General features: G+C 38.4%; 1 protein-coding gene and 1 long non-coding RNA gene across 2 annotated transcripts; one reads left to right on the top strand and one right to left on the bottom strand.

The window, feature by feature from the left end:
* Window positions 1-36,937: 36,937 nt before the first annotated feature.
* Window positions 36,938-39,172, bottom strand: LOC110915166. The gene is made up of 3 exons (XR_002578787.2): window positions 38,833-39,172; window positions 37,967-38,023; window positions 36,938-37,264 (listed from the first exon to the last, which is right to left on the bottom strand). It is a non-coding gene; the product is annotated as an uncharacterized LOC110915166 (long non-coding RNA).
* A 24,439-nt stretch (window positions 39,173-63,611) lies between these two features.
* On the top strand, window positions 63,612-65,141 carry LOC110915150 (SKP1-interacting partner 15). Its single transcript, XM_022159805.2, is given in 2 exon segments — window positions 63,612-64,059; window positions 64,062-65,141. Coding segments are annotated over 2 exon segments (1,098 nt in total). The 5' UTR covers window positions 63,612-63,857; the 3' UTR covers window positions 64,958-65,141.
* Window positions 65,142-72,089: the final 6,948 nt, after the last annotated feature.

The raw sequence follows: 72,089 nt of genomic DNA, 5'->3' as shown, positions 1-72,089 counted from the left end.
TACTCTGAATTTCTGGCACCAGACCCTTGAGGTACAACTCGATACGTTTTGTGGGAGGGTCTACCGTAGTGGGACACAATGTGGCTAATTCATTCGATCTCCTCGTGTAAGCCTCAATTTCAGACCCCGTCATCTTCAAGTTGAGGAACTCCACCTCTAGTTTGTGAATGTCTTCCCGACTGCAAAACTATTCCTTAATTAGGTCCTTGAACTCGTTCCAGGGGGTGGCATTAGCAGCTGCCAGCCCTAACATTTGAACCTGTGCTTCCCACCAGGTTAATGCAGCACCGTCGAGTGTTCCAGTAGCAAACTTTACTTTACGAGACTCAGGGCAATCACGCACCTCAAAGTCAGTTTCGAGCCTCTCGAACCAATGGAGGAGGCCTACAACTCCCTCAGTACCACTGAAGGTACTAGGTCGGCAATCCTTGAAATTTTTGAAGGTGCAAACAGGTGGCTGAGCGTGTTGACCTCCCGCTTGTGCGGCTGCAAGTGCCGCGGCAACTTGTTCGTCAATAAGAGCCGTCAACTGGGCTTGAGTCATGTTAATTCGTCCAGACATGATCTTCATGGCAAAGGTAACATAAGTGAGAGAGGTTTTCGAAAAGTGCGATGACAGAAGGGAGTAAGCACACAAGTGTTCTCAAGCAATAGTGGTTATGTGTATCTAAGCATACCATGAGCAAAGTGCTATGTAATCTAGCAAGTAGGCAATATAACATATACCATATTACCTAGTATGTTGAGTCTTGCACGTGGAGCGAGGCGTCGTTGTGGATCATTGAGCACTGTTCTGGTTATAGTCTGGTTTTAATAAAAACGTTTTCCCCATATTAAAACAAAGTTCTCTATAACCAATGGCTCTGATACCAATCTGTCACACCCCCAAAATCCACACGTGGCGTACCACCGCTTGGAGGCGTGACATGACCAGGATCAAGCCACCAATCATATTGAAAAAGTAAGTAATGAGTAAAAGTAAATGTATTTCAACCAAACCAATATGAAAGGTGTTCAAAACATAAGTGCAATATCAATGTTTAGCGGAAGCGTAAAAATAAACCCAACATAAGTATGAATATGTAATGTCCAAAATGTTTAATCAAAGCATTCACAATCCTTGTCCACAACGACCGCGCCTCCCAGTGCAAGCTCCATGAATACCTAACGACCTGCAAGGCATGTAACAGAGAGTCAACAACTAGTTGAGCGAGTTCACAGTAAGTAAGTTCGTAATAGCAAGTTTGTTTCGTAACACGTGGCTCTACTAGGCCGATAGTATGTTCTATTAGTGGGGGCTTCCCATAGTTGCATATACACTAGACTATTTGTAACCATAAGTGTTCTTCTTAACCCGAGAACAGTAGTACATACAAGGTATACGTAGGTTTTACGTAAGTGCCCTTCTTTACCCGAGGACAGTGGTACGCGTGGGGTTTACGTAGGTTTTACGTAAGTGTCCTTCCTAACCCAGAAGACAGTAGCATGTGTGAGTTTACGTAGGTTTTACGTAAGTGTCCCTCGAAACCTGAGGATAGTCGTAAGTACTTGTTTACGTAGGTTTTACGTAAGTGTCCTGCTTAACCCGAGGACTATGGAAGATAGTCTAGTAGCCATGTAAGTACGAGTAATTGTTCACTCCCATCATTCAACCCATTCCCAATCCCCGGGAATCACATGCCTTGGTAAGAGTGTGAACTCACCTTGGTTTGCTCGGTTTGTTATTGTGCTTCTAGTGTCAATTAATGGTTAGGTCCGTTACACACCACCTAAGGTACATTGCACATAAACTCCATGTAAGTGTTTACGTTCAAATAAGGTTTACAATCCCTTGGTGTCCAAACAACTGTGTTCCGTGTGATAATTGTTTACAGATTAGCATGACATAGATTGCACATACATACAGTAACATGTAGTAACATGCAGAGGCATACAGTGGCATACAGTAATATACAGTAATATACAGTAACACTTATGAACCAAACAACAACCTCGGACCCCTTTAATGTTTGAAAACTCAGACCATGTGTTTTGTTTACCAAACTCGGACCCTTCATGCATCATAAAACTCGGACCATACAAGCTTCTTAAAACTCGGACCATACAAGCATCTTAAAACTCGGACCATACAAGCTTCTTAAAACTCGGACCATACAAGCATCTTAAACTCGGACCATATAAGCTTCATAAAAGTCAGACCATATATACATCATAAAAGTCGGACCATGTATACATCATAAAAGTCGGACCATATATTTTTCTACAAAAATTCGGACCTTGAGTGCATTACAAAATTCGGACCAACATCCTTAACCAAAATTCGGACCATGTTTCATTTACAAAACTCGGATCAAGCATTCAATCAAAACTCAGACTTTGAGACTTCGCAAAACCCTGACACAAATCTCCGGACTAACAATCAATCATACGAAATATTCAAAACCTAATCACAGTTTCCAATGGAACAGTTACAGGTTACGATCAAAACCCTACTTTTCATTCATTGGCAAATGCTGCAACCTAATCAACAATCAACCAATTCTAACATATCAAGCATCCTATTGTCAGGCATTTGATTACACAATTACCCACAAACTATTGCAGAAACAATCAGGATTTTCAATAAACACAGAGTCATTGTTTGTAGAACTAGGGTTTGCATGAATCAAATAACCAATGATTAACAACAAATAATCATTAAACGTTTACATTAGATTGATTCTAGATGAAGAGAGAGATCGAAAGTGATGATTGAGAGCTTGTGCCACCAAGAATGATGAAAAGATGATTGTAGGAGATGATTGTAGAGGAAGATTGACAATACGTATAATGATTTGTGAGAGGGGTTAGGGTTAGGAGTTATTAAGGTTTCACTAACTACTCTACTCACCCTTAAGTATCATCTTTTACATAAAACACACACACCACATATAATTTACAGTCAAGACACAAAGTTCTCATGTAAGTCAAATAATGCACAAAGTAATGCACAGTTCCATGCAATGCTAAAGATTGTGAGACCAACTTAATTGTGTTAAGTTAAAGCATTAACAAGAAGTTACGAGCTGTCACATTAGCCTTCGAAGGACGTCCGCGTTTCACCGGTGTGGTGGAGTTCGGACGCATGTAGTTGTATTTGAAGCCACTAGCTCACCGTTTTTAATGAGTTTGTTCAACTGATCCACCAGGATGGTGTGTGTTATTCCTGCTTCAAATAGACATTGTTGTTCATTCAGGGTCATGATGGTTCTAAGAATTGATTCGGGTGAGTTGTTTCCATTTTATTTGTTTCTGGGTTTTACAGGAAATCATTTTACTTCTGCGGCATATCAGAGTGATGTTTTAGCTCTGAAAACTTTGAATCAATGGGATAGAAGAGATGAACTCTGGTCATTTTGAGGATATATTTATATTCTGGTAAGATTCTTGTCAGAATCTACAGTGGTTCACGATGGTTTTAGGTGTGGTGGCAGAAGAAGTTAGCGGAAGAAGGTGGTTTTCGGCTACGATTCCCGGCAAGTGGATAAGTTCTGATGTATTTCCGATGAAGATGACGGCGAATTTGGGAGTGTATATGTCTATCGCTTGCATCAATCACGTATCGTAGCTGAAACAGATGATACAAGACTAGGCTGAATAGAAGAGAGCTTGAAATGAAGCTGAGGTAGCTTCGTACGAAGCCAGCAGCTTCATACGAAGGGACCACTCCAAGGCTTCGTACAAAGCCAGTTGTCTATAAATAGAAGTCTTGTGTTTGTCATTTGTAATCTTTGGAGCAACTTTGAGGCGAAGCTCTGCTCGTTTGTTTTCGTGTTATTGTACGTGTCAAATTAGAAATAGAAAATATTGATAATTACATCTTCATGTTCTATCCACACACGTAATTGGATTCCGCACATTTCACGTGTTCGTACGCATTCAACGGTATAGGATTCAATCAAGATCCTGAATTCACAAGTGGTATCAGAGCGGGTGGTTGTTTGCACGGATTGAAGACACGAAGATTGAAGCTATTTCACCATCATCGGAGTTGATTTCATCTCTTTCTACTCATATCTTCTTCAACTCATCTTCTACACTTGGTTTTTGAACTTAAAACTCGGATTTACAAAGATTTAACGGTTAAAATTGGCTGAATTTTGAATATGTTGTGTGAAAACCAGTTTTAATGAATCCTACATAGTTTCAGATTAAGATTCAAACAAAATCATACTCAAATCAGTGAAAAATCATGAAAAGTATGGTTGTGTTCGTCGCAGCATAGCTTCGTACGAACCCACATTCTCAGTTGTAATTTTTCTGGAATTTGTTTTTACGAAGCTACTGTTTACAGCTTCATACGAACCCAAGTTAACAGGTGTGATTCTTTGAAAAGTTTGGCTTCGTACGAACCCAGGCTTATAGCTTTGTACGAATGGACTGTTTATCTTGTTTGTCTTTTAGATTTGATCAAGTGTTTGCTTGTTTGCAGGTTGTTCAAAGATCAGAATCATGGCAAGAATTTTACAACGCATTCTATAATGTGTTCACTTCCGAGTCATCAGAAACAACAACTGTTACACCGAAAAGCATTTCAAAAGCCATAAATGATAATATAAATCATGATAATGTTTACGGAAATCACCAAAGGCCACCTAAAATAATGAATATCGAAGATTATCATTGGTGGAGCACGAGATTTGAGAACTGGGTGAAGGCTTATGCCTATGAGAGTTGCATTATGATGACTTACGGATAAAAAAACCTGTGAATGATCAAAATGTATTACTTTCAATTCCAGAATTTTCAAAAGTCGATAAAGAAAAACATTCTGATGAACTAAAAATGGTAAATTATTGCAACAATCGGTTAGAGAGGATATCTTGTTTTTACTTCAACATGGTGAAACTTCCAAGTCAACGTGGGAAGCGTTGAAGCTAAAACTAGAAGGTGGTAAAGATAGCAAGAAGAACAAGATCTCTTTGTTGAAAAAAGAGTTTGATCTGTTTGGGTGTATGAAAGGAGAAACTGTTCGATAGATGATTGAAAGATTTTGTCATCTCAAGATCGAGTTAGAAAGGTTTAGAATTCACAAGGATAGAGAAGAGATTGTTGATAAACTTGTCGATGCGTTACCGCATGAGGAAGATTGGAAAACTTTTGTGATTATGTTGAATAATGATGCCAAGTTTGATGAAATGACGTTGGGTGGTTTGATTGAGAAATTGGAAGGATATGATCTAGAATTACAAAAACAAAATAAAATGTCTAGTTCCAGTTATCAACAGAATGTTGATCTGTACTACCGAAGATGTATGTTGCAAAACAACCAGTCACTAAAGAATGATGAAAAGATGTTGCAAAACAAGTCTCCAAGTTATGATTCTAGATACCATTCATCATCTGCATCATCTAAAGCTGGTCCGTATCAATACTGGAAAGATTCTCCAAATTTAAACACTAATTTCGCTAGACAGCACATGAGTTTCTTAGCCTCTGTTCCGGAGTCATATGAAGGTTTGATCGCAAGAAGAATCGGTAATCCGAATATGACAAAGGAGGATTACGATCAGGTTGATCCGGAAGAGATGGAGCTCATGGATATTCGATGGTGCATGGCAAGCGTTATCAGGAGAGCTCAACGGTTTATGGAGATTACAGGTAGGAAATGTCTAAAAGGTCCTGATATGAAACTAGGATTCGACAAAGCCAAAGTCACCTGTTTCAAATGTAAACAGAAGGGCCACTTTAAAAGAGAATGTTCCAACCGTCAAGCTGATGATAGTGTGAATCCATTTCAGGATGACTACTACAAAAAGGCTATCTATCATCGCAACAACGAGCAACCGTCAAGAAAGCAGATTGATGAAGGATCATCTAAAGAGAAGAAATAAGCTATGTTGACGTTTGGTGATGGCAGTAGTGGATCCAGTACTACTCCAGATGATAAATGGAAAATTCAAGATGATGAAGGATTTAATTGGAACAATTATATTAAAGATGAGAGAAAAGAGAAATGGTCGTTGGTTGCTGAGATCAAAAGAAGCCGAGAGGAAGAAGAGGTATGAGGTTTTTTGAGTAATGTATACGATGCTTATAAAGAAGCAAGGCGAGCAAAAAGATGGGATGTAGGGAAAGAATGTTATGTTGATCCTAAAGGAAATCCGACAGTTGATCCCGATGAGGTAGATTTTGACGCATTAGTTGCTGCAATTCCAACTATTGGAGTTTGGTGTCGCGGGCTCAAAGAGATTCCACACTATAGAGAAAAGGTTGAGGAAGGAATAAACAAGGTGATCTATGCGAGCTTAGAGAAGAAGAAGACAGCTGAGAAAATTGTCGATGAAAGCAAGAAGATGGTGAATAAGGTGAAGAAAACTGCAGAGAAAGCTGGTGAAGAGAAAGTAGAGGAAGCTGTTGTAGACAGATAGCAGGTGAAGGAAGAGAATCAGAGTCAAGTGACAAAAGAAGCCGAGGTGCCAAACACTGAGGTAAAAACTCAATCTGAATCTTCTGAAACATTAAATCAATCTGATCATAAAACTGATGAACAGTGCAAGAAATGCATGGAAACGTGCAAGGTTTGTACTGAAAAGGATAACAGTCTGAGATCCAGGGACATTTAATTTTCTAAAATTGAAAAGATTTTCAAAGAAAAATGTAATGAAATGTTAGAAAATGAAAAGTTTTTGAAACAGGAAAATGAAAAGCTGACACAAAAATGTGATAGTCTTGAAAAAAAACAAAATTTTGAAAGAAAAGTGTTCAGCTATTTGCAATGAATGTGTTCCAAAAGATAAAACTATTCAAGAGTTGCAAAAAGAATATGATGTAATGAAATCGTCATATCACACGGTAAAAGAAGCTTATGAAATTTTGAAAAGTAAAGTCACAAGTCTGGATAATAGATTGTCAGCATGTCAAGAAACAACTAAATTTCTTGAAGCCAGATATGAAGGAAAACAAAAGGTTTTAAATAACTATATTGATGAAGTGGCTAAACGTAAACAAGAACTGGCTAAAAGAGAAAAAATGGTTAACAAACTTCAAAGTTATCATGCTTCTTCATATATTCTTGAACGTATTTTCAACATCACACCGGATGGTAAAGAGTCCGAAAAGAACAAAAAGGGAATTGGGTCAGAATACCATCAGGCTCCACCACCGTTGGAGGATAATTATACATTCTTTGATGGCGAAAAGTGTCACACCCCGACCACGAAGAACATACAAATCGTGGCGGAAACATCGGGGAGTGTTGTAACAGAATTTATTGTTTCAAATCCATGGCAAATGAAGTTTCGTTTTATTAATCAAATATGAAAGTATACATTGTTTAAACAAGAACCAAAGAGTACATAACATAAATTAACTAGTTCTTGTCTCGTTTTAAGTCACTAAGGCACAGGTCCGCCTAAGTATGTCTTGATAAGTCCTATGCATCATCTCCTGAAAACACATGTGAAAATAGGTACGTCAGCATAAAAATGCCTGTGAGATACATAGGTTTTGTGAAAACAGAATTCATGACTTATGTTTGAGAAAATGTTTAGTCATGAACCTTGTAATTTGCTTTGTCTTGTAAATCATTTGAAGAATGGTAAGATCAGATGATATGTATAAATAAGAGAATAATGTATGGTTAAATGAATAACCATGTAAAATCAGTTTGTATAAGATAAGTTGTTTGTAAATCAATGTCTTGTGAAAAGTGTGTTATTTGTATAAAATGTTATATGTCTCAAATTTGAAATGATTCAAATAACACTACGATACGTAATACCATACAAACACTTATATATAGGAAGTACCAGCGGTGTATCCACCATGCTTGTGTCATATTACACATGCCTCGTTACTTAAATCACTTACTCAAACCAAACCATCAAGATGAAGTGTTTAACAATTGTAGACATGTTCATGTATAGTCAAATGTCTAATGTCAAATTGTAAATCATGTCAACTGATACAACTGGTTCACACGGTTCAATGGTTACGAACGGTTCATATAATCAAAGGGTTAAGACGGTTCACATAGTCAAATGGTTACAACGGTTTAAAATGTAGTATAATGTGTTCATATGCTGGATGAGCATATGCAACAGAAATGTAATGTAAAACAATGTACTAAGTATGCACACAATGGGCGTACGTAGCATGAAAATGTATTGCAGAGTGATGTACTAAGTATGCACACAATGGGCGTACATAGCATAAAATGTATTGTACAGTGATGTACTAAGTATGCACACAATGGGCATACATAGCATAAAATGTATTGAAATCATGTACTATAAATGTACTAATGAACATAGCAAGTATATGATGTGGAAACAGGAAAGCACGAAAGTAACAAGTAGGCACATGTGTTTCACCCCAAAACAGTTTGGAAAACAGTAAAAGAGGGGTTCAATGTACTCACCTGAGATTGCTTTGAAATCCTTGTATTACAACGAAATAATGCTAGAGATCACGGAATATCAAACGGCACGAAGGGTCCCCGAATGCTAATCTAGATCAAAATAGCTCAGGTATGAAACAAAGGTTTCAACTTAGAGCTTTAGATCAGATTTTGTGGGTTTTAACACAAATGGGGGGGGGTATTTATAGGAAAAGTGAAACCGTTAGGATCGTTTCTTGAATATCGTGCCACGATCTTATGCGTACACTTGTCAAGATGTTGTGGTGGCTCAAAATGACCCTTAACTCCTGAGATTGTGAAAGGGCATTGCCCTTTGGAGTGTTTGAAAGGCCAAGTTTTGCAAGAAAACAAAGTTTCTACAACTGTAGGGGCCATGCGGCCCGCGTCAGCATATAGACAAAACTCAGGCGGGCCGCCTGGGCATGTCTGATCTGCACAAACTTTCAGAAATGGCAGTTTTGGTCCCTGATGCATATTTAAGCCATTTCCGACACTTCTAAGACCCGTAAAGCCAACTTTAAGGCCCTAAAATGATGCCTAAACATTGTGGACATGAAACATGCACAAAAATATGCCGGATGTTGGTTCGTTTGGCCGTACGATCGCGATGTTCGGTTAATTACGACGGAATGCGCATAAGCGCGAAAAACGATCCAAAATGCGTGACGAATGGATTTTTCTCATGCCATACACTAAGGCATAATAAAAGGATGCTTACATAAATTTTTGGATGTCCGGATGTATTCAGAACGTAAGTTATGCGCGAAAGTGCAAACTTGTGCATTTTTTGACACTTTTAGCCCCTGAATGATCTAAAAGTTTGTTTTAGCATACCAAACCCCTCAAAGCCTATTTCTAAGCTATGTAAAGGATATTTATGGTATGTTTAACTTATGGACATGATCCGGAATGCTTGTTACAGTTCAAATTGGCATACTTTCGCAGTTTGTCAAGTTTAGTCCTTGTAAGCGAATTAACTTGTTTTTGCCATACCAAACCCCTCAAAACTTAGTTCTAATTATGTAAAGGTTATTTAAGGAATGTTAAGTATATGATGATGTTCCGTAGTATTTGTCGCATTTAAACTGAGTACGTTTACGCACCAGTTTACATAAAGTTTGAAAATGAACAAGAATTGATATGTGCAAAAGATACACATATTTATATAAGATCCCAAGTATGAAATACAATATTTCATCGGCTTGGTATTTTTTTGATGGTCGCGGTGATACAGGTGTCACAGTCTCCTCTACTTTAGGAAATTTCGTCCCGAAATTTATTCGTAGGAGTCTATTTGTGACTCTGCCAAATAACCATCAGCGATATGCAAGGCAATATCCTGTCATTTCCTTAACGGAGACTCTTCAGAAATGGAAATGAAGGAAAAATCAGGGATATTCATTTCCCTTCGATGGAAAATTTTCAGAAACGAAAAATGCACAGAATGAGTCATTTTCCTTAATGGGTATCCTTTAGAAACGAAAATGCACGGAATGAGTCATTTTCCACAATTTCTTCAGAAACGAAAATGAACGGAATGAGTCATTTTCCACAATTTCTTCAGTAATGAAAATGAACGGAACGAGTCATTTTCCACAATTTCTTCAGAAACGAAAATGAACGGAATGAGTCATTTTCCACAATTTCTTCAGAAACGAAAATGAACGGAATGAGTCATTTTCCACAATTTCTTCAGTAATGAAAATGAACGGAACGAGTCATTTTCCACAATTTCTTCAGAAACGAAAATGAACGGAATGAGTCATTTTCCACAATTTCTTCAGAAACGAAAATGAACGGAATGAGTCATTTTCCACAATTTCTTCAGAAATGAAAATGAACGGAACGAGTCATTTTCCACAATTTCTTCAGAAACGAAAATGAACGGAACGAGTCATTTTCCACAATTTCTTCAAAAACAAAAATGAATAGGGTTAACTCTAGATACACGACAAAACTTGTTGTGGTTTCTGTGCACTAAATTCCATAATTATGTATGCATCCATAATTACGTAATTCCTTGCACAATCCGCACAGTTTGTTTTGTAGTGTTTTGGGGAAGAATATCAAACTTGTGATGAGGGTGACTAGACTACCATAGGGTCCTTTTAATTAGATCGACAGATGATCTTTTTAACTAGGCCACCAAGGAGTCCTTTCAGCTATATCATCACATGATATTCCTAACTAGATTTTTGGATCAATCTGTTTAACTAGACCACTCAAGGGGTCTAATTATGGAATAGTACAATATAATCCAAGGGTCTTTACTATCACGTAAAAGCCCATTGAGGATTTAATATAGTACCTTTGGATATCCTACTATGAATCCCTTATACGAATGATATGGAAGATTCTACGAGGATTTGGATAACAAAAACTTGGATTACACCAAAAACATAAAAGGGAACACATAAGCACATAATCACATAGTTGTTCAACTTGGTTATTAATTTGTTATTAACTTGTTATCGATTTAAAATGGATATGGAAACCAGTAGATGGACTTCAATGTCCCCTGGGATCTATCTAAAAAGGTAGGAAGATCTTCAAAAAATTCGATTTTTGTTTCCAAAGAAACGTAATATTCGAATTAAGGAACACATCAATTTTTTTTTTGGATTTATGGAAATACCTTAGGTACCCTATTAAGGATTTATAGTGGTGCTTTGGGTATTCGTCCAGTGTTGTAACTTGCGCCTTGTACTTCGTTTTCCTTTGAAGAAACGAGTACTTAGGAAATTCATGGAAACGCAAGATATCATAAAATGGAAGAAAAAAAAATTGGGTGGTAGTTTGCTTTTCAAGGAATACGATTCCTTAATTGTCGGTATTGTAAGGGATATGTTCTTTATACATATAACCTCATAAATACATTGTAATGTAAATAAAAGATTTATTAATAAACAATGATAACAACTGTTTCGTGGACCTTGACAACAAAAGAAAATAATACACAAGACATGATTATTTCTAAAGGGTGTTGTCTTCTAGTCGGTCAGATGCTCATCACTGTGCTGGATTAGCATTAGCAAGCTTTGGGCAATTTCTTCGGAAATGACCCATGTCGCCACAATTGTAGCAAGAACCTGGTGGAAAGCGAGCTTGAGCAGGATTGTTGCCAGCTTCATTTGGTGCAACTGCAGCTCGGCAAACCTTTGCTGTGTGACCTTTGAGGCCACAAATTTGGCATTCGCGGCACTTCACCCTAGCATGATGATGAAGGTTACATTGGTTGCACAAGGGTGAAGTTCCATTGTATGGCTTCCTAGCAGGGGGTTGAGCTGGTTGGTTGGGGACAGCTTGATCATTGTGAGTAACCATGGCGAAGTTCTGAGAAGCCTTTCGCTTCTTTAACTTCTTAGGGGATCTAGTCTGTTCATCCATGGTCTTTGATTCCTCGATTGGTTTCGATTCCTCGACTGGTTTCTTGTCACCCTTTCGGAAAAGCTTACGTTTCCTGATCTGAGATTCAGTCAAGGTTGCAGATAGCTCAATGGCCTGCCTAACCGTAGTGGGGTTACCACCAGTAACAATGTCCTGAACTGAGTCAGGGAGGCCATCAATGTATTTTTCGATCGCCTTATCCAAAGGCGTAACCATGGAAGGACACAACAGGCTCAGCTCCTCATATCGATCAGTGTATGCTCGATGTTCGCCGCTGTCTTGCTTAAGATCGTCGAATTCCCTTTCTAAGGCCCTGGTCTCGTGATGAGGACAGAATTCCTTCATCATCGGTGCTCGAAGTTCTTCCCACGTTTGAGCCAGTGCCACTTCAGCACCCCTATCTCTCATCACACCGTTCCACCATGTCAAAGCTCGTTTCTCAAAGACACTAGATGCAAAACCTACCTTTCGCTCGTTTGGACATTGAACATGTCTGAAGGTGCTCTCTAAACTCTCGAACCATTGTAGAAGTGCAGTCGCTACTTGAGACCCAGAAAACTTTGATGGCTTAGCCGAGTTGAACGTCTTGAAGCTGCAGGGGGCATTATTGTTGTTGAGGGCTTGGTTACATTGGGCAACGATGTTCAAGATTGCAGCAGTTATTTGCTGTGTAATGACAGCTGCCAGATTTCAATAGATACCGGATTTTCGCGTCGTGGAGGCATTCTAAAAAGGGGAAACAAGAGAGAAAACAAATGAAATGGCATGGGGTAAGAATAGGATGTTGCAATTACCAACCAAAAATCATGGGTGATGGTCATTTGTTTGAACCACGAAGCAAACAAACAACACCAAGGCTGAGTCAAAGCAAATAGATCCTCATAGTGTATCGCGAAGACATGCTCGCCTATAAGTGGACACTCACCCCAAGAGTTCCCAGGTAAGAGTGACTGGTCCGATTATGTGGATTTGTATGAACACTCTAGCCTTAGACAGAAAACCCAGGGTACAGGCATTCACTCTTCCAGTTTGCACGTGTTCACACTATTTCGGGCCCAAAACTTTGACGAGAGTTTTGAAAATTCAAAGGGGTTCAAAACCTTATAACAGAGGGTTCAAAACCTAGTAATCAATCATCCTAGAACAGATGATTAGTTTTCAAAGCGGTTTTGAAATTTATGTTCTTGTTGTGGTCGTCGCCTAAGGATAGGTGACGGTATTCTTTTATGACTAAACGCAAGTAAACTCGCGTTAGGGTCCTAGGAAGGTTATAGACTAGGTCAAAGCATTACTAATAACCTAATTCCCTATAACCATTGGCTCTGATACCAACTTTTCTGTCACACCCCGACCACGAAGAACATACAAATCATGGCGGAAACATCGGGGAGTGTTGTAACAGAATTTATTGTTTCAAATCCATGGCAAATGAAGTTTCGTTTTATTAATAAAATATGAAAGTATACATTGTTTAAACAAGAACCAAAGAGTACATAACATAAATTAACTAGTTCTTGTCTCGTTTTAAGTCACTAAGGCACAGGTCTGCCTAAGTATGTCTTGATAAGTCCTATGCATCATCTCCTGAAAACACATGTGAAAATAGGTACGTCAGCATAAAAATGCCTGTGAGATACATAGGTTTTGTGAAAACAGAATTCATGACTTATGTTTGAGAAAATGTTTAGTCATGAACCTTGTAATTTGCTTTGTCTTGTAAATCATTTGAAGAACGGTAAGATCAGATGATATGTATAAATAAGAGAATAATGTATGGTTAAATGAATAACCATGTAAAATGAGTTTGTATAAGATAAGTTGTTTGTAAATAAATGTCTTGTGAAAAGTGTGTTATTTGTATAAAATGTTATATGTCTCAAATTTGAAATGATTCAAATAACGCTACGATACGTAATACCATACAAACACTTATATATAGGAAGTACCAGCGGCGTATCCACCATGCTTGTGTCATATTACACACGCCTCGTTACTTAAATCACTTACTCAAACCAAACCATCAAGATGAAGTGTTTAACAAATGTAGACATGTTCATGTATAGTCAAATGTCTATTGTCAAAATGTAAATCATGTCAACCGATACAACTGGTTCACACGGTTCAATGGTTACGAACGGTTCATATACTCAAAGGGTTAAGACGGTTCACATAGTCAAATGGTTACAACGGTTCAAAATGTAGTATAATGTATTCATATGCTGGATGAGCATATGCAACAGAAATGTAATGTAAAACAATGTACTAAGTATGCACACAATGGGCGTACATAGCATGAAAATGTATTGCAGAGTGATGTACTAAGTATGCACACAATGGGCGTACATAGCATGAAATGTATGGTAAATCGATTGTACTAAGTATGCACACAATGGGCGTACATAGCATAAAATGTATTGTAAAGTGATGTACTAAGTATGCACACAATGGGCATACATAGCATAAAATGTATTGAAATCATGTACTATAAATGTACTAATGAACATAGCAAGTATATGATGTGGAAACAGGAAAGCACGAAAGTAACAAGTAGGCACATATGTTTCACCCCAAAACAGTTTGGAAAACAGTAAAAGAGGGGTTCAATGTACTCACCTGAGATTGCTTTGAAATCCTTGTATAACAACGAAATAATGCTAGAGATCACGGAATATCAAACGGCACGAAGGGTCCCCGAATGCTAATCTAGATCAAAATAGCTCAGGTATGAAACAAAGGTTTCAACTTAGAGCTTTAGATCAGGTTTTGTGGGTTTTAACACAAATGGGGGGGGTATTTATAGGAAAAGTGAAACCGTTAGGATCGTTTCTTGAATATCGTGCCACGATCTTATGCGTACACTTGTCAAGATGTTGTGGTGGCTCAAAATGACCCTTAACTCTTGAGATTGTGAAAGGGCATTGCCGTTTGGAGTGTTTGAAAGGCCAAGTTTTGAAAGAAAACAAAGTTTCTGCAACTGTAGGGGCCACGCAGCCCGCGTCAGCATATAGAGAAAACTCAGGCGGGCCGCCTGGGCATGTCTGATCTGCACAAACTTTCAGAAATGGCAGTTTTGGTCCCTGTTGCATATTTAAGCCATTTCCGACACTTCTAAGGCCCGTAAAGCCAACTTTAAGGCCCTAAAATGATGCCTAAACATTGTGGACATGAAACATGCTCAAAAATATGCCGGATGTTGGTTCGTTTGGCCGTACGATCGCGATGTTCGGTTAATTACGACGGAATGCGCATAAGCGCGAAAAACGATCCAAAATGCGTGACGAATGGATTTTTCTCATGCCATACACTAAGGCATAATATAAGGATGCTTACATAAATTTTTGGATGTCCGGATGTATTCAGAACGTAAGTTATGCGCGAAAGTGCAAACTTGTGCATTTTTTGACACTTTTAGCCCCTGAATGATCCAAAAGTTTGTTTTAGCATACCAAACCCCTCAAAGCCTATTTCTAAGCTATGTAAAGGATATTTATGGTATGTTTAACTTATGGACATGATCCGGAATGTTTGTTACAGTTCAAATTGGCATACTTTCGCAGTTTGTCAAGTTTAGTCCCTGTAAGCGAATTAACTTGTTTTTGCCATACCAAACCCCTCAAAACTTATTTCTAAGTTATGTAAAGGTTATTTAAGGTATGTTAAGTATATGATGATGTTCCGGAGTATTTGTCGCATTTAAACTGAGTACGTTTACGCACCAGTTTGCGTATAATTCTCCAGAAAGCGATATAAAGTTTGAAATTGAACAAGAATTGATATGTGCAAAAGATACACATATTTATACAAGATCCCAAATATGAAATACAATATTTCATCGGCTTGGTATTTGTTTGATGGTCGCGGTGATACAGGTGTCACAAAAAGGTGGAAAAAGCTATAAACATGGTTGACCAATTACCTGACAACATCGATGTGACTTACACTAAATCTGATGATCTTGGTGATTCAGAGATGGTAGGTAAGGTTGTTGAAAGCGTTTTGTTAGAGGAATCTACCAAAACAGATAAGTCTGAGTCAGATGATGAAAATAAGGGAAGTTTTCATGAAAGTTATATTAAAAATTCAAAATCTAAGAAAGATGCGAATGATGATCCGATAGGATTAGCTTATACCATGATTGGATCGGACAAATTATTCTCAGATGTTGAAGTCCCGATTCAGAATGTGATTTCAGATAAGATAGATAAAGTGTTTAAATTGGTAGAAATTGAAAAATCTAAAATTTCAAAATTTGCTGGAAAGAGCAAGAAAAGTTCTTATAACAAACCTAGTTACAAGAAGAAATACATGAGGGTTGGGTTCGGTTATAAGAAGAAACATAATTAGAAACATTTTGAAAAGAAAAATTATTAAAAAAGACAAATTTTGTTCACGGAACAAGTTCTGAGGAAGAGAAAGAACTCCAATTTAGGAGACAGTCTAATGAAGAGTTCTATGCTCAAAAGAAACAACAACAACAGGTCAAAGATGTTTCCAACAGAAAATGCTTTAAGTGTGATCAAATTGGACATCTCAGTTGAAAATGTCCAAATTTTAAACCTGTTGATGTTGAACAAAAGAGAGAGCAAACCGAGGTTGTTAAACAGAAGTCAACCAAGTTTGAATCACAACAAACTTGGAAACCGAAACCAAAGACACCCAAGGTTGAACCTAAACAGATTTGGAAACAAAATGATGATTCTTCAAAATCAAAACAAACTTGGAATCCAAAAACATCCAAGTTTGAACCAAAACAAATCTGGAAACCTAAAGTTGATTTGTCTAAACATAACAGTCAACCTGATTCAAGATTTTATCGAAGAAGTGTTTTAAAAGGACAAGTTTGGGTGGCAAAGAAAAAAGTGAGTTTTGAGAGTGATAATCGAAATGAAGATGTTTTTTAGAAGAATGAAAGAAACTATCCAGTTTTACCTTTACCTGGAAAGATTTATGTTCAACTACCTGAGTCAAAGCAGGCTTGGGTTACACTGTTCAAATGATCGAATTATTTGAATGTGCAGGTGCTCCCGAAGATGGATGAATGTCAGAATGAACAGAGGAGCAGCCTGGCACGAGAGGAGGCTGCAGGTCCCTACATCTGAAATCAGGGAGTTTGTTTGTTTTTGTACATAAATAAACCATATTAAAAACTCCTAAAAATCAAAAAATTTAAAAATCAAAAATATGTTTTTAATTTTGTCAAAAAATGAAAAAGGAAAAAAATATGTTGATTGAATACGCTGAAACCCTCACGGTTGAACAAACATGATTATTTCATAGTTAAAAATGATTTTAACATTGTTAAAAATCAGTGTGATGTAAATCATGGGGGTAATTTTTGCAAAATAGAGTGTGTAAAGCAGAAAATGGATGGCGAGATAAAGCTATCTGCATCGGTTTGTCAAAATTTTTAAATGTTTTGAATTTGAAAAAGTCAAAAACAATAGAAAATTCGAAAATGAGTTTTGTGTAAAAAGAGGAAATGATAGTACATCAGTAGACAATCACGGTACGCTAAAGAAATGGAAAGTTAAAATGTGATAAACGGTCTCACTGATGATGTGCCAGTAGGTTTTTACACGCTTAGTAAATTGATTTTGAGATATAAACCTAAATATCAATATCTTACTTATCTCGTGGTGAACATCTCTCGGATATATGAGTAACCCCTGAAATCTTGTTTGAGAGATTGTCTGATTCTGAGAGACTAGGTTTTTATACTGTTTGATATATGGGGTATTATACCAGGTCTTTTGATTTTTCGTCAGCAATATCCTAGATCTAGTATAATACTTTATGTGCTTTAATAAAGCTTTCCCTCTGCATAAAAATTTAAAAATTATCGAAAGATATAAATCAAGTGGAGTTGTAAAGAAGATCCTTAATTGGGACACACATAAAGTCGAGCTTTCATCTCTTTGACTGAACGGTAGTCCATACCTGAGCTCTCAAGGTCTTCCACTAACCCAGAGAACAGATATCTTTATATTATATTTACCTGTAAGACTGAATCTAGGGAATCTTGATACGGGAGTATATTCTGAGGTGGGACACGCGAATAAGTTAAGTTTTTAAGACACTAATCTCGTATCTCGAATCAGTTGAAATTTGTGTGAAAATTTAAGTGGATCAGTATAGTATACTGACAATTTAAGTGAATCGTTTAAAACTTAAAGTGTTTATAGTTCAATGGTACTAGTGATTTGTCATAACTTGATATGATCCTCTGACACGAATTCAAAAAAAATATTGCTTGTAAATATTTGTTTACTGCTTTATGTTCCAGAAAAATACAAAAAGATTTTGTTTCCACTTTATTTTCGACAACCGATGTCTGAAAGCTGAGTTTCAAAATCTAAGTATGCTGAACATTGTTTCTGAAAATAAAACAAGTTCATTAATTTGAAACTTGAGGTTTTATTTGAAAATTTTCAAAAACAGTTTAGAAAATCTCCAAGGTCATTAAGTTGGACTTGGATGATAATTGTGAGGTTTTTGGATACTAAAATTGTTATATTTGACGTTTAGAGCCAGGTTACTGATTCTAAATATTTAGATTTAAGAGTCAGGTCATCATTTCTGGGGAAAACCTAAAAAGCTTTCATTGTCACATATTTGAAATGCTCCAGTTTATGTTAAGAGCTAGGTTTTTAATTCTGAATTTAAATTGTCAAATATCTTACAAAAGTTTGAGATTTTTCAGATGATAAAGCCAGACTACGATCCCGATAGCTGAAACTAAGGGGGATTCTGAAGACAAGCTCATCGCAAGGGGAGCTTGTAGAACCAGGTGTCGATCCTAAAGCAAGAAAGCTGAACGAAAGGGGGAGCCTGAAGAAAGAATCAAATGATAGGAGGAGCTGAAGCTGAAGCTGTAAGCAGATCCAAGGGGAGTTTGTTAGAGATTGATGAGTCTGTGGTTGCTGACAATGTCAACATTACTAAAAGACTCAAAGAGAGATAAAAAGTTACGAGATTGACTGCAGCAATATCCAAGGGGGAGTCTGTGAGTGCATATGTCTATCGCTTGCGTCAATCACGTATCGTAGCTGAAACAGATGATACAAGACTGGGCTGAATAGAAGAAAGCTTGAAATGAAGCTGAGGTAGCTTCGTACGAAGCCAGCAGCTTCGTATGAAGGGACCACTCCAAGGCTTCGTACGAAGCTAGATGTCTATAAATAGAAGTCTTATGTTTATCATTTGTAATCTTTGGAGCAACTTTGAGGTGAAGCTTTGCTCATTTGTTTTCGTGTTATTGTACTGTCAAATCAGTAATAGAAAACATTGGTAATTACATCTCCATGTTCTATCCACACACTTGATTAGATTCCATACATTTCACATGTTCGTACGCATTTGACGGTAAAGGATTCAATCAAGATCCTGAATGGCTGAATTAACAAAATTGTTTGTGCAGCTAGGGTTAGTGTACACGATGCATGGGCCTGGTGTCATTGGTGCAATATTGGGCCCCATAAATTGTGTCATTATTATACTTGGGCCAATCATGGATTTTTTTATCGCTAAGACTAGACATGGATTTTTTCCCACTCCCATGATGATTAGGCAATCAATGTCACAGGTATTCATTTTGGTGATCAATATGATGTTTGTGGGGCCAATTGTTATTGATTACATGACAAACAAATTATTTAGTACGCTTTAGATATTGGCCCAATTATTTTAATTATTTAAAGGACTTTGGTTTGGGCTTACATTTAATTGATGAATGGGATTGTGTTATATGATTTAAGGCCTATTAAGCTTATATTTGGAATGTATTGTTTATGGTGAGCAAATATTTTCGCTGGTTTGATAATGGGCTGCGATACTTGGTCTTAAAGTTTGAGCTGCTTGTTTTAATGTTTGGATCTGCTGTACGTGGGTAGGCCTGAGTATTTAGCCGATTTGTGAAGATTCGAAGACGGCGTCAGAATTATTTTTGAAGATCATTTGAAGAATTGATAGCATCATTCTCGGGGGAACAGTGTTGGGTCAAAATGGAGAAGGATGTTATCAATTACGCCGACGTTATTTAGTGTCTTTATTATTTTGTATGGGGTGGCGCTATTATTTATTTTTGTCGGGCGTTTTAGTGAGTTTAGTAGGTTTTCCAAGCAAGAGGCGGTTTGCTTGAAGGACAAGGCTCAAGGGTTTATATATAGATTACTACACCTCACTTGGAGGGTGTGCATTTTGTGAGCCACACCACCCTGGGGGAGCTCACCCGGGGTGGATCATTATCTTGTATTCATTTATTATATTCGATGTGGTTTTTATGGTTTAATCCTTTGTTCATCAATATTTCATTGTTCTTGGTTCACCAAATCACCCATCTCCATATTTATTACCGAATCAAAACTGAAACTGGATCGTTACGGGACTATCATTCATGTTGATACTACAGCAATATTAAAAGTGTGAAAGATTGTACATGGAAAGTAAACATTTCAAAAATTGGTCAGAGTTATTGCTTCACGGATGGTTGGAGTAAATTTCTGTTTGACCTTCTATTAGATTCGTTATATTATTTGGTTTTAAATGGACAACAACTTGATTTTTAATATCAACATATTTGATAAGTCAGGGCGTCAGTTTGTGTTAAAATCTCCAAAACCAGATTTAGTTACTTATGGAGATAGAATTAAGGAGTACAAAAAATCTCAATTGAAGAGTTGCCAAATTACACCCTTTTTTGAAACAATTGTTTCTTCTGAATTGGTAAAATGTTTTTAGGTGCCGCTTAAAAACCCACATACACACAAACTTTATGTACAATATTGAAAGTAACAAAATTATCTAAAACTATATTTACTTAAATTCGTCTATCACTATATTGTCAATAGCGATATTCGTTTCATATTATGTCATCTACAAATGTCATTTAATATAAAAAAAACATAAATCCCTTAACTTTTTATAAAATCATAGATTTTTTTCATTTATACCGTCTTCCTTGCTAAATACATCATTTACACATGTCAACTAAATTATAAAATAAGATAAATCAGTAAAACATTAGCAAACATATTTTTTCTATAATACAACAACACAAGTTGATTATTTAAAATTTAATTTTCTTGCGCGAGAGGTTCCCGGGTTATAGCCTAGTTAAACATATATTTAAATCCTTGTTGTTTTAACATAGAAACTGAAACAATATTCCTTGTTAAACTAGATATGAAAAAAAATGTGCAAAACAATCACAAGACCACATGGAAGTAAACGACCATATTATTTTATAGCCTTCATGCCAACTTTTTGTCAGTTGCCCACTTGAAGCTCCAAGCCTCCTTGCTTCAGCTTCTTAGCCTTCATTAGTCCTTGCAAATCGTTACATATGTTGGAACCACATCCGGTGTCAAACACCCAAGATTTGCTGGAAAAAATAAAAGTTTCAGTAACGTACATACCTAAAGATTTGGCTTCTGAAACCTTCTTCTTCTGTAGCTGAGAAAAATGCATTGGGCAATCACTCTTTTTGTGCCCAACCTCGTTGCAATGATAGAAAATATCACCACTATAGACGAGTAATCTTTTATTGCCTTGGCGCTATGATTTAAGGTTGGATGATTCCTTAGATTCCATCTTAACTTATGCAGCAACCAAGATCTCTCTCTATCCTGCTATGGTTCCTTGATAGACATTCTGATTAAAATCATTTAACTCTTCCTATTGGATCGGCAACAACATTAGAATGTAGTCGATTGCCATATCATCAGTCTGTGGGGCAAAAAGTTTTGCAAGCATATCAATATATTCCTCCATTTTGTTAATGTGGGAACCCACATCCGTTCCATATTTCATGCCACAAGTCAGCTGTTTGAGAATCTCAAAGCTCCAATTGCGATTTCGTTGGAACCTTTCCTTCAATTCGCAAATGAGATCGTAGGCATAAGAATACCCGAGATCCTTTTGGATCTTTTCATACATGGTTGATAACATGAGGAATGAAACCTCACCCCGAGTCATGAATATTCTTCCTCCAAGCATTTCTAGATACATTAGGAGGTGGAACATGTGGGAATGGAACCTCCAGAACATATAACTTGTTCTCTGTCTTGAGAACTTTTCTCAAGTTCTGGAACCATTACGGGAAGTTATTGTAATGAAGTCGGTTTCGGTGTAGTATGCACCGGTGGAGTTGATCAGGAATGATAGGACACACTTACAAAAATCAAAACAAATTTAATTTAGTATTTTCATGCTTGATATCCTAATTAATTTGTTACCCAATTGAAAAAAATGTGACAACCCGCAACTTTTGGTTACTACTTTAACCTAACCACAATGAACTTAGACATAAATTCATAACACTGCATTTAACTAGGATTAGTTAAATGAGTCTACGTTGGTAATTCAGGGAATTACCGGAACACAAATACATTGTAATTCGGGGAATTACCGGAACACATGCATGTTAACTCTCGAACGTCGGTGACTAACACGGATAATAATTATAAACGGACGGTTTATAGAAACTTGTGTTGCATGACAAATGCGTAAATTACAGTCTTTGATTGTAAATTACTAGATGTTGTGTGCTTTCTGTGAAAAATTAATAGTTAGGGGTGTATTATGATTATTAGGGAACTTATAATAAAACACAAAACCCTAAACACTCCCCATCATTTCACTATATGGCAGTTGAGTTCTCTCTAATCATTTTGGGTGACACACAAATCTCACACAATCATTTGCATCTCTAATCTTTCTATCCATCAATCTTTCAAGAACAAACTCTAAATCAATCTAAGGTAAGCATTTATGTTGCACGCTGTATCTTTGTTCTCTTGATTTCATACAAACCCTAGAAAGCCAAACAACTATTCTGTTTATTTGATTTTGCTTGAATGAGTACGTGATTTTTTGTGAATGAATGTGCATGGTTACTGGGTATTAGAATGTCATTGATATGATTGAATTGCCATACTGTTATGTCGATTCGTAACAATGAAATTAGGGATGTGATCGTAGAATTGCTGCAACTGTTACATTGCTTATCTTGTGCTTCTGTGCGATTAGGGTTTTGAGTTCGGAATATTGAAAATCTTATGTTCAGAGTTTATTAGATAAACACATGTCCGAGTTTATCCAATATAAGGGATCCGAGTTTATTATTTTATACATCCGAAATTATGAAGAGGGTTTGTGAATCCGAGTTTGATAATAAGGAGATAAGGGACAACATGTCACACCCCCAAAATACCACCCATGGGAAACCCTATTAGGCGTGTGACAAACCAATAACGGGCCACTAATCATATTGAACCAATCACAAGTTGTTAAATAAAATCATCAATTATTAATGAAAGGTGCCATCAATAACTTTAAATGAAAACAACATGTTAAGCGGAAGCAAATAATCAACCAAGTTAAACTATTTCAAAACCAATGAATAATGTCAAGAATTCAATCACGAGAATCTCTCTAGTCGACCCATGACCACTCCTGCTACTCCAGACAGCAAGTTCCAAATCTAAGACATCAAACGACCTGCGAGCATGCAACAAGTGTATCAGAAAACGCTGGTAAGTTCATAGTTTTACGAAAACGTTGGTTACCAAGTGTTTAGTTAATCCATTGAATTTAAATCCGAAAGTAATGTTGATAATATCTCGATACTGAACAAGACGGCTCCCGATGTATGTTTTGCCCGTTCCCCAGTGCTCCAATCAAAACGTTGGGCATGACTGGGTCATTAGTTCACAACCGTCCTCCCCGGTACGGTGTGAGGGTGCCAAACCTAAGTAGCGCTACCAACTAATACCCCGCTACCTCCCCGGTAACAAAAGATGGGACTTAAGAATGATAGGGTGAGAATATTATCCAACATCCCAATTTTACCAAAAAGACTTATCCCTCCCCGGGATACCCACTGACTGTCCCAACCACCGGGACGCATGCTCAAGATGAACTCACCTTTGGTTTGCTCGGTAAGATTAAGGCACGTATTCCAAGTTGGTCAATTAGTCCCTATTGTAATTACCAATAATAATCAGTTACGGGTGCACAAACACTAGATGTTCCACACAAGATTAATTTACATATTCCCTACTCACATACCACGTAGTCCGACATACAAGTAACGGATATACTAGCATACATGTTGTAACAGTTGTCCACACAATGCACTTGGCAACATACACCATCATAATATCACATAGTAGGTGGTTAAACCCCCCAGTCACAGCTTCATTCATCCTAACATGGCATATGCCGCTCACATTTACACAAGTAGTATATATTCAATAATGGACATGATGTATCACTTAATTGTGTCACGAAACTCCATTATCAGGGTATATTTATGTACTAGGTACTACACATACAAGATTACATATATCAAATCCCATGTACTCGTGTAGCATCACATAATAGTCATCCAAACCGTGCAACCCGATCATACCTAAGGCCCAATATGAGTCGTCTGCCCAACAGTGAATTTCTGGGCCACTCACGCCTGAGCCCAGCCTAAACGCAACCCAGCTGTGCATGCGGTCCACTCTTACCAGGTCTGTTTCAATGTGTGAGGTCCAGCTTACAAGCCAGGCCCATGTGGAGTAATCTGATGTTAGAGTGTGGCCCAATCTGGGCTCGTGTATATGTTTCATTGTTGTGCGGCCCACTGGTTAACTACTTCCGGATATGTATTAACAATTGAAGCCAGGCCCATTAACAAATTCGAAGTTCCAATTCATGAGTTCCATATACATAATAGTGATCAAATAGCAAGTAAATCATGCGATCAAATAATAAATCATTCAATTCTAGTTTCAAACAATAGGTCCAATCATTATTTACATCGGCCCAATCATTATTTTATGTGATCAGATCCTTTTCAATTTGCAGGTGATTTGAAATTGATTCATAATAATCAGCCACTTTTTCAATAATTTGTCAGAATTACATGTGATCTAATATATAAAGTTGTCGGCCATCACATCATATTGCATGAGAAATCTGTTGAGGTCCAATGAAAAATAAAATACAATTAAATCAAAAGTTGATTGTTTGAATTGTGTTAGTTGTTATCACCAGAAAGTGTTATTAAACCATATCACATCCGAAATTGTTCTAACAAATCATAACAATCTACAAGTGATTAAAATCAATTAACAAGAAACTGAAATCACATACTCTTCATATAATACGATACAAATATAAGCTATAATCAACAACTATAATTATGTAATCAGTCAAGGGTTGAGGACAATTATGAATACACTAACGGAACAAACTATGCTTCGAAGGTGGGGGGTCTACTACTGTCGATTACTGAAGATGAGTAGGGGATGTGTTAGGGTTTGTAACTAATGAAATACAAACCACCTAAATTACGTAATAAGGGGGAAAGGGGTTTGGGCCGGAGAATAACAAACATGAGGGATTTGGGCCGTAGGGTAACAAACATAAGGAAACAATTTAAGTAGTTGGGCCGAGTTGTTTATGTAAAAAAATATGGCGGCCCAATAGTACATGTTACAAGTGCAGCGGCCCTCCTTCACAAATATGTATTATTTACCCGAGTTATCGTACGTTGATGTGTGTAAAATGCAACATATAAATTACATCAAATGAGGCATAAAACTAACCCTTTTTAAGTACTAATGTTGGAAAAAGAGTGTTTTTGTCTTCCTTTTGTATTTTCAGGATTAAAAGAGCTCAAATTCACAAAAGAAGCAAAAAGACAGCTAAATCTAACACAAATACAAGAAAAGGAACATAAGTGGATTGCACGACCCCTCAACAGCATCCTCCCAAGCAAAATAGAGAAGGCAGAAGACTGAACACGCCCCGTGCTCAGCCAGCACGGGGCCGTGCCCAAGAAGCAGCAGAAAAGACAAACTTGTAGAAGCTTCTATTGCCCACCACGGGGCCGTGCCCAGTGAACACGGGGGCGTGGCGAAAGTACAGCAGGCGCATTAATTGTAATTGCGAATTACAATTAATGAAGAGAGAGAGTGTCAGACAGGCACGGGGCCGTGCCCAGCCTTCTGTTCAGCCTATAAATAGGAGTGCTTGGTTTCATTGCAACTCATCCCTTGGCACACCACCTCTCTCACACTTCATCCACCACCCACCACCATCACAACACCATCATCCACCACCATCATCCATTGTCCATCATAGAGTGTGTGAGTCGTCTCGGGATCCAAGATTGATCGTAAGAGTTCTTGACAATCAAGGCCATGTTTGCCTAAGTCTCTTACATCACTTGGTGAAGGCAAGTGTTTAGTATAATACTTTTTATTTTCAATCTTTCGTACTTTTTATTTGGTTTTGTATTAATGACTTTAATAACTAGTTGCTTATGTTGAAGGTGATCTTTCTTTATCGTTTGTTCGTGGTGTCTTGGCATTATTTTACTGTCTATATAAAATAAAAGATTTTCACCATTCATATTTCCACGGTCTATATGGAGGTATGTTGGCTACCTGGTCGGGGGTTAAGGGAACGGTTTGGTAAGGGTCTTGCCCTTGTTCAGCATTTAGAGGTCCTGTAAGGGACCTGGGTCAAATTTAGTAGGATCTCCTTCAATGCCCATAGGTATTGGATGGCGGGGATCCAAACTCTTTGACCCCCTCATAAGTTAACTACTATTAATACTATAACCCGGCTATTTAGGACTGTATCCTTGCTGACTCAGACTACTTAGTCGAGGGTAACGTCACCTCCAAAAGAGGGGCCCACCATAATTTGCATTAATAACTTAATTCATTATCTTTCAATAATCCGATCCTTTAGGATTGTATCCTTGCTGACTCAAACTACTGGGTTGAGGGTAACGTCGCCTTCAAAAGAGGGGCCTACTATAATAACTAAGATAATCTCTTAAATAAGTGCAAAAGTGCGAAAATAATCAAAGATTATACTAATACACGAGTCGGATCCAAGTGATTCATCTTGTCTATCTGTTTTTACTTTTATTTTATTTTTCAGCATTTAGTTAGTTTTTATTTTCTTAGTTTAAAAATCTTTTCTAACTTTTTGATTTGATTAGACGTTGAGGATAAACCGGTACTAAAAGCTCTTGTGTCCTTGGACGATCTCGGTATCTTACCAACACTATACTACGTCCACGATGGGTGCACTTGCCCATATGTGTGTTTAGTGTTAGTGAATATCGTGTTTTATAAATTTAAAACTTGGCTAAAAGTGTAAAAAGGGCTTAAATATACATCTAAAATATATTACACTACACACGCATCAAGTTGGCGCCGCTGCCGGGGACACAAGGATTTTAAGAAAGTTAGGAATCAACGGCCTAATCATATTTTTATTTTTCTTTTTTATTTTTTAGGATTTTCTTAGTTTTTCAGCTTCTGCAGAGCTCAGCACGGGCCGTGCCCACTGAACACGCCCCCGTGCTCAATCATTGGAACTGGCAATCCTGTTTTAAGTCAGACAGTAAGCTGAACACGGGGCCGTGCTCACTCAACACGCCCCCGTGCCCAAGATTCACTTACTGAAAACAGAACCGTTAGATCCCGGCGGTTGGTAATTTCTGACATAAACATGAGTGATAGTAATTCTTTTTACTTTCGGCACTCTTATGTTACGTGGTGTCAATTATGTGGAGGCGAACATAAAGAATTAGAATGTTACTTTCTAAATTATAGGCCCCACTACATAGAACCACCGATTCCTTATAACCTTAAGAGTGGCGAAAGTAAAAACAATCACTATCTCTCCCTCGAATGCGCCCAGCCAGATATTCTAGGAGAAATGCTCCTTGATGAGTTATTTCAACTAGAAGAGCTAATCTTAAATTGGTCAAAAGAGCTTAGGAAGGATTTTATTGATCCACCCCAAGACACTGACCATGAAGAAATGTTGGGATCGCATTACGACAACCTCGTTGCTCCCAAAAATGAATCGATAGGTACTTAGCTTAGTTCATTCGTTAGTTTTCGACGACCAAGATTAAATTTCTAATTAACATCTTTATTATGGTATAATCAAAATTGATTATATAATTTAAACTTAAACCATCCTTAATAGTTTCGGAATAATAATGATAGATTATTTATTTGTCAGTTCATTGTTAGGAAATAAATTTTATGTAAAGCATTAAATATTAGTTTTCCATTTATTTATGAAGTTCGTTGTAATGCTTACTAATATAAATTACAAAAGGTAAACTTTATAAATCATAAAGCTTACTGATAGAATTACATAAGTTAAATTCATAACAATATTAAACTTAAAATACGTAAATCTTTAAATTATACTATCAAATAGATGATTACTTTAATTAATTAATATATAGTACAAAAGTTCATTTAAGAATGACCAAATTCTTAATTCATAAAATTATTTTATCAGCTCGGTATTATAGTATAGATCTTAGTTAAATTACAAATTCTAATATTATTTAAACAAACAGAACTTGTGTTGTATAATTATTCAATTATTTTTCATTTGTTTTGTGTACAAAAGAATATGACCATGGCCTATGGTTGTCAAGTGAGTGCATGTTATTACTTATATTTACTTTTAGTAGTAGGTCATAAAAATTTTTATTACATCATCTACTTCTAAAATTTTTGTTTTCTATTTAAGCAGGTCGCCGGAATTACGATTTACGGTCCTTGTTAAGTACATAATAAGAATAATAAAAGTGTATGGCTATGGTTTTACCTTAATTTGAGATAAATAGCAGATCGGATTAATTGAAGAGTTGCCGGAGAAATATCGTCAACTGCGATGGTTTAGAAATGGTCGGATGGTGATGAAAGAATGGATTCGGTTGACGTGATCATGGTTCTGCGTCCGTTTTCAGTTTCTTCGGAATAATGAGGGTGACGGTGATGGTGGGTTTCGATGCTTCTAATGGATAGGTGTCACACCCCAACCGATGGCGGAAACATCGGGATGAGACGACTAAATTGCTCAAAACAACATAACACTATTTGTGACAATCTTGATTAAGTCAAAACATAAATCAAATTTCAAACATAGTTTATTTTCTAGGTGAGTTTCTAGTCCACCCTAACTTGATTTCTTCATCACTTCGTCTATCAACCTGCAACATGTATTAAAATAACATCAACAAAAAAATGTTGGCGAGTATACAAGTTTGATACGTAGCATAGTAGAATAAAATAGTTTAAGTACTCATATCCAACATGAACAACATAATACAAGTTACTAATATGCTGAAACAGTGTCACTATATGTCAAACCCAAGTTTCCAACGCAAACACCCCAAGACTCACTCAAGGGTGGTGCGTAAATAAGTATAAGAAGTCTAACAAGTCTCACAAGTTTCCAACGCAAACACCCCAAGACTTACTCAAGGGCGGTGCGTAAATAAGTATAAGGAGTCTAACAAGTCTCACAAGTTTAACAAGTTTAATAAGTTTAACAAGGTTAATGAGCATATAGACACGAAAAGTTTACCTAGCATACGAGATTAACAAGCATCAAATTGTGTCATGTTTACAATGGATAGAGTGTGCACATAACAAGTTTCAAGTGTTGTGTAATTTGAATATGGAATACATGTTGCACCCAAAGTGTTTAAAACGAAAATGGGATCGAGTATACTCACATTGGTTGCGTTGCGATTTCTTGTAAGTAACGCACGAGTAAGATTTGGAACAATCCAAGATAACGAGCGAAGCAATTATCCTAGATATTGAAATAATACATAAAGAATCTTATAAATATTTAGGTTAAATAAAGTTTCTAAAACTTATGGTTTATAATTTAATGAACAAGATGTTACAATTTATCTCATTAGTGGTTTAACAGGTGGGAAAAAAAATAAAAGAAATAAAAAAAATAAATAAATAAAATAATTGGCGTAGTTTGTTTAGGGGTAACAAAAAACTCAACACTTTCCAAATATGTAATTTGGTTTTGGGATGTATTTAAAGATATCTAAATATCTTTTTGGTAATCTAGTTGACACCTTTTCCTTTATATTAAAAGAAAATTTTAAAACATCATCTTCTTACATACGAATAGTACCCATGAAACATGAACCATATATTTAGCACATAAGTTCAGTTTAGTAAAATGTTTACTAGCGTAATAAAAATTTTAGTTTCCTATGAAGATTTAAACAAATGAAAAGGAAACTGTTGGAAGGTAACCACAAAAAGAAAACATGCTTCTTTTCTTTCGATTAAGTTCTGACATTTCTTAAAAAGAAAAAAAAAATCAACAGACTCTAGTTTTTGTTTATGAATCAAATGTAGTTTCTTGTGTTTAAACTTCAGAATTCAAACCAAGTAAAGATGGGAATAAAAGTACACCGAAACGTATGACGCGGTGACAGGAACTTCGGACGTTTCCGGTGGAGCTCCAATCTTCGGCGATATCCTTCGTTACTCCGGTCGTCTTCTCAGTCTCCGGCGATGTTACAAAATATTCGAAACGAATGTTGTGAGGGATGGAGAACGGTGTGTGGGTTTTCTCAGCTAGTTGCGACGAGCGTTCCGAGTTCCGACGGTTACTATGAGACGGATACGAAAGATGCATGAGAGTACTATACCGAACAAGGTGGCGTGAAACTCTTGATGTTTTCCGGTGATGTCTATATTCTCCGGTGACTTGTTAACGAAACAGAGATGGTGAAAGGGGATGTGTGGGTGTCGTAAACAGGTTTTGTGAATTTGTGGGTTGTTCGGTGATGTTTATATAGGGTCTTCGCAAATCTCGTAAACTCGGAAACGTGCTTTGATTGATTTGTAAAAAAAATGGAAACACGTTAATTAAATCAAGCCAACAAGGAAAGGAAATAAGAAATCGATATTAATCACCGAAAAATTGGCGACGTTTAGAAGGAAATCAAGGCTGTACGCGTGATCAGTTTGCAATAGAAGGGAATCATAAGCAATAGAAAGGAAAGTTGTTAGCTGTTCTTTGCTGTGATTGAGTGGCATGTTTGGCAGCAAAAAGGAATCAAACGTAAAAAGGTTTTATGTTATTGTATTGAATCCATATAATTAAGTTTTCAACATAATCACACTAAGCCCCTTATTTGTAAGGAACTCGACTAACCGGATTGTTAACCTTAATTTACTTAAAATCTCATTTTAAGACATAACAACTAACCCAACAACTAACCAGGTTAATTCGAAAAGAATAAAAGAATAAAGCTTTTAATTGTAATGGAAATTAATTAATAAATTAAATTAGATAAAGTAAATAAATAACCATATTTATTAACGGATTAACTTAATGATAAAAATCTTTCGACGGTTAGTTAATTCGCGAAAAATTCCCGAGTTTCAAGGATTAGGATCTAGAATTTCAAAACGGGTCGGATTTTGGGAACTCCATTTTAACGGATGTTACAATAGGCAACAAAAAGTAGTGAATCTGTAGTAGAGGGGAAGGCTGTGTTTGGTCTAACCAGGTTCAAACGGGTCTTCTAGTTTCGTGGTGGTTTGTCGGGGGTTGTGGGGTGGCTGTAGAGTAGTGTGAGTATTAGTTTCATAGGTGGATGTGGTAAAACATCCAAGAACCTGGGATATATATATAGCCGAGTGTGGGAAAGCAAACTTTGAGACTAAGTTTCCTTTGTGAATAAGCTAGAGAGATGGACAGATGGAATTATTAAGATGAGACACGTTTCCAAAATTCTATCTTCACTGAAGTAAATAAGCCCCTCACTAAATAGCCCTTCAACTTATTCATCCTTTCCATATTTCTTTGTATATCTATATGGGCATTTCATGGCTAATAGATTTATTATTATTATTATTATTATTATTATTATTATTATTATTATTATTATTATTATTATTATTATTATTATTATTATTATTATTATTATTATTATTATTATTTACAACATGTATTTCGATTTACTCTTGTTCTCATTGCTCATTTATCATGTTAGGTTTATATGTATATTTCTTGAACCTTATTTTTTTTTATCAATAATAATAGGCTTACATAAGGATTTTGTTTAGTCTGCTTATAATTAGTTAGCAGTCCATATCTTATTTATTTTATTAGTCTTACGCCATTTTTTTTATATACTAAATATTTGAATTAAAATTTATTTTTGTTATTAGATAAAATGATTTAAAATTCTAGTTATTACAACTCTTACCCCCTTAAAAGAAATTTCGTCCTCGAAATTTGTGGAACATTATGATTTCATAAGTAACGGAAACGGGAGTCTCATAGCAGAGTCACTAATTTCCATAATGAGAATCCTAGAAACGCACAATTGTAACTGTAATTTACAATTATGTTCTAGACCATACTTGTCAAGTACCTTACAATTGTGCTCTAATGGTCCTCTCACGATGCATCTTAATAACATATTTAACCATATCGAAATTTAATGATATTTACAGATAACATGGTGACTACAGTACTGATATCTCCTACACAAATATGCTTAATCATAACTAAGATATATTCACATAAGTCAGAGCATAATTGATCATGGAGGTAACATAAATAACACAAAGCGGAAAGCAAGGTTCACGGTTACCTCGACTAAAATTCTATTGATTGAATAGATTAGGGTATAAAGAGCGAATTGACTCTTCAGATTCCCATGTTGCTTCGCGTTCAGAGTGATTTTTCCAGAGGACTTTAACAAACGGAATTACTTTCCTACGCATAACCCTTTTTTGTCGATCTAAGATGGCTTCTGGTTCCTCTTCGTAGGACAAATCTTCGTGAATTGTAAGTAACGGATAACTAATGACATGGAGTGGATGATAATTATATCCTCTTAACTAGGAGACATGAAAAACGTTATGAACGTGCGAAAGCTAAGGTGGTAGAGCCAGTCGATATGATACTTCTCCAATTCTTTCAAGGATTTCAAACGGACCAATGAAACGGGGACTAAGCTTCCCTTTAATTCCAAATCTACGAACGCCACGCCAAGGTGATACCTTTAAAAATACGTGGTCACCAATTTTAAATTCGTGTGGTCGTCTATGTTGATCTGCATAGCTCTTTTGTCTGCTCTGAGCTTCTTTCAGTTTCTCTCGTGCCATAAGGACTTTTCATTTGTAATATGAACTAGTTCTGGCCCTTCAATAATCTTTTCTCCAACTTCATCCCAACAGACCGGTGCGCGACATTTCCGACCGTACAAAAGCTCAAAAGGTGCCATGCCAATACTTGCTTGCCAACTATTGTTGTAAGCGAACTCAACAAGGCATAGATATTCATACCAGTTCCCCGACCATTCAAGTGCATATGCTCGGAGCATATCTTCCAAGGTTTGGATCGTGCGTTTTGACTGCCCGTCTGTTTGTGGATGGAAAGTCGTACTAAACTTCAGTTGTGTACCCCAAGCTGCCTGAAAACCTTTCCAAAATCGTGAGGTAAAACGTGGGTCTCTATCTGAAATAATGGAAGATGGTGTGCCATGAAGTCGAATAATCTCTTGAAGAAATATTTCGGATAACTTACTAACTGAAAATCCTTGCTGAATTGGTAGAAAATGTGCTGACTTTGACAATCTATCAACAACAACCCATACAACATCATTCTTCTTGAAAGTCTTAGGCAAACCGGTAACAAAATCCATTGTGATCTCATCCCACTTCCATATGGGAATATCCAATGGCTGCAACAGACCGCTTGCTCGTTTGTGTTCAATTTTCACTTGTTGGCAAGTGAGGCATTTACTTACGTATCGAGCAACGTCTTCCTTCATGCCATTCCACCAGAAGTTCGGTCGTAAGTCTCGATACATCTTTGTAGATCCTGGGTGAATTGAAAATGGTGAGCTGTGAGCTTCGGCTAACAATGACTCACGAAGGGTGGAGTCATCGGGTACACAAAGTCTTGTGCGGCACCAAATCACCCCATGATGGTCTATAAAAAATTCAGATTGCTTACCCACCTCAAGATTTTGCACAATTGCCTAAAGTTCTCCATCTTGCTTCTGTGCATCTTTGATCCGTGATATGAGGTCGGGTTCTATCTGCATTCTAGCCAGATATCCCTCAGATTTACTAACCTGAAGCCAAATGTTCATTCTTTCGAGATCCCGCATAATACGAGGCTGAATTTGTAAGCAAGATATAGTCCCGGAATTCTTTCTGCTCAAGGCGTCAGCTACAACATTGGCTTTGCCTGGATGATATTGAATATTGGTGTCGTAATCTTTTAAAAGTTCTAACCACCTTCTTTGCCTCATATTTAGCTCCTTCTGGGTAAATATGTACTTGAGGCTCTTATGGTCAGTAAAGATATCACAACTCTCACCATACAAATAGTGTCGCCAAATCTTAAGTGCAAAGACGACTGCGGCTAGTTCTAAATCATGTGTAGGGTAGTTAACTTCATAAGGCTTCAACTGACGGGAGGCATAAGCGATAACCTTCCCATGTTGCATTAGTACACAACCTAGTCCTTTCTTTGAGGCATCACTGTAGACTTGGTAACCTCCTGATCCAGAAGGGAGAGCGAGTATCGTGGAGGATACGAGTCGTTTCTTCAATTCTTCAAAGCTTTTCTCTTGTTCCTCATTCCATGAGTACTTCACCCCTTTCCTTAGGAGTTTTGTGAGTGGTAAAGCAATTACCGAGAATCTTTCAACAAATCTTCGGTAGTAGCCAGCAAGACCCAAGAAACTTTGTATTTTGGTAACAAAAGTGGGTCTTGGCCATTTTGTAATACCTTCAATCTTTGTTGGGTCTACCATAATTCCCTCTGCTGATATGACATGACCTAGAAATGCCACTTGGCTAAGCCAAAAGTCACATTTGGAAAACTTCGCGTACAACTTCTCATGCCGCAAGGTTCCAAGTACTGCATGTAGATGTGTTTCATGCTCTTCACGACTCTTAGAATACACCAGAATGTCATCGATAAAGACAATAACGAATTTGTCTAGGAATTTGTGAAATACGCGATTCATCAAATCCATGAAGACTGCAGGTGCGTTAGTTAGCCCAAAGGGCATAACCAAGAATTCGTAATGACCATAACGAGTACGAAAGGCGGTCTTGGGAACATCATCCTTCTTGATCTTTAGCTGATGATACCCGGACCTCAGGTCAATTTTTGAGAAGAACTGAGCCCCCTGAAGTTGATCAAAGACATCATCAATACGAGGCAGAGGATACCGATTACGAATAGTAATCTTGTTCAGCTCTCGGTAGTCAATACATAAACGCATACTACCGTCTTTCTTCTTCACAAATAAGACCGGAGCACCCCCAAGGTAAAACACTAGGTCTTATGAATCCCAGATCTAACAATTCTTGCAATTGTTCCTTCAACTCCTTTAGTTCCATCGGGGCCATACGGTACGGAGCTTTAGAAATAGGTTCGGCACCAGGGATCAAGTCGATGGTGAATTCTACCTGACGGTCGGGTGGTAATCCCGGTAGTTCATCCGGAAATACATCAGGATATTCACGAACAACGGAGTGGCTATCGATACTATTAACACTAGAAGAAGTATCCTTAACTGATGCTAGGAATCCAGCACAGCCGTTTGATATGAATTTTCGAGCTTTGTGCGCAGAGATAATTTTAAGAGATTTATGAGCTTGAGTTCCCTGATATATAATATCAGGATGATGAAGATCACCGAAAATAACACGACGGGAATGGCAATCTATAGTTACCTGATGTCGAGACAACCAATCTATCCCGAGAATAACATCAAAGTCACACATATGTATTGGAAATAGGTCTGCCTTACACACAATAGATTCAATACGGATAGGACAATCTTTATATACGTGAGTGATTACGGATGAATTTTCCATGGGAGTGGAAATGGTTAAAGTATGATTTAAGAGAGCTGGTCTTATCGGAAGGTCCTTAGTAAACGAGTGAGATACTAAAGAATGGGTCGCTCCTGTATCGAATAACACATAGATACTACGTTCACCAAGCTGAAGGGTTCCAGATACAGTACCTGGGGCATTAGCAGCGTCAGTAGCAGAAAGTGCGAAAACTCTTCCTCCAACATTGGGTGGTGCAGTATTTGGTCGGTTATTCTTCCTAGTGTCTTTCTTAGGACACTCCTTGATCATATGTCCAGTTTGGCCACATCTAAAGCATGCTCCTGTACCTCGGTGACATACGCCCTGATGTCTCTTACCACAACTATTGCATAGAGGGTATGTAGTTTGATTCGGGTTTAGATGTTGATTAAATGGTTGCGCTCTAATAGGTTCTGCATACAACTGAATCTGGTTTTGAGCGGGCCTCGGGTTTTGTGGTCTAGGTTGCCATGGACGTGCCTGATTTCCAGAGTTTTGATTGCACTTTGTGGTCTTGATGTTGTGGCGTAGTGGATGATTGGCCGATTGACTGCTTAAATTGCCCTTCTTTGTTTCTCTTCTTATTATCCACAGTTCGAGATAAGAATTCTTTCCTCTCGAACTCAAATGTTTTGATTGCATCAGCAACTTCGGTGATATCTTTAAATTTCATGTACATGATCGACTTCCGAATTCGATCATTGACTGCCCACTTGCATTTCTCTACCTGGGCTTCTGCTGATCCTGCAACGTCTCCTACAATACTAGCCAACCTTGAAAATCGAGTAATGAACTCAGAGGCTGGTTCATCACTCCCCTGTCGAATCACTGCATACTCCCTGATATAAGCTTCTTTCTCAGCAGTAGAAAAATACTTGTCGTAAAAGATGGTACGAAAGTCGACCCACGAAAGATTAGCGTCGAAATCATCCCCTCCTTTGACTTGCTTATATCCTTCCCACCAAGTTTGTGCATCATCTTCAAGTTTGTAGGTAGCCAATCTAACTTTGTATTGCTCCGGAACTCCAAGAACTCCGAAGATCTTTTCAACATGAGCTATCCAGTTTCTTGCTTCGATTGGATTAGTAGCGTGACTAAAGGACTTCGGCTTTTGTTTTTGGAATTTAGCGATCCATATGTCTATACTATAAGTAGTATGGTTCGTGGTATTCTCGCGAGTTTCTCCACCAGAGATTGGATTCGTGTTAGTACGTTCTGGATGACGAGTTTGTTGAATAACGGCCTCAGCTGTTTGAGCAACAAGGTTTGGAAGCAACCCAGCAACAGCCTGGTTGATAGCATTAATTACGTTTGGATCAACTGGAGTCTCGTTCGAAGAAGTGTTGTTACGTACATGGTTAGGCAAGGAGTCCTACGGGGCTGACGACGAGGAGGCATCTATAAGAATAGACGTAGGAGTTAGACAAAATAAAAGACCAAGTTGAATACTATCATAAATATCTACCCATTCCTCACAGGTTTTAATTACTATCTTCAAGTTTTCTACAGGAAAGAGCCTTTGCTCTGATACCATAGCTGTAACACCCCAACCCGAAAGGGCTGACGTGTCACCATAACATCGGTATCATAAACAAAAGTCATAATTCCATTTATTTATTTGACAAGGATACAACCACACGATAACTATACTTAAGGTTAATGTCCAAGCGAACACATTCGACTTGATTAACTAACATCTTCAAATTTAGTCCTAGGCTTTATTCTTCTCTCTTTACCCCGCCCGAAGTAACCTGTGAACCTGTACATACAAAAGTTTACGGAATGAGCCAAATGCTCAGTACGGAATAATAGGCTCAAATAACAAATAATGCTTTACATGAAATGTTATCCAGATGGAACTTTATGTTAAAATGATACGATGTAAGTAACAAAATTTCATAATTTAAATCATACGGATGTACCCATGAGCCAAACTTAAAACGTGACAATACACAGGTAGCTACTCCTACATAATTATCACACGAGATGGCGAGTTGGCATACCCGGTATCCACCTCCTTAACTTAAATCCTAGGATCGATCCATACGCCTCCTAGTAGCTTTGTACCAGACTTGTACCTAGGGACGCCGTGAACTGATCTCTCCGTCACGGATGGAGCACATGATGTCGATGCCGCAACAACATGCCCGTGGGACACTCCACGAGAAGCGACACTCAGGGTATCAGAGTACAAATGGTCTTATTCACATAACTTATCAAAAATATATTATCATAACAAGACGTAACATATATTGGAACATGCGATAATGAGTACAACTAAACATAATACTATCGCATGACATGAAAGCTAAATCCAATGTTATGATTAGAATAGGAATCCAACAAACTGTCAAATGAATCGATAATCAAAGACGTGAGGAGTTTTGAAAGATATATTAATTTAATGGGTTTATAACAATTTGAATATGAAGCAATAAGGAGTAGGGGTAAGGATCCGTACCTTAAACTTTCCAAAGCGATGACCACAAATCCAAAATAGTGAATTATGTCATAATCCCTACGATATTGTTGTATCTTAAATTAGATGTGTTAAACTCGGATAGGTACTTAGCTTAGTTCATTCGTTAGTTTTCGACGACCAAGATTAAATTTCTAATTAACATCTTTATTATGGTATAATCAAAATTGATTATATAATTTAAACTTAAACCATCCTTAATAGTTTCGGAATAATAATGATAGATTATTTATTTGTCAGTTCATTGTTAGGAAATAAATTTTATGTAAAGCATTAAATATTAGTTTTCCATTTACTTATGAAGTTCGTTGTAATGCTTACTAATATAAATTACAAAAGGTAAACTTTATAAATCATAAAGCTTACTGATAGAATTACATAAGTTAAATTCATAACAATATTAAACTTAAAATACGTAAATCTTTAAATTATACTATCAAATAGATGATTACTTTAATTAATTCATATATAGTACAAAAGTTCATTTAAGAATGACCAAATTCTTAATTCATAAAATTATTTTATCAGCTCGGTATTGTAGTATAGATCTTAGTTAAATTACAAATTCTAATATTATTTAAACAAACAGAACTTGTGTTGTATAATTATTCAATTATTTTTCATTTGTTTTGTGTACAAAAGAATATGACCATGGCCTATGGTTGTCAAGTGAGTGCATGTTATTACTTATATTTACTTTTAGTAGTAGGTCATAAAAATTTTTATTATATCATCTACTTCTACAATTTTTGTTTTCTTTTTAAGCAGGTTGCCGGAATTACGATTTACGGTCCTTGTGTATTTAAGTACATAATAAGAATAATAAAAGTGTATGGCTATGGTTTTACCTTAATTTGAGATAAATAGCAGATCGGATTAATTGAAGAGTTTCCGGAGAAATATCGTCAACTGCGATGGTTTAGAAATGGTCGGATGGTGATGAAAGAATGGATTCGGTTGACGTGATCATGGTTCTGCGTCCGTTTTCAGCTTCTTCGGAATAATGAGGGTGACGGTGATGGTGGGTTTCGATGCTTCTAATGGATAGGCAACAAAAAGTAGTGAATCTATAGTAGAGGGGAAGGCTGTTTTTGGTCTAACCAGGTTCAAACGGGTCTTCTAGTTTCGTGGTGGTTTGTCGGGGGTTGTGGGGTGGCTGTAGAGTAGTGTGAGTATTAGTTTCATAGGTGGATGTGGTAAAACATCCAAGAACCTGGGATATATATATAGCCGAGTGTGGGAAAGCAAACTTTGATACTAAGTTTCCTTTGTGAATAAGCTAGAGAGATGGACAGATGGAATTATTAAGATGAGACACGTTTCCAAAATTCTATCTTCACTGAAGTAAATAAGCCCCTCACTAAATAGCCCTTCAACTTATTCATTCTTTCCATATATCTTTGTATATCTATATGGGTATTTCATGGCTAATAGATTAATTATTATTATTATTATTATTATTATTTTTACAACATGTATTTCGATTTACTCTTGTTCTCATTGCTCATTTATCATGTTAGGTTTATATGTATATTTCTTGAACCTTATTTTTTTTATCAATAATAATAGGCTTACATAAGGATTTTGTTTAGTCTGCTTATAATTAGTTAGCAGTCCATATCTTATTTATTTTATTAGTCTTACGCCATTTTTTTATATACTAAATATTTGAATTAAAATTTATTTTTGTTATTAGATAAAATGATTTAAAATTCTAGTTATTACACATAGACCTGAGCGATTCGGCATACACCTTCTTTAACGAGAGCCCGGGAAAGGGTTGGATTTGTCCACCTAGAATGAAAATAGGAATTACCCTCACGGCAACCTCTTGCATTCTCGCCTTAGTCTAGGAAAATTAAGGTATCTTAGGCACTTTGGGGTTGTCCCCACCAGTAAGGAACCACCCGATATCAATAAAATCCTTAGAAGTAAGGAAACTCCATAAGACAGCTTCCAGACACGGGGTCGTGTCCAGGTCAACACGCCCCCGTGCTCACCTAAAAGATTCTCTGCTGATTTTGTCAGAATACGGACAAAATGTGTCAGGATTTCATCTGCACACGGGGCCGTGTCCAGCCAACACGGGGCCGTGTCCAGTGCGCTGTCGTTTTCTTTAAATGCAGCCTGATTCCTACTCATTTTTTACCACTTCAAAAGACAGAGATTCCTGGGATCTTCATTCATACCATCCTAGGTAAGTTCTAAAAGAAGGTTCCCAAGAACCATCTTGTCCCTTCCACTTTTATTCATTACCTCTTCTTTCAAATTTTTTCAAACATTTCCTCCATGGAAGCTTGGAAGCTCCATGATTCCAACCTTTTATGTAAAGTTTGTAAGGTTACTTGCTAGGGATTCTTGTTTAAAGTTAGTTGTATAACTTTGTTTTAAATTATCTGTGCTAAAACCCAGCTGAAAATCATAAAAATAATTTAAAACTCCAAGACTCCTTAGCCTAAAATCCTGCAGACAAATGGACACGGGCCCATGCTCAGCGAGCACGGGGCCGTGTTCGAGGTACTGTTTCGTAAAAATTTAGCTTTCTTCGGTTTCTTTCTCAAAAAATGGCAAGCAGAACAAGCGGAACATCTTCAAGAAGTAACCGACAAGGGAGGAGATCATCAACGGCAGAAGACTCTCTTGTAAACTATGTTTACGCCCTAAGGGAGGCTATTGATGAAATGACGGGAGTGGAGGAAGCATTGGTCGACCGTATCAACCATCTAACGGTGGGACTGGAGGGTTGTCTCCGAGAGGTGAACCTCTTGCACCAGAGGTTAAACCTTCTCGCCTCCCCGCCCTTGGTGCCTATAATAACCCAAAGGGCGTGGAACGTGGTGCCCGAAGTCATCATTCCGGCCGAATGGTACGCCATGCACCCTGAGCCTCCGCAAAGAGTAGTGCAAGGAGTCCCGGTGAATGTTCCCCCTCAGCCACAAGTTGCTGAGGAAAATGAAGCCGCCTTCTTCCTTCCAAGCGAAATAGAAGAATGGCTTTAAACAACATCTAGGGAAGAAAACCATCGGCCGAAAGTCCTACTATATCGGGAAGCTATTCTCGAAATTTTCTTAAAAAGTAGAACCCTTTATGATAACCTCGTGTACCTCCTGACCTAGTTAGTTAAGTTTTTATTTTATTTAGGAATCTTATGTATTTCTCTATGGTTTAAATGGAACGATGGTTTTAAGGATTGGATGGTTCATAATAAATAAAACACACTCATGGTGGTAAAGGATGATAAGGGAAATGAGAAACATGGCCCCATGCACAAGAACAAGGCCACACATCGACAATTTCTCCGTTACAGTAGGTTCAACACGGGCCGTGCCCAGCCAACACGGCCCCGTGCTGAACCCCCTGCAGAAAAATGCACAGTTCAGGTAACTGGACACGGGCCGTGTTCACCAGACACGCCCCCGTGTCCAGGCTTCTGTTTCTTTTTCATAATTATCGTTACTGGCACCTGAACACGGGGCCGTGCCCGGTCCCCACGGGGCCGTGTCCAGGCTGCAATAACATAAATTTTTGCTTTTAAACACCATGTTACACATTCAATCAACCTAAAAATTTATTTTTGGGACACATTGAGGACAATGTGTAATTTAAGTGTGGGGGGATACTAAAACCTTGAAATTTTGCAAGTCCTAATAACAAGCCTTACACAAAACTCTATTGGAACCGCTAATCACCCCAATTTTTTTCAAAATTTTCATTTTTTTTACTTGTCTAAAGTTTAAGTTGGGAATTCTAAGATTAATAAGGTTATATTTTTGCAAGTTTACAACCGATAGCGTCGTGATAAAAAGAACTAACATAAGAAAATTATGAAACGGCATGACAAGCTAGGTTAAAATTCGATTATATATACTTGATCACATAGAAAAACCCATTCCCACAAAAAGTGAGTTTTGAGCCTTTATTGAGCATACAAATACACATCTTTAGACTAAATGCTCATTTTTCGTTTCTTGTGTGAATAGTCGCTTGGTTCTTACGACTCTAGAACTTGCCACAACGATTCATTCCCGGTCCTTACCAACTTAAACCCAAGTAAGTAAATGATGGAGGCATTAGGACTAACCCTTTTTCTTTCAAAACCATTATTTTTATTTTTCTTTCACCTACCCAAAAACTCACCCTAGTTAACCCCTTTTGAGCCTAAACCTTTCATTTCTTTACCCTTTATTTTAGTAACAAGCTCGGTTTTCATGTGACTGAAAAAAAAAGTGATGAAGTTAGAAATAAACAAACAAAGCTCTTAAAACAAAAGCTTGTTTGAAGAAATACTTCATTAAGAATAAAAAGTAACTAAAACAAAATGTTTTACGAAAACCGACGCTTTTTACGCTTTTCGCCCTTTTCTACTAACTACTAACCCAACTACCCACCTTTAGCCCAAGCCTTTACCCAAAAAGTCCTCTTGATATTTACAAAGGTAACAAGTTAAAAAGGAGAAGGATTGATTGCTTGGTAAGCCTATGGTATGAATAAGTTCCACGCCGCTCTCGAGTGATTCACTAAAAATACACCTTCGGCCGAGTGTCAGTGATTTCTCCCGTGAGGTATGTGAACTTGTATATAAATGGAATTTTAAAAAGGCATGCTATGCCCAAATAAGTAATTTATCCTATGAAACGTTCTAAATAAATCATAACGAATAGGATTGTAAATAAATAAAAATAAAACCAAAAAGATCTTGGATTCCCGACACTCTATGACAAGCCAAAACCTTCTCTTCTACCCATTCCATTTGGGAGTGTAAGCCACGTATTAAAGAGTTTTGCTTGAGGACAAGCAAAAATTCAAGTGTGGGGGTATTTGATGTGTGTAAAATGCAACATATAAATTACATCAAATGAGGCATAAAACTAACCCTTTTTAAGTACTAATGTTGGAAAAAAGAGTGTTTTTGTCTTCCTTTTGTATTTTCAGGATTAAAAGGGCTCAAATTCACAAAAGAAGCAAAAAGACAGCTAAATCTAACACAAATACAAGAAAAGGAACATAAGTGGATTCCCGACCCCTCAACAACATCCTCCCAAGCAAAATAGAGAAGGCAGAAGACTGAACACGCCCCGTGCTCAGCCAGCACGGGGCCGTGCCCAAGAAGCAGCAGAAAATACAAACTTGTAGAAGCTTCTATTGCCCACCACGGGGCCGTGCCCAGTGAACACGGGGGCGTGGCGAAAGTACAGCAGGCGCATTAATTGTAATTGTGAATTACAATTAATGAAGAGAGAGAGTGTCAGACAGGCACGGGGCCGTGTCCTGCGGACACGGGGCCGTGCCCAGCCTTCTGTTCAGCCTATAAATAGGAGTGCTTGGTTTCATTGCAACTCATCCCTTGGCACACCACCTCTCTCACACTTCATCCACCACCCACCACCATCACAACACCATCATCCACCACCATCATCCATTGTCCATTATAGAGTGTGTGAGTCGTCTCGGGATCCAAGATTGATCGTAAGAGTTCTTGACAATCAAGGCCATGTTTGCCTAAGTCTCTTACATCACTTGGTGAAGACAAGTGTTTAGTATAATACTTTTTATTTTCAATCTTTTGCACTTTTTATTTGGTTTTGTATTAATGACTTTAATAACTAGTTGCTTATGTTGAAGGTGATCTTTCCTTATCGTTTGTCCGTGGTGTCTTGGCATTATTTTACTGTCTATATAAAATAAAAGATTTTCACCATTCATATCTCCACGGTCTATATGGAGGTATGTTGGCTACCTGGTCGGGGGGTTAAGGGAACGGTTTGGTAAGGGTCTTGCCCTTGTTCAGCGTTTAGAGGTCCTGCAAGGGACCTGGGTCAAATTTAGTAGGATCTCCTTCAATGCCCATAGGTATTGGATGGCGGGGATCCAAACTCTTTGACCCCCTCATAAGTTAACTACTATTAATACTATAACCCGGCTAATTAGGACTGTATCCTTGCTGACTCAGACTACTTAGTCGAGGGTAACGTCACCTCCAAAAGAGGGGCCTACCATAATTTGCATTAATAACTTAATTCATTATCTTTCAATAATCCGACCCTTTAGGATTGTATCCTTGCTGACTCAAACTACTGGGTTGAGGGTAACGTCGCCTTCAAAAGAGGGGCCTACTACAATAACTAAGATAATCTCTTAAATAAGTGCAAAAGTGCGAAAATAATCAAAGATTATACTAATACACGAGTCGGATCCAAGTGATTCATCTTGTCTATGTGTTTTTACTTTTATTTTATTTTTTAGCATTTAGTTAGTTTTTATTTTCTTAGTTTAAAAATCTTTTCTAACTTTTTGATTTTATTAGACGTTGAGGATAAACCGGTACTAAAAGCTCTTGTGTCCTTGGACGACCTCGGTATCTTACCAACACTATACTACGTCCACGATGGGTGCACTTGCCCATATGTGTGTTTAGTGTTAGTGAATATCGTGTTTTATAAATTTAAAACTTGGCTAAAAGTGTAAAAAGGGCTTAAATATACATCTAAAATATATTACACTACACACGCATCATACGTTAAAGTTTAAGCTTAATGGGGTTGTCACCAGATTAAACGTTACTAACCTTTTCAAGTTCGGGTTGTCACATCATCCCCAACTTGAAAGAAATTTCGTCCCGAAATTTGATAAGTAAGCACAGAGAAGTGAAGTGATAAATCAAGGTTGCTGCAGATTTTCCCGGGGTGCCACATCATCCCCAACTTGAAATGGAATTTCGTCCCGAAATTCACCAGTAGTACCAGATTTAGATTGATCGTTAGGGAAGAGTTGAGGATACTTGAGTTTCATTTGATCTTCACGCTCCCACGTGAACTCCGGTCCACGTCTTGAGTTCCAACGAACTCTCACAATCGGGATACGACTATGTTTACGCACCTTGACCTCTCGATCCATGATCTCAATAGGTTCCTCGACAAACTGCAACTTATCGTCAATCTTGAGCTCTTCAAACGGCACAATCAGTGTTTCCTCAGACAAACGCTTCTGTAATCGCGAAACATGAAAGACATCATGAATGTTACTCAGCTCAGTAGGTAACTCAAGTTTGTAGGTTACGTTACCGATTCTACCCAGACTGTTGAATTGTCCATCATGACACCAGTTAAGCTCGCCACGCTTCCCAAGCGTTCCACACCCTCCCAGGGTGAGACTTTCAACATGATACGGTCGCCTACAGCGATCTTCCAGCCTTTCCCAAGTTTATCAGCTTTCCTGACGGTCACGCTTTGCCACCCATCAACTCCCGATCCAAACAACCTTCCCAAGAGTTTCGAGTACCAGTCCTGGATCAGTAATTAAGTTGTCAACCATCTCAGTCTAACAAGAATGTTGGCATTATTGTCTATGTACTGCCTCAACAGAGCTGTCTGGTTACCAAAATAATAACTGCCGCGGTAGTACTCAACCATAGGTAGGAGTCCTTCCAATTTGCACCAAAGACAGGTACACACATGCTCGCAGCATGTCTTCGAGTGCCAGGAGAGTTCATTTTCTCTGATCGTTTGCCCAACGGCGATACGCAATGCTCTGGTCCTGACGTGAGCCAATGGTGTTGTGTATTGCCTAACATAAATCATGCATAGATCAAATTCAGAAGTAACAGGAGTTGGCACCTCGTGCCTAAAAGCCACCTCTCTCAGAGGAACATTCACAACTGTGAAGACTCGTCAGTTTTCTTGATTGCAAGAAAGTGTGCTGGTAACTTGAGTCCATCTTTGATCACCCAGGTGATAATGTTTCCGTTTCGGGTTGTAAGTAAACTAGTGACAAAATCCATGGCACTCTGTTCACATGTCAAACTTCGTTCCCATGCGTGGCTATGTGGGCCTTCAGGCCCGGTCACTCGTACATGGTCTTCAGGTTTTAATACATCCTATATTTAAAACTCAGATGAATAGGATATCGAGGCCCGTGTGCTTCGCCTGCACCAGTTCCCTAAGGTTGCTGTATAGTGAGGTCCATATTCGTTCCGTGAAATAGCAAATATCATCCGACATGCCAAAGGTTGCTTCCCCATGCCCCGCATGGGTCAATCTTGAGAACTCTCTTCCTTCAGTTCTTCAGTTTGAGCAAGGCGAGTCAGATCAGGTATGTTAGAGTCGATAGCAGGCTGCAAAGCTCGTGCATGTCCAGGTTTCACGGTCGTATTCATCCAATAGCTCCATCCAGCATTGCCATCACATGTTTAGCTTTCTTGAAACAAGGGTACACGGGAGGCCCTTGTGATCGGTCTATGTGGTGCATTCGGTACCGTCCAAGTAATGCCGCCAATTGAAGTCCATAGACTACGGATTCCGTCGTAGGTCAAGGCTCGTGCAATCCTTCCTGTAAGTCCACCACGTGAGCCATCTCCTTCTCATGTTGCATCGATGTGTAACTGGGACTCTGTTTCGAACCATCATGGTATACCGCCAGATCATCAGTACCCTCGGATAGAAGTGATGCTCAGTACGTTGCAGGGTTGGGTTTCAAAAGCTGAAGAGACGTTCCCCAGTTTTATTTCCCATGAATTCACAGCTCCCCGCTGTGCTAAGGAGGTTGAAGTTGCGCAATCTTCGAAAATCCCTTTGATGAATCTGTGATAGTATCCAGCAAACCCAAGGGATTGTTGTATCCCCGAAGGAATCTGAAATTGCATAAGGTCAATCTGAAATTTCCACCTGATGCTGTGGAGGTTAACCAGGTAACTCTTCAGAAAATATGTCAGAAAATTCACGAACAACTGGAAGATCCTCGATCTTTCTTTCTTCGGGTTGCGAATTGGTGACGAGAGCTAGAATAGCAGGGTAGCCCTTTCGTAGGCACTTCTAGGCTTTCATGGCTGAGGTGATGCCAACCATGGCACCACTACGATAACCTAGAACTGATAAGGATTCCCGACTAGGGAGAGGGATACGCACGATTTTTTCTTTACAGAGAATTTCCGCTTGATGCATAGATAACCAAATCCATGTCAACGACCACGCCAAACTTACAAGAATATCGGGAAGTAGGTCAATGTCGAACATTTGACCCATGAGATCAAGTTTACAACCAAAAAGAACATGAGAAGCTTCTATCGATTTACTATTAGTTAATTCTACTACATGCTCATTTACAAGAAGGGTGGGTGTCAGTCCTAACTGACGACTGAACCCCGAAAACACATAACTCCAATTGGCACTAGAGTCGAATAAAACAGAAGCAAAAAAGATCATTCAAAGAAGACGTACCGGTCTCAACATTGCCCTTCATTGCGAGCTTCCCCAGCGCCAATAGTAAATACTCTTCCACGTGCCCCGTTCCCACCATTGTTCCCATTGTTGTCATTCCCAGTATTGTTGTTGTTGCCAGCATTCGGATTAAGCTGAGGGCAATCCCTCTTAAAATGACCCTCATCACCACACTGAAAGCACCCCTTTTGATTACCTTGATTCTGTTGAGGCTGCTGTCTCTCCTGTTGTTGTGGCTGCGGCTGCTTAGGAAGCCAAACCCTACAATCTTTAGCCATATGACCCACCTTGTTGCACCTATGACATACCCGGGTGCACGGTCCGCGATGGTGGAACATACACTTATTTCACTCTGGTAGCTTTCCCTCGTAAGAACCCTGATTTGAATTGTTGCTCTGATTCTGGTTCACAGAAGACGACTAGCTAAAACAGTGGTGGATGCTGTTGTCTGCCCTTTTCTGAGATTGGCTAGCACTGGTTGCTTTGTTAGTATCGTTCCATTTTCGCTTGTGATCACTAGCAGGTGTGATAGCTGTAGCAGTCGAGGTAGTAGCAGAAACACGTGGCGGCAAGTTTCCACGTTCGACCTCTTGGTCAGTAATCTTATGTGCCAATCGGACGATACGGGGCAGATTGTGTAGGTTTGCAACAGTAACGTACCCCTTAACAGCTGGTGCTAAGCCCTTGAGATACAACTCAATTCGCCGATGTGGGGGTCGAGACAGGTTAGGGCACAAAGTTGCTAAATCATTAGACCTCCTAGTGAATGCTTCAATCTCAGATCCCTCCATTTTCAGATTGTAGTACTCGTTTTCCAGTTTCTGAACCTCATCACGAGGACAATACTCCTCTCGCATCAACTCCTTGAAATCATCCCAAGTAGTGGCATTCGCCATCTCAATACCCAACATCTGAACCTGGGCATTCCACCATGTCAGGGCACCATCCTCGAGTGTGCTCGTAGCATACTTCACTCTATCCCCAACAGGGCAGTTACACATTGCAAATACCGATTCTACCTTCTCGAACCATCGCAGGAGTCCTACAGCCCCTTCAGTCCCATTGAAGGTATGTGGCTTACAATCCATGAACATCTTGTACGTACAAGCAGGTGGAGCAGGTGGATTGTTTTGATTCGCAGGTTGACCTAAAACGAAAGAACGTACAACGCACAGGTAAGATTCGAGTATACGACACAAGGATAGAAAGTAATTGGCACATATCATACCAACCTGGTAAGCCGCTAGGGCTTCAGCTACACGAGTTTTGATCAAGTTGGTTAATTCGGCCTGCGTCATAGCAATGTGGCCGCGTCCATGGCCTCGTCCGCTCATGTTTCTATACAAGAAGAGGGAAAGATTCAAAATGCAAGTTCAAGTAGGAGTCAAGCATTACTATGACCTCCATAGACTACTGAGTTCTAACATAACGCCAATTAACAGAGCGGAACCCCTTTTTCACTTGTCAAGTTTCACTGGGACTCACATGTACCCCACATTATTATTATGTGTACACCCATAATAATAATCCGATTTGCATGTTTATCTCAGCTCCTCTCAATTCGTGTTAAAAGGTTCCCCAAATTCGAGCAATAAGACAGATGACACCACAATATAGATCATGAAAGTTCAAAACGAGTCGCACTCTTAAAACATGTAACATGGGTGGGTAACATAGAAACTCATACTGTAGTGCCAAGTGTGTATTCACGTGTGATGTTATTCATAAGCAAACACTAGATATGCTATGCAATAGTAAACAAGAAACGAACCTTGCAATCTGGAGCCGAGTGTCATGGTCGATTTCGGAACTGTTCGGTTATAGTCTGGTTTTGTGAAAACGTTTTAAAACCAAGTTCACTATAACCAGTGGCTCTGATACCAAACTGTCACACCCCCAAAATACCACCCATGGGAAACCCTATTAGGCGACGAGCCACTAATCATATTGAACCAATCACAAGTTGTTAAATAAAATCATCAATTATTAATGAAAGGTGCCATCAATAAGTTTAAATGAAAACCAACATGTTCAGCGGAAGCAAATAATCAACCAAGTTAAACTATTTCAAAAGCAGTGTATAATGTCAAGAATTCAATCACGAGAATCTCTCCAGTCGACCCATGACCACTCCTGCTACTCCAGACAGCAAGTTCCAAATCTAAGACATCAAACGACCTGCGAGCATGCAACAAGTGTATCAGACAACGCTGGTGAGTTCATAGTTTTACAAAAATGTTGGTTACCAAGTGTTTAGTTAATCCATTGAATTTAAATCCGAAAGTAATGTTGATAATATCTCAATACTAAACAAGACGGTTCCTGATGTATGTTTTGCCCATTCCCTAGTGCTCCTATCAAAACGCTGGTCATGACTGGGTCATTAGTTCACAACCGTCCTCCCCGGTACGGTCTGAGGGTGCTAAACCTAAGTAGCACTACCAACTAATACCCCGCTACCTCCCCGGTAACAAAAGATGGGACTTAAGAATGATAGGGTGAGAATATTATCCAACATCCCAGTTTTACTCAAAAGACTTATCCCTCCCCGGGATACCCACTGACTGTCCCAACCACCGGGACGCATGCTCAAGATGAACTCACTTGGTTTGCTCGGTAAGATTAAGGCACGTATTCCAAGTTGGTCAATTAGTCCCTACTGTAATTACCAGTAATAATCAGTTTCGGGTGCACAAACACTAGATATTCCACGCAAGATTAATTTACATATTCCCTACTCACATACCACGTAGTCCGACATACAAGTAACGCACATACTAGCATACATGTTGTAACAGTTGTCCACACAATGCACTTGGCAACATACACCATCATAATATCACATAGTAGGTGGTTAAACCCCCCAGTCACAGCTTCGTTCATCCTAACATGGCATATGCCGCTCACATTTACACAAGTAGTATATATTCAATAATGGACATGATGTATCACTTAATTGTGTCACGAAACTCCATTATCAGGGTATATTTATGTACTAGGTACTACACATACAAGATTACACATATCAAATCCCATGTACTCGTGTAGCATCACATAATAGTCATCCAAACCATGCAACCCGATCATACCTAAGGCCCAATATGAGTCGTCTGCCCAACAGTGAATTTCTGGGCCACTCACGCCTGAGCCCAGCCTAAACGCAGCCCAGCTGTGCATGCGGTCCACCCTTACCAGGTCCGTTTCAATGTGTGAGGCCCAGCTTACAAGCCAGGCCCATGTGGAGTAATCTGATGTTAGAGTGTGGCCCAATCTGGGCTCGTGTATGTGACACCCCAGGAAAACCATGCAACTTAACTAGCTTCCTCAGTGAGTACGTACCAAATTTCGGGACGAAATTTCTTTCAACTTGGGGATAATGTGACAACTCGTATTTCGAACCTATCTTTGTGTAACGTTATGTAATTACGTGAACTTTATTAATTGAATGAATGTATGTTATGTTATGTGTTATTATGTATTCGAACCGATCACACAACACTCAACCCGATCGCACAAGTCCAGTTGGGCTCTACCTTTTTGTACTTGAAATCCAATCAAGGGCAACCCAAGGGAAGGGTTCGGCCCACTCCTCTTATACGCAAACAAACACCCATCATTGGGGTTGTTTTCTCATAACTTGCTAAACAAGAACACACACACAAACCCTAGCTCCCTTCTCTCTCTGGAAGCCGACGGCAACATCCCCCATTCCTACCGAAGCCTTTGTGTTCGGATCAATCCTTGTTCTCATCTATAACCGGTTAGTGTTTAACTATTTGATTGTATGTTGCGTGATGTTGTGACGTATATGCTTTACATGATGATTTAGGAGTGATATAAGATTGATAGTGAATGTAAACTGTTAATGATTCATGTTCATAATAATCGGCTCACATGTGTAGTGTGTATGAATCTTATAGGGTTGAAAATCGATTAAGGTTAAAGATGATTGTTAACAGAACCAAATCGAGTGATGCTTATGATATGAATGACTCAGATTTGTATGATGATGTTAATCGACTATCATGTTGTTGGACCATGTTCCGACCCTAAATAGTCAGTTGAGATAGTTCATCTTCACGTATAAAGGCGGAATCAATATATGCGAAGTAACACAGCTTTTTCTTTTCAATTCCTTCTCTTTTATTGCATTCTGATTACAAATTGACAGAGTTTCAGTACCAAATGCTCTCAACAGATCCGCTTCAACATACACCAGTAATAAATCAGGTTCGCTTGAAGTGCCTATATATAGTGTGTGTAGGTTCACTTCAAGAGACATGTCATATAAGCGAACCTACCTTAGTGACATATAAGTGAACCACCTTATGACACATAAGCGAACCTACTTACATGTGTTCATATAAGCGAACCTATCAACATATAATCTAATTTTGACTTTCAAGACCCTATGTTGACCTATTTTGACCTAAGACCTAATGCAGACGTAGTCAACAGACATTCTATGCATCAACACATGTCTTGTTTTCGGATTGTTTGCATGATGATTTAGTATCGAGTGTGTGTAATCGGTTGTGTGTTCATGTAATCGAACCAAGTAATACGATTTTTTAAGTGGTTGTTTATGCTTTGAATATGAATAGGGTTCTTATAAATTTGATGATAAAACCTTTGTTTGATCGAGAATGTGCATGATCTAAAGCTGATTGATTGTTGATTGATAACTACCTAAATGGAAACCACGAAACTGATTGCAAGATTTTAGGAACAATTAAACTGATCGCACAAGCCCTCTAGTCGCACAAGAGCTGAATGCACAAGCTCTTGGATCGCACAAGGGCAATCGCACAATAGAGTCGCACAAGCTAGGTGCAACATTTAAAGCTTGGGGTACTGTTTAGTTATGCATGATCGCACAACATATTGTGGATCGCACAAGCTGGTGCCGATCGCACAAGATGTGGATCGTGATTACAATCACGTGTCAAAGTTCAATTGAACTTTGATTTGACCAATTGATGGTCAAAACCGAAAGTCAAACAATTGTTTGACTTTTTAAACTAGAAAAGCAATAAAAGAATGAAAGAAGGCTCACTAAAGTCCTTGCTATCTTTTCTACTAAGAAAACAAGCTTCCAATCAGATGAGAAAGCTCCCCAAAGCAGATGAGAGAAGAGAAGAGAGGGAATGAGCAAAGAAGGAAGGAGTTTGGATGGCTATTTATAGTTGTGGTGAGTTAATAGGATCATCACAAGTGTTTTAATTAGCCATTAAGCAATGAAATCTAGCCATACAAGTGTTAGGAACAGCTGGTATTACTTGGAGAGTCGTTTACTTGGAGCCCAAAACAAGAGAATTGCATAAAAGTCCCTGAATTATCAAACTGCAGCTGAAATTCAAGTTTCTGTTACTGGGCATGCTTTACGGACCGTAAGGTCCAGTGCATACGGTCCGTAAGGACCTGCAGACCAGCAAGTTTCACATTTTGACAGCTTTGGCCCCTGCACTTGTTCGAGTCCATTTTTGGCACTTTTGACACCCGTTAAGCCATTTTCAAGGCTCTACAAGGTCAATAAAGTTTAAGGGACTCAAAACATGCTTGGAAAACTCCCGGACGTTGGCTCGTTTGGTCGTACGGTCGCGTCGTTCGGTTATTTACGATGAAACTCAAACGGACGTGAAAACGAACCAAATTAAGCGACGGATGGAATTTTTGCATGCCGATCACTAAAATAAAAATATTTTAGTGTGTGCAAAATTTTGGATGTCCAGATGTGGTCAGAACGTAAGATATGCGAGAAAATGCAAACTTACGCCGTTTTTGACACTTTTAGTCCCTGAAAGATCGTATAAGCATGTTTTCGCACACCGAACCTATCAAAGCTTATTTCTAAGCCATGTTTAGGTTATATATGGTATGTTTAACTTATGATCAAGTTCCGGACTGTTCGACACCATACGAATCGGTATAGTTTCACAGTTTGACTCAAATAGTCCCTGCGATCGAATAAACTTGTTTTTGCCATACCAAGCCTTCCAAAACTTATTTCTAAGTTATGTAAAGGTCATTTAAGGTATGTTAAGCCTATTTCACTATTCCGGAGTGTTTGTCGCGTTAAACTGATTACGTTTACGCACTAGTGCGCGTATAACTTTCTAGAAAGCAATTTAAAGCTCGGAATTGAACAAGAATTGATATGTGCAAAGGATACACATATTTATACAAATCCCAAGTATGAAACACGATGTTTCATTGATTTGGAATTTGTTTGGTGTTCGAGGTGACACAGGTGTCACAGTCTCCCCTACTTTAGAAAATTTCGTCCCGAAATTTAATTCTAGACGAAACTTGTGAAGACAACTGTGATTGTTTCGCTTTTGAATGAATCCTCCGTTTCCCAAAGTAAAACTTTAGGTCACGTTTGGATTCTTAGCGAATCTGATAATTGTCAAAATGTTGTCATTGAAGTAATGAAAACATGAGGTTTCGAACAACGGATAGGAGGATGTTTCCTACGAAGACTATTATAGGAAACTTGTGTGTGCTCGAAAACAGAGTCGGGGATTGTAAAATAAAATGACATTGGTCAAGGTCCAGGACTTCTAGTAATTTAAATAACGTTACTTTCGCAATGTAATAAGGAACACTTATATATAGGAAGTACCAGCGGCGTATCCACCATGCCCTTTTTACACTGTTCCTGTCTCGTTATTCTCATCACTGTAGGTCTTAACACATGACAAAACTTGTTGTGGTTTCTGTGCACTGAATTCCATAATTACGTATGCATCCATAATTACGTAATTCCTTGCACAGTCCGCACAGTTCATCTCATAATGTGTAGGGTAAAATCAAATAACATGAAATGACTTGACTAGACCACCAAAGGATCTTTTTAACTAGATCAATGAACAATCTTTTTAACCAGATCAACACATGATCTTCTTTAACTAGACCGTTGTATGATCTCTTTAAATAGACCACTTAAGGGATCTTTATAACTCGGAACCAAATAAGTGTTTTGAGTCAGCACTTTGGAATCCAAGGTTCTTACTATTTGCATAGAAGCCCCTTAAGGATTTAAGACAGTACTTTGAGTATCCTTCTGAGAATCTAACATATGAAAATACGGAAGGTTCTACCAGAACTTAGATAACGAGCTTTGGAGTTATACATAAACACAAAATCACCAAATTGTGTATTCGTTAATTTAGTTATTAGCTCGTTTGTGAATTAATGTATTTTGAAGTACACTAGAAATCCAATCACGGATTTCAATTAGTACTTAAAACATCCTCAAAAATCTAACTATGAAGGTAGGAAGATCTTATAAGGATTTGGAATTTGTTTATGTCGTGTTATAACATTCGTATTAGGATATATAAAGAATCCAATTAAGGACTTATAATAGCACCTTTATCAAATCAAAGATTTGAAATGGTACTTCAAGTATCTGATTAAGAATTGCACCTGTACTTTGTTTCTTTAAAAGAAACTAGTACTTAGGATTTTTGGGGAGATCACAAATGATCATAGAATGAAGGAACCACAAGAGTAGTTTGTTTTATTAGGGACACAATTTCTTGGCGTCAGTATCGTAGAATTATGTCAACACACACCATCGGATCAGTTTCGGAAATAAAATTGGAACAACCATTTTATTTATAATAACTGAATTGTCTCAAATGTCAAAAGATAACAAACAAAGGAAATACAAAAGACTAATTGTTCACTGCTGCATTGTCGGTCGCGTTTGCCTCGTTTATGTTAAATACTCGTCCGCGTGCTGGATTTGCATTAACAAGTCTCGGGCAATTGTTCCGGTAGTGAGTAAGATCACCACAGTTATAGCACGATCCAGGTGGAAACTGTGCTCGAACAGCAGCAGGATTTGCAGCTTTTTGGTTTTGGATAACATGACGGCAGGTTTCGACCAAATGTCCCAATCGCCCACAGTGGGTACACTTTTGACACGGTGTCTGATTCACATGATGACGGTTGCATTTGTTGCACAATGGTGCGGTACCAATATAGTTCTTCCTAGCACGAGGCTGTGCTGGCTGATTTGGTGCAACCTGATCATTCTGAGCGACTACTGCGAAGTTTTGTGAAGCCTTACGCTTCTTCGACTTCTTAGTGGACTCAGTCTGTTTATCCTTTGGTTTATCTTGTGTTGTCTTGTCAGACGGTCTCGGATCGCCTTTTCGGAAAAGCTTACCCTTCCTGATTTGAGATTCAGTCAGGGTGGCAGATAGTTCAATGGCTTGTCTGACGGTAGTAGGGTTGCTACCAGTAACAATATCCTGAACTGGGTCAGGAAGACCATCGATATATCTTTCAATCGCATTATCCAAGGGTGTAACCATAGTAGGACATAACAGACTCAATTCTTCGTAACGATCAGTGTAGGCTCGATGTTCACCGCTGTTTTGTTTGAGATCATCAAATTCCCGTTCTAAAGCCCTAAGCTCATGACGAGGACAGAATTCCTTCATCATTAGAGCACGAAGTTCTTCCCAGGTTTGTGCCATTGCCACATCGGCACCTCGATCCCTCATTATGCCGTTCCACCATGTGAGTGCTCTTTTCTGGAATACACTCGATGCAAACTTAACTTTTCGCTCGTTTTGGGCATTGTACATGACGAAACGTGCTTTCGAGACTCTCAAACCACTGTAGGAGCCCCGTGGCCCCTTCAGACCCAGTAAATGTAAGTGGCTTAGCTGAGTTGAATGTCTTAAAGGTGCACTGAACATTGTTATTGTTTGCCTGATTTATCTGGGTGATAAGGTTCGGGAGTACAGCAGCGAATTGCTGAGCGATTAAGGCTGCCAAGGCGGCATCCTGAGCTTGATCACGTCAAGGAGGCATATTCTAAAAGAGCAAAGAAACATGAGGAAAAACGAGTGAGATGTCATTGGATATTCAAAACGGGATGTTAAGAATATCGACAAGGCATAAGGATTGTGACCATTTGTTCGTTACTTAAAACAAACAAACAACACTGTGACAAATCAAAGTAAATGGGTCAATATAATGTATCACTGAAGACATGCTCGCCTATAAGTGAACACTCACCCCAAGAGTTCCCAGGTAAGAGTGACTGGTCCGATATTGCGGATTTGTACGAACACTCTAGCCTTAGACAGAAAACTCAGGGTACAGGCATTCACCCTTCCAGTTTGCACGTGTTCACATTATTTAGACCCAAACTTTGACGAGATTTTGAAAACACCAAAGGCTTAAAAGCCTAAAAACAAATCATCTAAGGATAGATGACTTCTTGTGATGTTTTAAAAAAAAAAATTGACTCGAGAGAACGATTTGTGTTTTGTTTTTGTTAATCACCTAAGGATAGGTGATGTGTATTGTTTTAAGACTAAACACAAGATAACTTGTGTTAGGGTCCTAGGAAGGTTATAGTCTAGGTCAAAGCATTACTAATAACCTAATTCCCTATAACCATTGGCTCTGATACCAACTTTTCTGTCACACCCCGACCACGTAAAACAACAAAACGTGGCGGAAACGTCGGGGAGTGTTGTAACAGAATCATTGTTTCACAACCATGGATCAAATAGTTTTGTTTTATTGAATTATTGAAGTCATTGTTTTGATACATTTTAGATAAATACAAATAATTGTTTCTCAGTTTTTAAGTCACTAAGGCACGAGTCCATCCTACGTTTAGCATGCATCATCAATCATCACATAGCAGTACCTGAAACATATATGAAAATAGACACGTCAGCATAAAAATGCCTGTGAGTAACATAGGTTTTTGTGTATTAGATTCATGGCTTTAGATAATACGAGAAAAGGTTTTATGTTTTCAAAATAGCCATGAATCTAATGTAAAAGTTTTGTTTCTGAAAACGTGTCATTTTGGAAAAGGATTTATAGTATAGACAAAAATATACTTTGGTTTTGAAAAGTTTGTATGAATAATATAACAAAGTATACTTTAGTTTTAAAATAGTTAAATGGATGGTGTATCCAAATATACTTTAGTAATTAAAATAATAGATTTGATAGTATATCTCAAGTATACTTTGGTTTAAGGATAAAAGTATAGGTAGTATATCAAATTATACTTTGGTTTGAAAATAGCATATCAACTATGCTTTAGTTTAAAAATAGCATATCAACTATGCTTTGGTTTAAAAATAGCATATCAACTATGCTTTGGTTTAAAAATAGCATATCAACTATGCTTTGGTAGTATATCAAATTATACTTTTGTTTATGAAATAACAAAGTCGGTAGTATATCAAACTATACTTTGGTAAACAGTAGCATATCAAACTATGCTTTGGTAAAAGTTGTATATTAAAACATATGTTGGATTTTGTACTTAGTATATCAAAATATACTTTGGTAGATCACATTTGATAGCACATCAAACTGTACTTTTGTAGTATATCAACATATACAAAGAGAGTGTGATTTGGTATCCAACCAAGCCTTAGTGTATCAAACTACACTTTGGAGACTATAGAAATACCACGAAGGCAATTTCTATTTGGTTTAAATTTGGTTTCTGACATTCCATACAACAGGAATGGGGTGTCTAGTCCTATAGCGCTATATCATACTACCAATCGGCTGGGTGAATGTATAAAAATAGGTACAATCCAACAATTAGTTTTATAAGTTTTGGAAAATCAGTGTTTAAACCATAGGTAATAGTTTAATTTATCAAAAGAATATGTACTAAGCATCTGTAATCATGTAGTTTAAATCAGGAAAATAACAGATAGGCATATATGTTTCACCCCAAAACAATTGAAAACAGTAAAAGAGGGGACTATGTACTCACTTGAGATTGCGAGTATCCTTGATTAAGTGTCCTAACAAAGCTCGGGAAATCAAGGAATCAAGTGGCACCTAGAATGGATCACTATGTTAAACAATCGGACCCTAAGTGGGGAGATAGGATAGAATGAGGTTCTATAAATCAAATGAGTAATGGAACTCATATGGTATGATTTAATAGTCCCAACATTCTGATTTGGAAGTCTACCTAAGTGCTTTTGACCCGTTTCGACTCATTATGGTGCTATAAGCCACTATAATGCGTCGTTTGTGTAAAACTATGTTTGGATGGTTAACTATGTGCTATGCGAAGTCTTACATGCCCAATTATCCCTAAACATGTTACTAATTCAGATTATATATCAAAAATATGTTCACATAGTCAAAATACGGATTTTAGCTTCAAAAGGGCATTTTGGTCATTTCCTATGGGCATACAAGCTAACTAGCATATGATTAACCAATCCTATGTGATCATAAGGTATAACCTCAGTGGTTATTTCCTATGCAACTATGATCACTAACTAAGCTTGGTCGGATCCTAAAGATCGAACAAACGGGTCGGGTTCGAAAGGCTAAGCGGTTGTTTAGACCGCTTACCTTACGACCCTTAAATAAGCACTAAACTAATAGTGTCGAGTTAAACATGTCAAAACATGTTTAACCTACTGATTTGGTATCAAAACAAAGTGTTTTGATACCCTAATGTAGTTCCGTTGCAAAATGCGTGCTAAAACGCATTTTGACCGAAACTTTGACTCGACACTACAACTAGATAACGTGGTAATCAGCGGTTATAATCACGAAGGATTATAACTATCGTGATTACAATCACGTGTCAAAGTTCAATTGAACTTTGACTTGACCAATTGATGGTCAAAACCGAAAGTCAAACACTTGTTTGACTTTTTAAACTAGAAAAGCAATAAAAGAATGAAAGAAGGCTCACTAAAGTCCTTGCTATCTTTTCTACTAAGAAAACAAGCTTCCAATCAGATGAGAAAGCTCCCCAAAGCAGATGAGAGAAGAGAAGAGAGGGAATGAGCAAAGAAGGAAGGAGTTTGGATGGCTATTTATAGTTGTGGTGAGTTAATAGGATCATCACAAGTGTTTTAATTAGCCATTAAGCAATGAAATCTAGCCATACAAGTGTTAGGAACAGCTGGTATTACTTGGAGAGTCGTTTACTTGGAGCCCAAAACAAGAGAATTGCATAAAAGTCCCTGAATTATCAAACTGCAGCTGAAATTCAAGTTTCTGTTACTGGGCATGCTTTACAGACCATAAGGTCCAGTGCATACGGTCCGTAAGGACCTGCAGACCAGCAAGTTTCACATTTTGACAGCTTTGGCCCCTGCACTTGTTCGAGTCCATTTTTGGCACTTTTGACACCCGTTAAGCCATTTTCAAGGCTCTACAAGGTCAATAAAGTTTAAGGGACTCAAAACATGCTTGGAAAACTCCCGGACGTCGGCTCGTTTGGTCGTACGGTCGCGTCGTTCGGTTATTTACGATGAAACTCAAACGGACGTGAAAACGAACCAAATTAAGCGACGGATGGAATTTTGGCATGCCGATCACTAAAATAAAAATATTTTAGTGTGTGCAAAAATTTTGGATTTCCAGATGTGGTCAGAACGTAAGATATGCGAGAAAATGCAAACTTACGCCGTTTTTGACACTTTTAGTCCCTGAAAGATCGTATAAGCATGTTTTCGCACACCGAACCTATCAAAGCTTATTTCTAAGCCATGTTTACGTTATATATGGTATGTTTAACTTATGATCAAGTTCTGGACTGTTCGACGCCATACGAATCGGTATAGTTTCGCAGTTTGACGCAAATAGTCCCTGCGATCGAATAAACTTGTTTTTGCCATACCAAACCTTCCAAAACTTATTTCTAAGTTATGTAAAGGTCATTTAAGGTATGTTAAGCCTATTTCACTATTCCGGAGTGTTTGTCGCGTTAAACTGATTACGTTTACGCACTAGTGCGCGTATAACTTTCTAGAAAGCGATTTAAAGCTCGGAATTGAACAAGAATTGATATGTGCAAAGGATACACATATTTATACAAATCCCAAGTATGAAACACGATGTTTCATTGATTTGGAATTTGTTTGGTGTTCGAGGTGACACAGGTGTCACATTACTGATAAATCATATATTTGAGTTACCAGCATGAAAGTGACCGAGTTTCTTAGAAATTACACAACATGACACCAACTACAGAATGTGTGCTACTGTATGATAAACATGTTAATCTGATCATATAAACACTTGGTTGTTTGGACTATTAGGGCATTGCATGACCCTACATATACATACGTACTTACACGATATTGAACACTAGGTTGCGTGTAACGGACCTAAGACTTGATTAACGCAAGAAGTACGTTAACACATACCGATCAAACTAAGGTGAATTCACTACTTTTTCATAAGCATGCGTCCCGGGGGGACAAACAAACTACTATTCCTGGGAGGAATACTTGTCAAAATACTATTCCTGGGAGGAATACTTTTTCTATATGATGTAGTTTCATTTCGATGTTAGTTAATAAACTCAATTCTATCACGAAAGTCCCTACTTACATACCGAGCTAGTTGCCTGGGAGGAAACGGGGTATTGGTTGATAGCGCTATTAGGCCTGACAAACCTCACACCGTGTTGGGAGCCGGGCGTGAACTAATGACCTTAAACACTTTGATCAATGATGACAGACATTGATGAGGGCACCAAAAACAAAACAGTCAATCGGTATCGAGTTTATTATTCGTAACATGTATTTAACTAAACACTTACAAGATTTTCATTAAACAAAACTGTGAACTCGCCAACTTTATGTTGACACACTTTTCAGCATGCTTGCAGGACGTCAGGTACATCATGCTTTGGAACTTGCAGTATAGAGAGCTGGGAGTGTCATGGGTCGTGCTACTTGACGCAAACGATTATCATTATGCATATTAAAACGATCTGGTTTTGTTTATGTAGAAACAGTTACAATTGCTTCTGCTGAACACATGTTTTATTAAATGGTTATTTGGAATTTCACTATTCATGTTGGACATGACACTAGTGTTTAATAATATTTTACTATTGGTTCAACGTGATTAGTGGCTAGATCCTGGTACATCACTCGCCTCGCGATGAAATCCGCATGTGGTAATTTGGGGGTGTGACAAAAAAAAAGTTGTATTTAGGAAGTAAGATCATGTTTCATCAATAGATCACGAGTGGTTAAACTATGTTTAATAGTATCATTACGCGGGTAAATAACGATTATCGATTGTGTCATCTACACAACTCTTGGGTTTGCGATCGCATGACAAGTGTTGTCAAGCACTAGTATGTTTAACCCCAACTACACCAACTTGAAACTCTTTCAAGTGCTATTTGTCCTTCAATATATGACGTATGAAACCAGTGCTTCAATTCTCAACAAAACCTTAGGCCCAATGCAAGGTAATCATTAATAAATGAGGGTTCAGATAGATCACTCTGAGTGTCATTAATTTAGGGTGGCGCAACATATTGATTTTAATTATAGGGTTTATTTTAATATCTATTTATTGTGACATGTCAACATATTTTGGACAACTTGTAGCATGAGGCAAGTCGTGCAATTTTAGTATAACCCAATTTTAAGTCTGTTCATGATAACTAAAACTCCTTTCAACACTCGGCACCGTCGATATTAAATACCCTATTTAAATAATATATCAACCACACTTAAAAGTAAAATAATAATAAACCGAGCTTCTAGTAAATTGTTCGGTTTCGTTCAAGCCATTTACCGATAGCCGAACCGGTCAAAAGGGACACAAAATAACTCTTTACCTTGTCCACTCCCACTAAGTCCAAGATCTCCATATTTTCCTTAGTTGCTCCATCAATATTTTTCTTCTTTTGGGATACAATTTTACAATAGAGTACTTTTACATAAAACAAAACCTCACTATTACATCACGGTTCCAAATAACCTGTAAAAACAAAACATATTGATCTACAACCAAAAACAATGAAACAATCTACAAACAAAGCTTCATTTATTTACATCACAATCACCCCAAACGAAAAAAGCTTGATCTTTTTGTAAAATGAAAGTTTTTACTAATAAAACATAGATCAATTTAGAATTAGATAGCATTTAAACCACTGCAAAAGCAGCTCTGATACTGTTGGGAATCAATATACAATTTAAAATCTAATTTTATTGATTAATTAATATCTCGTATTAATTACGTAGTAGAAGCGAGTACACATTTTAGGTCGAATTAAAATTTCACGTCAGCGATCCAATTTTCATTCGTTTAAACAATTAATCCACAACTATATGGTATCTCACATTGCGTACTTTTTTGACGAACACCAAAAAAAACACCAAAAAAACACACGATGGAAACGACAAACGTCATGCTAGTTGAAGTATTCACGAACATCCGAAGTTCCCGAATCAACTCATAACATAAACTCCACAATTCCGGAGGCAAAATGACTCGACACGAGAACTAGCGAACAAGCGACGACTCCCAGTGTTGGTCTGGTTGGAAACCGGGACGTCGAAAATCCCGGTTCGGGTGTACCGGGCGCATCGAGCTGCTACGATGGCTGGCCAGAGACGGTCAGTCGAAGCGGGGTGGCGCGCGGCAACGTTTGGTGGAGCTGAGCGATGGTCCGACGAAAAGAGTAAGCGAAAATGAATGCAACAAGAATAAGGTCAATGTATCATATTTATGACTAAGGTTGCGTGAAGCCAGAAAAGGGGTATATGCCAATTTGGGGATGTCGAAGACAAGGGAAACATGCATCAACTTAATTACATGTTCTTTTCTAGAGATGCGAGAGATGAGGAAGAGGAGATAGATAGATACAGTGAAGATATCTATTTGTCCAATGAAGAAGAAGAAATGAGTAAGTAAATAGTTCGGTTAATATGTGTGTGTTAAGTAAAGGGATAGTACAATCAATTTTTTAAACAATGGATTGGTAATGCTAGTTAGTAAAAAAATACTTATACATAAATAAATAGTTAGCAAGTCATACTTAAGCTCTAATAAATCATCAACTAGATCAACTGAAATTTGTAATAAAGTTAATTCTTCCATTCACAACAAAACTTATCAAAAAGAATCACAAATATAACCCTATAACTATCACAACACACAATAATTAATTAAGAGTAAAATGCACGGATAGTCCTTGTGGTTTTGCAAAATAACACCTATAGTCCCCAACTTTTGGAAATTACATCAGTGCTCCCTGTGGTTTGACAATTTGTTACTCGAATAATCCCTGTAGTGGATGACGGTTAGTTTTCTCCGTGAAGTGGATGTGAAATGACAAATTTACCCTTTATCTTCTCCACTCTATAAAAATTTGTTATAGAGTGGAGAAGATGGAGGGTAAATTTGTTATTTCACATTCACTTAACGGAGGAAACTAACCGTCGTCCCCTCCAGGGACTATCCGAGTAACAAACTGTTAAACTACAGGGAGCACCGGTGTAATTTTCAAAAGTTTAAGACTATAGGTGTTATTTTGCAAAACCACATGTACTATCCATGCATTTTACTCGTTAATTAAATAGTAATAGTAATAATCTATAAACAAAGAAACCCTTTAATTGGCAAGGGAGCCGGCCAAGCTCTATATTCATACCCGGTCCACCTTTCTTTATGTATACCGTATCAATCTTACAAGTAAACTATAAAAAATATTCAACCCTCCAACCACCACCGTCACCGTCGCCACCGCCAACGTCACCGTCTCCGCCTCCACCTCCACCTCCATCTCCCCTAACCCTCACGTAATCCCAATGATCTAACCCACCCGATCTCCAATCGATTCAAATACTAGTAAATTTTCCGATCTGGTGATGGACGACAACAACATCTTCTCCCACCTCCCACAAGACATCCTCCACCAGATCTTCACCCGTCTCTCACTCCAACAGGTCGTCATCTGCCGCTCCGTCAACAAACACCTCTACTCCGCCCTCTCATCTCCCTCCTTCACCCACCTCCTCGCCACCACCTCCCCCTTCCCCCTCCTCGCCCTCCGCCCTCCCCACCGCCACCACCCACTCCCCCCTCCCCCCTCCTCCACCTCTTCGACCCCATCTCCCACAAATGGCTCCGTTTCCCCCTCAACTTCCTCCCCTTCCCCTCCGCCCACCCCATCGCCTCCGCCGCCGGCTTGTTATACCTCTGGGCCGACTCCGGTTCCCCCGATGGGAACAAATCCTTAGTCGTTTGCAATCCCTTGGCTTTAAGATACAAAACTTTGCCTCAGCTGGGTTCTGCCTGGTCCAAACACGGCTCTGTCTTGGTTGACTCTGTTGATAACAGAGTTATTGTTTTGAATGAGCTTGCTCTATTGTATTATTCCAATATTAAGAATATGTGGCTTAAGTTTTCCTCGAATTTGCCCGCAAAACCGCGGTCGCCGGTTTTGATTAATAAGTCGATTATCGCGTTGTGTGATGTGGGGTCGCCGTGGCGGAGTCAGTGGAAGTTGTTTATTTGTAGTTTGAAGAGTTTGCAGACGAGTCAGATGTGGAATTGTTTGGAGAGGTGTGAGTGGGGGGATGTGTTTGATATATTGAAACGCCCGCGTTTGTTGAAAGGGGTTGGGGATGTGGTTTTGATGATTGGTGGGTTGAAATCGTCGTTTTCGTTGAATGCGTCGTGTTCGACGATTTTGATTTTGAAGTTGGATTTGGGGAAGTTGGAATGGGGTGAAGCGGGGAGGATGCCAGGGGATATGTTTAGGTGTTTTCAGGAGTCGAGTAAGTTTAAGGTGTTTGGAGGGGGGAATCGGGTTTGTTTTTCGGGAAAGAGGGTTGGAAGGTTGGCGTTGTGGGAAGCGGGGGAGGATGGGAAGGAAGAGTGGAGGTGGATTGATGGTGTTCCTGGGAATGGGGAGGGGTTGTATCGCGGGTTCTTGTTTGATGCAAGGCTTGATGCTGAGCCGTGATGGAGGTCTGCTTTTCGGTTTTTCATTTATGTTATCATGTTTCGTGTTTGTTTGCAGCGTATTGATTTGGTAATTTGGTTATTTTGTTACTTGGTTTTATGAAATGTTTTGTCTTTTCGTGCATAATTTGATCAACATGTTTGATTTGGATGTGCGTTTTAAATGTGATTATTGCTGATTGATATCATGAGTTTCTAAAGCTAGGGATGATTGAGATAGTTTTGACGTGAATCATCGGTTCTAATCATAATCAGATTGTACGTGATGCATAAACCGATCAACAAACTGTTTTTTATCATAAATTTGTCTTCTTGGATGTGTGTTCCTGAAGTAATAAGCTTATTTGCTCATGGTGGATCGTCGTTCAACACTGAACTTTACTATGTGTATCACATAAACACAATATGGAAATTCCGATACATATCGACACATAAGATGATTATGTAACTCCAACCACTTTCCCTTTTCAATCCCACCATGTGGTTAGTACCACTTAAAATGCAGCTAGTATTGAACGTTTCCCTGTTCAGGTAATATCACATGTTTTTCCATATATGATTTTCTTTTGTCAACAATTGTATATGGAAACTTATTTGAGGTGGCTCAAACTAGCCTCACATAATTGCACAAGCCAGGTAGCTGTTTGTGTCAAACTTTTATACTAGTCAACTAGCTGTCTCAAATGTTATGCGAGCCAACTACCTCGAGTCAAACAACTTTTGCTGAATTAGGCTACTCGGTGTGGGGGAGGGTAGTCCTCAAAGGATGCTCCGCCACGTAGGATGAGTGTGAGGATGGGTCTAAAGGGGATGGACCTAGGGAAATGGAGGATGTGTTGTATGTATATGTGTGTGTGAGAAGGGGGAGGCCTGGCTTGAACGGCGAGCAGAGGATGATCTCGACGGGGACGGGGCAGCGGAAATGGTGTTGGGGTCCGGCGACGGGGCTAGACGGGGCGGGGATGTCCCCCATACCATACGGTATTTATGCTAGTCAAGTGAGTTTTTACTGAGCTGAGTTACTGGTGTTGGATTTTTGGCAGCGGTGTGTACTGTACTTGCTGCCAACCACTTTCCTTAAAAACAGAAATCAAGGAATCTTTATGTGCAGCAGTAAATATTATGATTTTTGGCAGGAAACTAGGTTTGATTGTATTTCTGTGGTACAGCAATCACGGGTCATGATACGACACCGTTTACCTTGAAAGTCTCCAATATCTCAATCTATAACTTTAAATCACATCTAATAGGGAAAACACCAAATACAAACAAGTATTTTTTTTTTACTTTTTTCAAAAAGTTTTACTTTACATGTTTATTAAGTCCTTATTATATTTTAATTTTCATGCAATTTGGTAAAATATTTATTACAGAGGCAAAATTATTTATGAGATAACCTTTTTTGTTGAAACTTTTATAGTATACAGAGTGAAAACTCACTAAGATAACTTTGGTCGGGTATCATCTAATACCAAATACCAAAGCATTTTTGAACCCGTGAAAAACATTATAGCTATTCTCAATGCCGATCTCATTATGTTTTGGGATTCGTTTTTTATCGGCAGGTTCAGGTTTTCCGCCATTCATAGGGAAAAGCGAGAGTATGAATATTTGGAACATTTTTATTCAATCTAGATAACAAGGAAACAATACTGATGGTTAAATTGTTATTAGCACTTGAGACAAGTCTAAGCAAATAACACGTCCGAACGATGAAACTATCAATTGTGTATTGAGGTTTTGACGTCGGATCAAGTTAGCAAAAAATGTTGTAGTAAATTCAGTTTATTTCCCCTTAAACATCTATTTACCGATCTTTATGCCAGAAAACATATGCTTGCATAGCATGCCATCAATTTTCGAGCTATCCGGATCCATTATTATTTGGTAGATTTGGGAAAGAAGTTCTTGAAGATGACCCAAGACTCATACATGGACTGGTTGGTCAAAATGGGTTAACGAATCGAATAACGAATTTTCGAACTAATCAAATCGAATTATTTGAATATTCTATATTTTTACTTGGATTCGAATTCAAATTCGAAATTAAATTCTATATATATGGAACTTTTATATTTGTGGAACAGTCTGTGAATTAAACCCTATTGTGAACTTCTGAAAAACCTGCATCTGGCTTTATTAGTGATGGTTGGTGTCTAACTTACGATCAGGTTTTTGCAATCTTGTGATGGTGTGATTAGTTAGGTTGGTAGTTAGCGCCGATGCTATGGTAAGTTAAGTTAGAAATTAGAATAGACTTAAGGGCCATTCATTATTGGGCTTGGTAATATTATGGATAATGTACTTACGGATTTAATTTACAGTTTGGCCCAAAATTAGAAGGTTTTTTCCATTTATTTGTTTATGTGTATAAATTTAAAAATAAGAAAACTACAGTTTGGCCCAAAATTAAAAGTTCTTTTTTTTTTTCATTTATGTGTTTGTGTGTATATATTTAAAAATAAGAAAATATATGTATAAGTTGAATTTATTGAATCTAATCGAAAATCACAATTTGAATTTAATTATTGGAGTCGAATACAGAATTCAAACTTTGAGGACAGCTGTAGTGACACGTTATATCACGCCAAATTTGAATATGGCGCCCCCATAGCGCCGTCAACACCACTACGGGGGGCGCTATGGGGTGCGTTTTTCCATCTCCCGTTATCCTCTTCGTGTCGTCATCCTCTGCACGATGTTTCCCCCCACTCACACACATATATATACATACATATGTATGTATAATTGAAGGGGGTTATATAACCCCCTTGCCACTACATCCTCTTGTGATATAAAACCCCATAAAGCCCCTCTCTTACGCATTTCGCCACTTGTCGCATAACACCCCTAAAGGGGTTTATGACTACACATGGTCTGATAATCGGAAGTTTCGGTTTCTCAAACTATATTTTGATAAACATAATTACAATAGCTAAGTGACTAGCCTCGAGACAGAAAGCTTGCTTTTTATATTATTAGGCGATGGGGTGTGGGTCGGGAAAGGCAAACGGGGAGCTGAGGTGTCAGGTGACGGGAAACACCGCTTCCCCCGCCCTTTCTTCGGTGCAAACCGGAAAAATCCCCCGATCTCCCCGATGAACTTGTATGTGTACTTTATACTTCGTTATTGTTTTTTTTTTTTTTTTGTTATACTCTGTTTTTTGTTAACTGTTTTTTTTTTTTTTTTTTTTTTTTTTTTTTTTTGAGGTTATAGGAAGATGAAGAAGGGTTTATTTTTTAGAGTAAATTACAAGTTTTGACCTTTATGTTTATACCAAATTGCAGACGGTATCATTTGCCTTTAAATTTGACGAGTTTGTCCTTAATGTTTTAAAATCCTGCATGTTATGTCCTTTAGCCCTAACTCAGTCAGATTTTTTTGTTAAATATGGTCATGTGCCTTGTAGATAAGGGTATTCTTGTCATTTTACCTCATCAGGTACTATTGTGTAAAAAAGTTATAGTAAGTGATTGTTGTGTAAAATATAAAAAAGATTTACATTATAAAAAATCTGCAAACATCTCTCTCTCTCTCTATCTCTCTCTCTCTCTCTCTGAAATTTCAACTCTCTATAATCTGAACCCACCACCACCACCTAGCCCTTCTAGTTTACACACCAAACATAATACATGATATGATAAATTGATAATGATATACCTCAGAATTGAATCCATAAAAGCCAAACCAAAACCAATAGATTGTTGTTGATGATGCTTTATACCCCATTTCTAAACCCGGCTCTGATCTCTCATGATACAACAAAAACGGGTTGGACTCTTCCCGGATCACCGTAGTAGAACTCACCGGCGACCCAGAAACCACCACCGGAGCCGACAAACCCACCAAACCCCATCCTCATGATCCTTATTTCTGCCCTTTCTGAACACTAATCGCCCACCAAACCCCATCCTTATGATCCTCAAAATTGAATCCATAGAAGGCAAATCAAAACCATTTATGTAACAACCCGACTTTTCGGATTGTTATCCGTTTGCTACTTACTTCGATTTGTAACCGTTTTGTACTCCGACATTCGATATAAATAAAGGTTTATGTTATACTAAATACATTTTCATCACACAGCACCAATGCATGCTTAAACGCTTTATATTCGCAAACGCTCAACGCTAACGCAACATGAATCATAGAAAATTATGTTACTTTACTTATCGAGTGTGTTTGTTTGTTCGGTAACCATTCTCGCCTTCGCACTCGCTTATCACGCTAAATCGCAAACGCAGTTAAATAGTAGTAATGTTATGCTGTGTTTTCTTATATGCTTTACTTGTGTGTGCTTATTATGGTTATGTGATTATCAACGCATTCGCTTAAAACGCTCAAACGCTCACTCGCTCAAAACATTCTGGTGTGATAAATCAAGGCACTGAAACGCAACACAATACTTAATCTCTCGCTAAAAATACTTAAAGTTCTAGTACTAACTAACGCAACAACACGCATCAAACGAGCACCCTACACGCGAACGAAGTTTTCCCTCAACAAACTGGCACCTTCGAACGAAGCCAGCAGCTTTGTACGAAGGCAATGCCTTCGTACAAAGGCAGCTAGCCTCGAACTAGGCGACCAACCTCCCTCTATAAATACTCCCTCACTTCTCCATTTTCATTCACTTGCTGCCTTTTGATCTGAAACGCTGTCGAATTACTGTCCAATTGTTTTCAAGTAAGATTTATCATTTTTACATGATTACACAACGTTTTCCACTACGATTTTTCACAAGATTCACTTCGATTTCATCCAATCTTCAGGGTTTTTACTTAAACTTCATCTTTTCATCTTAACTTCATCTTTTTCCTGAAAACCTTCATCTTTTTCATCAAATCTTCTTATTTTATCACGGATCTACACTTAACCGAGTGAATTGTGCTTAGCTCCGGCTTCCCAAGTTAGAGATCTACAGATTTCGCACTCACCAAGTGTTAGATCTAAGAGAAAACCCTTTAAAACTTGATTTTCACACTAAAACAGACCTAAAATGACATGTATTTCGTACACTGGATAGTGGAACGAAGTAGTGTCGAAACCGCCTCGAATAGGACTTGAAAATACATCCGATTCAGGTGAAAACACAGCTCCAAACGCCAAGAACAGCCACGAATGCGAGCTAGACTGTTCTGTGCGAAGCCCGGCTTCGTACGAAGGCACTACCTTCGTACGAAGGCAATGGTTTTACACAACACAGCCCGATTCTCATCCGTGACTCAGACAAAGACCTCTCCGACTCTAAGTTTAATCAGCAGCTTAAGGTTGGAGGGATGAACACTTGATTTTCCGAAGACAGACATGAAGAACACTCGATTTTGGACGATGGAAGCATCACTTGTGTGAAGACCCACCATCGTACGAAGGCACGCCTTCGTACGAAGCCTCTGTTTTCCACCGACACTTTGATTTTCGACCGTTTCAGCACTTTGGAGGACTTGCGCTTCTGTTCCCGTACGCAGGCTGATACGGCGCTCCCTTCAAAGTTCAATCCATATTCAGACCGTGTTTACTCGTTAGACACGTACTGTGAGTATACTCGAACCCTTTTTCGCTTAACACACTTTTGGGTGTTACATACGTCTCTATCAAAATACACAACACTTAAACGCTTTCTAAATGCTAACCGCACTCGCATGCTATACGTGATTAGTTAAATACTTGTTGCTATGTTACACAGTAATGACTTGACGACCACCCTTAGCAACGATAGTACTATAGTTTGGACTCAGCACCTGTTTAGTCAGGGGTTGTTAAGGATCACATACTTTACTTCACATGTTCGCTTCGGTGAACATGTGTCGTGCATACTCTACTCGCAGTCATGTGGTTAGCTGGTATCATTGTTGATAGTTACTTGATTCGCCTGATACGTGTTACATGCTGGTTATGCGTAAACATTTTCTATACTATATTTATGCTAAACTTGTGTACTCACCTTTACATTATTGTATTGACCTTATTTTAACGTATGTGACAGGTTGATGATTATGTTGCTGCAAATGGATAGGAAGTCTAGAAACTCACCAAATAAAATCTAGGTTGTCGGATCTGTTTTTGTTTGAGAGATTTTGATGTCTATTATGACTATTTGTGGATTATTTGTTTGATAGTATGGGATATTAAACGTGTTAAAATATTGTCACTAAATAGTTTTTACGGATTATCTTGAGCAATCTGATTCGCCTAGTGTCGCGCCCTGATGATTCCGCCATCGGTTGGGGTGTGAGAATTTAATTGTTGTTATGATAAACTTAGGTGCGGTGGTGATGGTGGTGCGATGGGGTTGCGGTGGTTGAATTGGTGTTGGTTTGGTGGAATTGGTGGTGGTAAGTAGGTAGGGGTGATGGCGGTGAAGGTTGGCTTAGGTGGTGTCGGTGAAGGTATTGGGGTGGTGGGAGGTGGTGGCGGGTAAAGTCTAAGAGAGTGAAAGGTGGGGCTATGGTGGTGATATGCGCAAAATGCAACATATAAATTATATCAATTGTGGCATAAAACTAACCCTTTTTTAGTACTAATGTTGGAAAAAGTGTGCTTTTGTCTTCCTTTTGTATTTTCAGGATTAAATGAGCTCAAATTAACAAAAGAAGCAAAAAGACAGCAAAATCTAACATAAATACAAGAAAAGGAACAAAAGTGGAATGCCCGACCCCTCGACAGCATCTTCCCAAGCAAAACAAAGAAAACAGAAGACTGAACACGCCTCGTGCTCAGCGAGCACGGGGCCGTGCCTAAGTAGCAGCAGAAAAGACAAACCTTTAGAAGCTTCTACTGCTCACCACGGGGCCGTGCCCAGCGGACACGGGGGCGTGGTCAACTTCCTGCAGGCGCATTTATTGTAATTGCGAATTACAATTAATGAAGAGAGAGAGAGTGTCAGATGGACACGGGGCCGTGCCCAGCGGGCACGGGGCTGTGCCCGAGCTTCTGTTCAGCCTATAGATAGGAGTGTTTGGAGCCATTTCAACTCATCCCTTGGCACACCACCTCTCTCACACTTCACCCACCACCCACCACCACCATAACACCATCATCCACCACCATCATCCATTGTCCATCATAGAGTGTGTGGTGTGAGTCGTCTCGGGATCCAAGATTGATCGTAAGAGTTCTTGACAATCAAAGG

The sequence above is a fragment of the Helianthus annuus genome, chromosome 2 (genome assembly GCF_002127325.2).
Source record: "Helianthus annuus cultivar XRQ/B chromosome 2, HanXRQr2.0-SUNRISE, whole genome shotgun sequence".
NCBI classification, from domain to species: domain Eukaryota; kingdom Viridiplantae; phylum Streptophyta; class Magnoliopsida; order Asterales; family Asteraceae; genus Helianthus; species Helianthus annuus.
This window is presented reverse-complemented; position numbering and strand designations above follow the sequence as displayed.